At 38.2% G+C, this 72089-nt stretch overlaps 1 protein-coding gene across 1 annotated transcript; it reads left to right on the top strand.

Moving 5' to 3' along the window:
- The first annotated feature begins 24662 nt into the window (after positions 1-24662).
- Positions 24663-47998, top strand: AADACL2 (arylacetamide deacetylase like 2). The gene is made up of 5 exons (XM_065943714.1): positions 24663-24800; positions 38656-38878; positions 41661-41730; positions 45203-45374; positions 47396-47998. Exons 1-5 carry the CDS (start codon positions 24663-24665, stop codon positions 47996-47998), a joined length of 1206 nt encoding a protein of 401 aa, XP_065799786.1.
- Positions 47999-72089: the final 24091 nt, after the last annotated feature.

The raw sequence follows: 72089 nt of genomic DNA, 5'->3' as shown, positions 1-72089 counted from the left end.
AGAGCTGTAAACTTTTCTGAGCTTGGAGTCTTCTTCCAAGCTCTTTTAGGATGTTGTCAGAGCTTAGATGTTTATCGTTGTGGAACTTAGATGCCCGTTTTCTGGCAGGGTGTTGACTGGGAGCCACTCAACCTTTAGAGTCTACCCACTTTCTTGACATTTGGACCCCTACATATTCCTGTCAGTAATTGACATTTTGTGGTCAACTGACTTGGAGCTTTAATTATACCTGCAATTCATAGCAATTCTTACATTGGTGTTGAATTGAGTAATTAGGATAAGGTGTTTGTCCACAAGTAACCAAAGGCCTTGTGTAGACATCTTAGGATTCTAAGAACTCTGTCTTCATCTTTGATTTTCATCAGTTACAATTATGATGTGCCTATATGTGATTTAGTTTGTATTTATACTGTCATCAATTCACTGAGCTATTTATTTTGTGAGATCATGTCTTTTATGAATTTTAGAAAATTTTCTTCCAACATCTATTCCAGTGCACTTCTTCCCTATTTTCATTTCCTGTCCTCTTGGAAATCTTATCAAACATATATTAGACCATTTGATGTTGTACACATGACTAGTTTATGTTGGCATATCTTCAAGTTTGTATTTTCTTAATTCACTCATCTAATCCTTTATTGCAGACAATGTATTTATAAATCTGGAATAACTTTATAATCTTTGGATTTACATATGATGAGTTCAACCTTTTATACATTTCTCCATTTTATCTTATTTCTTGAATATATTTACAATACTTATTTTAACATCTTTTTGCTCTCATTATTAATTCCAACACCAGAGTTGTATGTGGGTCTGCTTTACTGCATTGTGTGTGTGTGTGTGTGTGTGTGTGTGTGTGTACTACAATTGTGTTTAAAACAATCTTTGAATGAAGTAGTTTTTTTATTTTTTACAAAGGGCACATCCTTACCTATATTTTGCAACAAGTGTGAGGACTGATTAGCTCAAATCAAATAGGAATTAATTTGAATTGTGGTTATGTAGCATCATTAATTAGTTTTGATTCACATCTGATTTCTACAGTTTTGAGACTAAACTCTGTCCCATGTGCTCAGCAGACATATACTTCTAGCAGAAATTTGTGGCATATAACCACTAGAAGGATTGGGAAATATTTATCTGCTTTCAACCTGCTTACAAGCCTCTCTCATCACCACACCCCTGAGGGAAAAAAAGCATCAACCAAAGAAAACTATCTCTGCATTTGAAGCTCTACCATATCTCAATTGAGCATATAAATTTTTTTTTTATCAAGAATCTTTTTTAAACATAAGATCTTAGATTTCATAATACAGAAGGTAGGAATAATTTGTAATTTTTTCTATTTTCTGACTGCATATTCCATTATTTAGAAATTAAGAGAAAAAGAGCTATCCATGGGAAGAAAGGCAGGGCCAGTGACGTTCCAGAGAAGATGGAGAAGGATGAGTATGCAAAATTAAACTGATATTTCAAAATGTTGTTTTCCATTATGCCTATCCACATGTTGGATTGTTCATGTTTAGCTTATTTGCAGCGATCTTATCCTCTTCCACCCATTTGGTTCTAATCCTCACTATTTTATTTTATTAAAAAAAATAATAAATGTTTTTCATTTATTTTTATTTGTTGGAGGCTAATTACTTCACAACATTGCAGTGGGTTTTGTCATACATTGACATGAATCAGCCATGGATTTACATATATTCCCCATCCCGATTTAACTTTGCATACAATTAAATTCAGTCTTTCAATTATATAGTCCTATGTACTTTAATAGAAGAAGAAAATGGTAACCCACTCCAGTATTCTTACCGAGAGAATCCTGTGGACAGAGGAGCCTGGTGGGCTGCCATCCATGAGGTTGCACAGAGTCAGATATGACTGAAGTGACTTAGCAGCAGCAGCATGTGATTTAATATAGGTAGAGATTCATGTAACCACCAGCTATAATCAAAACATGAAAACATAACCCCTCAAAATCACCTTTGTGCTGTTCTTTTTAGTAAAGACTTCCCCATCCTAATACCCTGGTAAGCACCGATCACTGTATATCTGTATACATTTCCCTTACTATAATTTCATAGAAATGGGTTCATATGCATCTGGATTTTGAGTCCAGCTTGATGTATTTCACTATGCATGATGCATTAGAGAGTAATCCATGCTGTGAGAGTATAATAAATTAAATTCTTTCTGAAGCTGTGTAGTATTCCATTATAGAGACGTATCATAGTCTGTCCTCAATAAACAGTTGAAGGATATTTGGGTTGTCCAACTTTGGAGTGGATATGAATAAAGTTGTTAAAGCCCTCATATACAGGCTTTTGTATGAAAAAAAATTTAGTTTCTGTTGGGTAAATACTTAGAACTAGATTTCTAGTTCATGATATAAACATATATTTATCTTTATAGGAAACTACCAAAATACTTCTCAAAGAACCTGCACCATTTTGTATTTAGATTAGCAATAAATGGAAGTTTTAGTTGTTCCGTGTTCTTACTAGCACTTAGTATTTTCAGTTTTTCTTTAAAAACCATTCTAATAAGTGTGTCAGATATCTGATTATAGTGTACATTTGCATTTCCTTAATGATTAAAGGTATTGTGTATCTTTTCAAGTATTTATTTGCAATACCATTTTTTTTTTTTTGGTGGTGGTAACAAATATGTTTAATCTTTTCTCCATTTGAAAAAGATATTTTTTTTTGTTTTGCTATTGTCAACTATTGAGAGTTCTTCCTAATTGAGTATAAGCGATCTAGCAGAAACTTAATTTTGAAAATATTTCTCCCACTCTGGGGCTTCTCTTTTGTTGTCTTATGTTACACAGAAAAATATTTTACATTTTGTTGAAACATTTTTATCTTCCTTTTCTAGTTTGATACTCTAAGAACTTTTCCCACCTAACCTAAGATGACAAAGATTTTCTCCTATGATGTCTTCTAAGAGGCTTGTCATTTTTCATTTTACATTTAAGTATTGGATATGAGTTAATATAAGGTGTGATGATTTGGTCAAGGTACATTCTTTTTGCATATGGATGTCCAATTGTTCTATCATCATTTGTTGAAACACTTACCTTTCTTCATTGAATTGCCTTGTATCTGTGTCAAAAATAAATTGGTCACATTTGTATTGGTTTATTTCCAAACTGACTGTTCTCTTTCCTTGATCTGTGAGTCCAGTTTTTCACTAGTGCTATTAGTACATTGTACTGATTACTCTTGGGCTTCCCCAGTAGCTCATAGGGTAAAGAGTCTGCCTGCAGTGCAGGAGACCCAGGGTCAGGAAGATCCCCTGAAGAAGGAAATGGCAACCCATCCAGTGTCCTAGCCTGGAAAATTCCAAGGACAAAGGAGCCAGGCAGTCTACCATCCAAAGCGTCACAAAGAGTCAGACACGACTGAGCAACTTCACTTCATTGATGACTCTATTAATAGTTTCTCAGTACTCATGGAAGAAAAATTATGAGTCTTCTAGCCTGGTTCTTCATTACCAAGTTTGCTTTGGTTATTGTAATTAATCATTCTTTTAATGTTTAAATTGTCATGTAGGGCCACCCAAGATGGATGGGTCATGGTGAAGAGTTCTGACAAAACGTGGTCCACTGGAGAAGGCACTGGCAAATGACTTCAGTATTCTTGCCTTGAGAACCCAATGAACAGTATGAAAAGGTAAAAAGATGCGACACTGAAAGATGAACTCCCCAGGCTGGTAGGTGCCCAATACACTACTGGAGAAAAATGGAGAAATAACACCAGAAAGAATGAAGAGATGGTGCTGAAGTGAAAACAACAGGCAGTTGTGGAAGTAATGGAAAGCAAAGGGAAGTAAAGTACGATGCTGGAAAGAGCAATATTGCACAGGAACCTGGAATGTTAGGTCCATGATTCAAGGTAAATTAGAAGTGGTCAAACAGGAGATGGCAAGAATGAACATTGACATTTTAGGAATCAGTGAACTAAATTGACCAGAATGGGTGAATTTAACACAGATGACCATTATATCTACTACTGTGGGCAGGAATCCCTTAGAAGAAATGGAGTAGTCAACAAAAGAGTCCAAAATACAGTACTTGGGTGCAATCTTAAAAATGACAGGATGATCTCTGTTCATTTCCAAGGCAATCCATTCAATATCACAGTAATCCAGGGTGATGTGCCAATCATTAATGCTGAAGAAGCTGAAATTGAACAGTTCTTTGAAGATCTACAAGACCTTCTAGAACTAACACCCAAAAAAGATGTCATTTTCGTTATAGGGGACAGGGATACAGAAGTAGGTAGTCAAGAGATACCTGGAGTAACAGGCAAATCTGGCCTTGGATTACAAAACAAAGCAGGGCAAAGGCTAACAGAGTTTTGCAAAGAAAACACACTGTTCATAGCAAACACCCTCTTCCAACAACATAAGAGAAGAGTCTATCACGGACATCACCAGATGGTCAATACAAAAATCAGATTGCTTATATTCTTTGCAGCCAAATTTGGAGATGCTCTATACAGTCAGCAAAAACAAGACCAGGAGCTGACTGTGGCTCAGATCATGATCTCCTTATTGCCAAAATCAAACTGAAATTGAAGAAAGTAGGGAAAACCACTAGACCATTCAGGTATGACCTAAATCAAATCCCTTATGACTATACGGTGGAAGTGACAAATAGATTCAAGGGATTAGATCTGATAGACAGAGCGCCTGAAGAACTATGGATGGAGGTTTGTGATATTGTATAGGAGGTGGTGATAAAGGCCATCCCCAAGGAAAAGAAACGCAAAAAGGCAAAATGATTGTCTGACGAGGACTTACAAATAGCTGAGAAAAGAAGAGATGCCAAGGCAAAGGAGAAAAGGAAAGGTATTCCCATTTGAATGTACGAAGAATAGCACGGAGAGATAAGAAAGCCTTCCTCAGCGATCAATGCAAAGAAATAGAGGAAAACAACAGAATGGGAAAGACTAGAGATCTCTTCAAGAAAATTAGAGATACCAAGGGAACATTCCATGCAAAGATGGGTTCGATAAAAGACAGAAATGGTATGGACCTAACAGAAGCAGAAGATATTAAGAAGAGGTGGCAAAAATATGCAGAAGAATTGTACAAAAAAGATCCTCACGACCCAGATAATCACGATGATGTGATCACTCACCTAGTGCCAGACATCCTGGAATGTGAAGTCAAGTGGGCCTTAGAAAGCATCACTACAAGCAAAGCTAGTGGAGGTGATGGGATTCCAGTTGAGCTATTTCAAATCCTAAAAGATGATTCTGTTGAAGGGCTGCACTCAATATGCCAGCACATTTGGAAAACTCCGCAGTGGTCACAGGACTGGAAAAGGTCAGTTTTCATTCCAATCCCAAAGAAAGGCAATGCCAAAGAATGTTCAACTACTGCACAACTGCATTCATCTCACACACTAGTAAAGTAATGCTCAGAATTCTCCAAGCCAGGCTTCAACTGTACATGAACTGTGAACTTCCTGATATTCAAGCTAGTTTTAGAAATGGCAGAGGAACCAGAGATCAAATTCTGATGGATCATCAAGAAACAAAAAGAGTTCCAGAAAAACATCTACTTCTGCTTTATTGACTATGCCAAAGCTTAGACTGTGTGGATCACAACAGACTGTGGAAAATTCTTCAAGAGATGGGAATACCAGACCACCTGATCTGCCTCTTGAGAAATCTGTATGCAGGTCAAGAAGCAACAGTTAGAACTGAACATGGAACAACAGACTGGTTCCAAATTGGGAAACAAGTAAGTCAAGTCTGTATATTGTCACCGTCACCCTGCTTATTTAACTTGTGTGCAGAGTATATCATGCGAAATGCTGGGCTGGACGAAGCACAAGTTGGAATCAAGATTGCTGGGAGAAATAATAATTAATAATTAAAATATCAAATATCAATAATCTCAGATATGCAGATGACACCTCCCTTAGGGCAGAAAGCAAAGAAGAACTAAACAGTCTCTTGATGAAAGTGAAAGAGCGGGATGAAAAAGTTGACTTAAAACTCAACATTAAGAAAACTAAGATCATCCCATCACTTCATGCAAATAGATGGCGAAACAATGGAAAGAGTGAGAGACTTTATTTTCTTTGGCTCCAAAAACACTGCAAATGGTGACTGCAGCCACGAAATTAAAAGACGCTTGCTCCTTGGAAGTAAAGTTATGACCAACTTATACAGCATATTAAAAAGCAGAGACATTACTTTGCCAACAAAGTCCGTCTAGTCAAAGCTATGGTTTCCAGTAGTCATGTATGGATGTGAGAGTTGGATCTTAAAGAAATCTGAATGCTGAATAATTGATTCTTTTGAACTGTGGTGTTGGGGGAAACTCTTGGGAGTTCCTTGGACTGCAAGGAGATAAAAGTCGTCAATCTTAAAGAAAATCAGTCCTGAATATTCATTGGAAGGACTGATGTTGAAGCTGAAGCTCCAATACTTTGGCCACCTGATGCAAAGAACTGACTCATGGGAAAAGACAGTGATGCTGGGAAAGACTGAAGTCAGGAAGAGAAAGGGATGACAGAGGATGAGGTGGGTGGATGGTATCACCGACTCAGACATGAGTTTGAGCAAGTTCTGGGAGTTGGTGATAGACAGGGAAGCCTGGCATGCTGCAGTCCATGGGGTCACAAAAAGTCAGACATGACTGAGCGGCTGAACAGAACTGAACTGAGTGTTTAAATTTAGCTTATTGGTGAACAAATACTCTGATGAGATTTTTCCTGATACTAGGTTGACTCTGTAAGCCAAATTAGAAAGAACTGACATTTTAACAATGTTGTCTTCTGACCAATTATATACATATTTCACAATTAAATTATGTCTTTGATTTCTTCCATCAGTGTTTTTTAGTATTCAACAAATACTGAATATTATTTGCTATATGTTTATAACTAAGCATTTCAATTTTGGTGTTATGATAATTGGTGTTCTCTTAAAATTTTTGTTTGCATTTGTTCATTACTAAATTTGAAATAGCACTTTAAAAAATTTGTTGACTTTGTATCCTTTGTTCTGACTTAACTTGCTTGTCAGTTTTGTGAGATATTTTTTCAGATCCTATAATATTTGCTACTTAGATAGCTGTAGTGGCTGAAAACAGAGAAAGGCTGTTACTCCTTTCTTTTCAGTCTTTGTGGCTTTTTCTTCCTCCGCCTTAATGCCCTGACTGGGACTTCCAGTATTTAGTTGAGTAGAGAGCAGACATTCTTGCCTTTCATTGCTCGCTTTTAGGAGAAATGATTTTGTCTTTCATCATTAAAAATAATAATTTTTTTTAAGATATCCTTTTTCAGATTAAGAAAATTTGTTTTATCCTAACTTTGCAGAGAATTTCTGTCATAAAAAGGTGATGACTTAAGCCAAGTTATTTTCTGCATTTAATTTCTTTTCTGTGTTAGTATCATGAATTCCCTGGTAGCTCAGCTGGTAAAGAATTCCCCTGTAATACAGGAGACCTGGGTTAGATCCCCGGGTTGGGAAGGCCCCCTGGCAAAGGGGATGGCTACCCACTCCAGTATTCTGACCTGGAGAATTCCATGGGCTATACAGTCTGTGGGGTCGCAAAGGGTAGGACACGACTGAGGGACATTCACTTCACTTCACATCATGAATTACATTGATTTTCAAATAGGGTGCTAATCTTACATTCTTGGGATAAAACTTAATTGATAATAAATATTACCTTTTTTAAATATCAGTGAATGTGATTTGATATTTTGTTAAAGAGTTTTTGCTTCTGTATTGGCTTATAGTTTTCTTTTCTTGTAATGCCTTTCTCATTTTCATAATAGGATAATGGTAGCCCAATATAGTGAGTTGGGAAGTATTCTTTTCTATTTTCTGGAAATTCTTTTTTAGAGTGACTATAATTTTTCACTGATGTTTACTATTAATTGCTACTAAAATAAACTGAGCCTCAAGTTTTAGTTTTTTGAAGTTTTTAGATTGCAAATTCAAATCTTTTAAGTATATATAGGCACAATTCAAGCTATCTATTTCTTTTTAAGTAAGTTGTGAAAAACTGCAACAAATTTAAGAAATTTGTAGATTTAAACTGTAGAGTTTATAGACACAAATTTTTTTAGTATTCCTTTGTTATCCTTTTAATGTTTATGAAGTCTGTAATGATATCCCTTCTTTCTTTCATCCTTCATGTTGGGTAATTTGAGTCTTCTCTTTTCTTGGTCATTCTATGTATAGATTTACCATTTTATTCTTTAAAAGAAGTGAGCTTTATGTCATTTTTTCTCTAATTTTTGTTTTGCTCTAATTTTATTGAATTCTCATTCTACCTTTATTATTTCTTCTGTCCTGCTTCTTTGAGTTTTCTTTGCTCTTCTTTTGTAGTTTCTGATATGAAAGTTTTGAATATTGTTTTGAGACAATTTTTAATTTCTAATGTAATTTAATTTTATAAATTTCCCTCTAAGGTGTCTTTTACCTTTATACCCCAAATGTGGATATTTGTATTTGTGTTTTCATATTCTTTACTTTCCCAAGAAAATTTGTCTGTGAAACATGTTAGCATTTTTTATTCTGACATGAATAAAAGGCTAAAGAAAGATGTTGAACACAATAAATGAAAAGATATCTGATGCTAATGAATTGTGAAAATCAATAGTGTTAAAATGTCCACACTACCCAAGGCAATACAAAGATTCAATGCACTCTATCAAAATTCCAATGTACTTTTTCTCTAAAATAGAACAAATAATTCTGAAACTCAAAGGAAACCACAGAAAACCACAGAAGATCCTGAATAGCAAAGCAATCTTGAAGAAAACAAAGTTGAAAGAATCATACTTCCTATTTTGAACTATATTAAAAGCTACAATAAGCAAAACAGTATGATATTGGCATAAAAACAGACATATAGACCAATGGAACAGAATGTAGAATCCAGAAATAATCCCAGTATATATAGTATACTAATTTTTAACAAGGGTGCCAAGATTACACAATGGGAAAAGGATAATCTTCAATAAATGGTGTTGGGTGAACTGGATATCCATATATATACAAAAGAATGAAACAGTACCCCTATCCTGTACCATACACAAGTCAAAATAGGTTAAAGATTAAAGTGTAAGCACTGAAAACCTAAAAGCTCCTAGATAAAAACTTAAGGGAATAGCTCTCTGACATTGATCCTGACAACAACTTTTTTGGATATGACACCAAGAGAAAAAGTTACAAAAGCAAAAATAGACATATGGGACTATATCAGACTAGAAAGCTACTGCACAGTAAAGGAAACCATCACCAAGATGAAAATGAAAAGGCAACCTACAGAATGGGAAATGGTATTTGCAAAGCATCTGCTTGATAAGGGGTTCATATCCAAAATATGTAAGAAACTCGTACAAGTCGATAGTAAGAAAACCAAAAAAACAAACAGCCCAATTTAAAAATGATCAAGGGACCTAAATAGATGTTTTTTCCAAAGAAGATCTGTATGGCAAACAAGTATATGAAAAAGTGCTACATTATTTATAAAGTAAGGCATTTTGTTTCAATGATGATTCTTTTGGATAGTATTTAATCTCTTGACATTAATATCTCAGATAAAACAGAATGTCACTTTCGTACTGAAATGAGAATCTTTCATTATTCAGTAATGTACACAGAGGATCTCTGACTACCACTGAGCTGCTCTCCAAGTCTCAATCTTCCCCCAGACCTGACTGAAACACATGAAATTTTTTGTTTTGTTTTGCTTGGTAGTAAGTGAGCCAAAGAAAGTGATGTGACTCTGACTAATTTTTAAAAAGTCTAACAATGACAGTGATGATATAGCAAAATTGAGAAAATTTTATAGCATTCTGGAACCTCATAGACTTGAAAGAAATTTGTAATCTAAGGTTCAGAGAAGTCAGCAGCAAGAGAGAAGTCGTGTGTGCTCAGTTGCTCAACCGTGTCCAACTCTCTATGACCCCAGGGACTTTAGCCCACTAAGTTCCTCTGTCCATGCAATTTTCCAGGCAAGAATACTGGAGTGGGTTGCCATTTCCTACTGTAGGGGATCTTCCTGACCCAAGGATTGAACCCACATATCCTGTGTCTTCTGCATTGACAGGTGGATTCTTTACTGCTAGGCCACCTGCAAAGCCTTACCAGAGAAGTCAGTATCCAGGAATACAACTCTGCAGAGTGCCATTGTGGTGACAAGTCATTGCTGACTCTTCTCCTTCTTTTTGTCTCTGTTTATTAGTCAATACCTAGGGAGAGTGCACTAAGGTTACATTAGGGTTACTTTCTCACCTCTTGACAGGTGAGTGATTTTCCCCTTGATCAACTTGCCCACCGAAGACTTCAAGGAACAGGATATGGTAAATAACAGGTTCCCAAAAGTGAACTAGAATATTCAAAAGAAGTGATATTTAGGTTTTCTTAGCTTTTAAGCCAACAAGTATCTACAACAAGAAATTTATATTATCTCTCTGAACTAGCTGATTTCTAAGGCACAAAGATGAATATATTTTAGGGACTGGATGTGGCAGTCTGCTTTACAAATGCTGCATAAAAATGCATTATATATATAATATATATATATAATATATATATATATACATCTACATATGTGTGTGTATGTATATATATACTTCCCTGGTAACTCAGCTACTGGTAAAGAATCTGCGTGTAATGCAAGAGACCCCAGTTCAATTACTGGGTTGGGAAGATCCCCTGGAGGAGGGCATGGCAAGAATATTGGGTATTCATGCCTGGAGAATCTGATGGACAGAGGAGCCTGGTGGGAGGCAGTCCACTGGGTCTCAAAGAGTTGGATACAAATGAGCCTAAGCATAGCATAGCACACATGTATATATGTTAGGTCAATGAATCAAGGTAAATTGGAAGTGGTCAAATAGGAGAAGGCAAGAGTGAGCATAGACATTTTAGGAATCAGTGAACTAAAATGGACCAGAATGGATGAATTTAATTCAGATGACCATTATTTTACTAATGTGGGCAAGAATCCTTAGAAGAAATGGAGTAAGCCCTCATAGTCAATAAAACAGTCTGAAATGCAGTACTTGGGCACAACCTTAAAAATGATAGAATGATCTCTGTTCGTTTCCAAGGTAAACAATTCAGTATCACAGTAACCCAAGTCTATGCCCCAACCACTAATGCTATAGAAGTTGAAGTTGAATGGTTCTGTGAAAGCCTAAAAGACCTAAAACTAACACCAAAAAAAAGATGTCCATTTCCTCACAGGGGACTGGAATGCAAAAGTAGATAGTCAAGAGATACCTTGAGTAACAAGCAAATTTGGCCTTGGAGTACAAAATGAAGCAGGGCAAAGGCTAATAGAGTTTTGCCAAGAACTCACTGGTCATAGCAAACACCCTCTTGCAACAAAACAAGAGATGACTCTACACATGGACATTACAGATGGTCGATACTGAAATCAGGTTGATTATATCTCAGATGGTGAAGAGTCCGCCTGCAATGCAGGAGACCTGGGTTCAACCTCTGGTTTGAGAGGATCCCTTAGAGAAGTGTTGGCAACCCACTCCAATATTCTCACCTGGAGAATTCCACGGACAGAGGAGTCTGGTGGGCTATAGTCCATGGGATCGCAAAGAGTCAGGCATGACTGCGTGTCTAACACTATATTCTTTGCAACCAAAGATGGAGAAGCTCTATACAGTCAGCAAAAGCAATATCAAGGTGCTAAAGGAATAGGACGGGGAGACCACTTTCTCCCACACAAATTCATCAAAAATCATTTGAATGTTGAGCAGCTTCCATAAAACAACTTCTGAAGGCTGAAGGAGGGCATCAGGCACCCAGAGAGACAGCCCGATCTCTTCAAAAGGACTTAGGACAAAATATAAAAGACAAAAACAGAGAGAAAGGATTTAGGGAAGGAGATCCATCTGGGGGAGGGAGTCATGAAAAAGAAGTTTCCATACAAAAAGAAACCCTCTTACAGGCGCGTCCGTGGGGAGCGTTGGAATCTCAGAGGCCAACATAATTGAGGTAAAAAAGCAAATAAACACGCGCAGAGAAGCGGCTCAGACACTCCTGTCTCCCAGGAGTTGGGCATGGGCAGGGAGGCGTGGGCTGCTTCGTGGGTGCTTAGGGTAAGGACTGGGCTTGAATGCCCTGAGGCCAATCTGAGGGGGTTAATCTGAACTAGCACGCAAAATGTGGGATCAGCAGAGAGACCAAAAAATAAAAGGATCTTTCCCGTAAAAGGCCCTTACGCTGTATGATGACTCCTGGCTCACCCACAGAACAAAGGATTGTGTCCTAGCAAATACCAAAGGAGGGCAAGACAGCTGCTGTTTAGGGTCCTCCCTCCCTAGAGGCAGGCGGACAGGTGTGGGGCAGCCAGAGGCAGAAGGCCAGGGGCTGCTGCAATCTCAGCCCCAGAGACCGCATCTTCCACCAAACTGTGAGCAGGCTGCCAGTTGCTAATCAGTTGCTATCCCAGTCTTGCTAGGGTCCTGGACGGTTCACATCCACCAGAGGCGTCACAACCTGAGGTCAGCTCCCCAGAGGAGACACACGGCACATCTTGCACAGTGCCCTCATGGTGCGCTCGGGAAACCAAGCAGCAGTACTGGGCAGGTGCCTAAGAGGCACGGCCCACCTGGGACACTGTGCTCGCCAAGCACTCGGCTGCTTGAGAGGCTTGCACCCGGGAAATAACAAAATGCAGCGCCCACTTGGAACAGCGCCCTTGCAGGGCAACCTGGACCCCGAGTAGTGTGGATCCAGGAAGTACGTGTTGCCTTGGGCTGTGGCAAAGCCAGGGGGGTCCATCCACTGCGAGCACTCCCCACACATGCCAGTGGCATTTCGTTTGCCGTGCCCCTCCCTCTTTCCCCATAGCACAACTGAAAAGGTGAGCCTAAATAATTAGCTGTTGTTCCTTTGTATCAGGGCGAAAATTAGACACAGAAATTAGACACTTGCAAACAGAGGAAGCCAAAATAAGCAAAGAAAGGGGAACCACCCTGGAAATGACAGGTGCAATAGATTAAAACCCTACAGTTAATGCTGAGACTGTGAATTTGAGGGGCAACTATAGACCTTAAGAACAAGACAAGCTGGAACAAAGGACTATCTCACACTGAACTGACCCCACACTGCCCACAACAGCTCCAGAGAAATTCCTAGACATGTTTTTACTATTATCACTTTTTAATTTTTAAAAAAATTTAGTTTTTTATTACTCCTTTAACTTTCATTTTTATAGCTTACTATTACCTTCCTTAAAAAAAAAAAAACCCTATTTTTAAAAAACAAATTTCATATATATATTTTTAATTTTTGTGATTGATTTTGTTTTGTATTTTTTTATATTGTATTTTTGAGAGTCTAACCTCTATTCTAGGTTTTTCATCTTTGCCTTCTGATATTTGTTATCAATTTTGTACTTTTAAGAATTTAATCTTCAGTATCTATTTTCACTTAGGGCTTGATTACTGGCTTGATTGCTCTCTCTCATTTTGACTCTCTCTTTTCTCTTCCAGGTCACCTCTATCTCCTTCCTCCCACTCCTCTTCTCTTTATAACTCTGTGAATCTCTCTGGGTGTTCCTGACTGTGGAAAGTTGTTTCACCATTAACCAAGGGGTTTTGTCTTCTGTGCTGTATGGATGGAGAAGTCTTGAGGCTACTGTAAAAGGAGGACCATAAACCCAGAGGCAGGAAGTTCAACTCCAGAGCTTTAGAACATCACAGAAATTCTGACTCCAGGGAATATTAATAGGCATTAATGGGCATTAAGAGCCCAACCAAAAGTCTCTTTACCTACACTGAAACCAAGTTCCACCAAAGAGCCAACAAATTCCAGTGCAAGACACACCAAGTTAATTCTCTAGCAAAACAGAACCACAGCCTTGAACATTAAAAGACGACCTGCCCAAAGCCTTACCAAGCCCATAGGCACCCCAAAATTCACCACTGGACACTTCACTGCACTCCAGAGAAGAGATCCAGCTCCACCCACCAGAACACAGACGTAAGTTCCCCCAACCATGAAACGTTGACAAGCCACTGCTCCAACCCCACCCACAGGGAGCAGACTCCACAATTAAGAGGAACCACAACCTTCCAGCCTGCAGAAAGGGTACCCCAAACAGAAATATAAAAAAAATGAAAAGGCTGAGAAATATTCAGCAGGTGAAGGAATATAACAAAAACCCACCAAACCAAACCAAAGAGGAGGAGATAGGGAGTCCAACAGAAAAAGAATTCAGAACTATGACAGTAAAGATGATCCAAAATCTTGAAAATAAAATGTATTAACAGATAAACAGACCTTTGACAAGGATTGAGAAAATGCTAGAAACATTTAACAAAGACCTATAAGAAATAAAGAAGAGTCAATCAATAATGAACAATGCAATAACTGAGATTAAAAACACTCTGGAAGGAACCAATAGGCAAATAACTGAGGCAGAGGAGAGGATAAGTGTAGTTGAAGATAGAATGATGGAAATAAATGAAGCAGAGATGAAAAAAGAATGAAAAGAAATGAGGACAAACTCAGAGACCTCTGGGACAATGTTAAATCAATTCATATCATAGGTGCCACAGAAGAAGAAGACTGCAAGCAAGAAAGGGCATTAGAAAATAGTTGAGGAGAATACAGTTGAAAACTTCCCTAAAACAGGGAAGGAAATAGCCAACCAAGTCCAAGAAACCCAGAGTTCCAAGCAAGATAAACCCAAGGTGAAACACCCCAAGAAAAATGTTAATCAAACTAACAAAAATTAAACACAAAGAGCAAATATTAAAAGCAACAAAGGAAAAGCAACAAATAACACACAAGGGGATCCCCACAAGGATAACAGCTGATCTTTCAATAGAAACTTTTCAGGTCAGAAGGGAATGAGAGGACATACTTAAAATGATGAAAGATAGAAACTACAACCAAGATTATTCTACCCAGCAAGGATCTCATTCAGCTATGAAGGAGAAATCAAAAGCTTTACAGACAAGCAAAAGCTGAGAGAATTCAGCACCACCAAACCAGTCTTCAACAAATGCTAAAAGATCTTCTCTAGACAGGAAACACAGAAAAGGTTTATAAAAACAAACTCAAAACAACAAGGTAAATGGTAATGGGATCATACTTATCAATAAATACCTTAAATGTAAATGGATTAAATACTCCAACAAAAAGAGAAAGAGTGGCTGAATGGATATAAAAACAAGACTCCTACATAGCTGTCTATAAGTGACCCACCTCAAACCTTGGGGCACATACAGACTGAAAGTGAGGGCCTGGAAAAGACATTTCATGCAAATGGAGACCAAAAGAAAACAAGAGTAGCAATACTCATATCAGATAAAGTAGATTTTGAAATAAAGACTGTGATAAGAGACAAAGAAGGACACTACACAATGATCAAGGATCAAACCAAGAAGATTTAAAATTATAAATACATATGCATACAACATAAGAGCAGTCCAATATATAAGGCAAATACTAGCATGTATGAAAGGGGACGCTAAGAGTAACACAATAATAGTGGGGGACTTTACTACTCCACTCACGCCTACGGATAGATCAAACAAACAAAAAATTAGCAAGGAAATACAAGCTTTAAATGATACAATGGGACCGGTTAGACCTAATTGATATCTACAGGGCATTTCACCCCAAAACAATGGATTTCACCTTTTTCTCAAGTGCACACAGAACATTCTCCAGGATAGATTACATCCCAAGCCACAAATATAAGTTTGGTAAATTTTTAAACATTGAAATAATTTCAAACCTTTTCTGATCACAATGTGGTAAGATTAGATATCAACTATAGGAAAAAATAATTATAAAAAACCCAAACATATGGAGGCTAAGCAACACACTTCTGAATAACCAACAGGTAATGGAAGAAATCAAAAAGGAAATCAAAATATTCATAGAAAGAAATGAAAATGAAAACATGACAACCCAAAACCTATGGGATTCAGTAAAAGCAGTGCTAACAGGGAGGTTCATGGCAATACAAGCCTACCTCGAGAAACAAGAGAAACATCAAATAAACAACCTAACTTTACACCCAAAGCAACTAGAAAAAGAAGAAGAACCCCAAAGTTAATAGAAGGAAAAAAAATCATAAAAATCAGAGCAGAAATAAATGAAAAAAGAAACTAAGGAGACTATATCAAAGATCAGCAAAACTAAAAGCTGGTTCATTAAGATAAATAAAATAGACAAACCATTAGCCAGACTCATCAAGAAAAAAAGGGAGAATAATCAAATCAATAAAATTAGAAATGAAAATGGAGAAATCATAAGAGACAACACAGAAATACAAAAAGATCATGAGACTACTATGAACAACCATATACCAATAAACTGGACAACTTGGAAGAAATGGACAAATTGTTAGAAAAGTATAACCTACCAAAAGCAAACCAGGAGGAAATAGAAAATCTTAACAGGCCCATCACAAGCACAGAAATTGAAATTATAATAAAAAATCATCCAACAATCTAAAGCCCAGGTCTGGATGGCTTCAGAGGTGAATTCTATCAAAGATTTAGGGAAGAGCTAACACCTATCCTACTCAAAGTCTTCCAGAAAATTGCAGAGGAAGATAAACTCCCAAACGGACTCTATGAGGCCACCATCACCTTAATACCAAAACAAGACAAAGACCCACAAAAAAAGAAAACTATAGGCCAAGCGTCTTCCTTGCTAACCTAAGAACTAGAGGTCAGACATGGTTACCCTGAACAATTTTATAGATGGATGACCAAATACTGTACTTTACAAACTAGGATCACTGTGAATAAGAGGAGGAATAATCTGTGACCGCCTCAGGCAAGAGGAACATATGTTGCTCTGTGTAGCTTCCAGCATGTCCCCATATCCCTGAGTAAAACCTAGATTCCTATATGAGGCTTATGGAGCCTGTGTTTGTCCAGGCTTCTCTCTCTCTGTTTTTGGCTGCTGACTATCATTAGGCAATCAAATCCAAACTTTCACATACCTCTCAGCCTTTCTGCCAAGAGCATGCTACCTCTTACCTCTGTCCACACCAACAAAAGACAATTGGGCTATTTGGCTCCCAATTCACTTCTTAAGAGAAATTGCGTGTAATTTTAATCTTTCTTCTCCTTAGCAAGGTGCTTTTCCCCTCTAGCTCTTTCAATATTTAGTTTTTAAATAAATTTTTTTTTTTCCTGCTTAATGTTCATTGAGTTTTCTGGATGTGTGTTTTTGGCTATTAATTTTGGAAAATTATCAGGTATTCAAATATTTCTTTAGGGTGTTTTTCTATTTTATTGTTTTTGTATTCCCATTAGGCATATGTTCTAACTATGGGAATTGTTTCACAAATCTTAGATATTCTAATTAATTTTTTTATTTCTTTTTTTTTGTCTTTAAATTTTAGTTTGAGAACTTTCTATCACAGTATTTCCAAACTCACTGACTCTTTTCTCGGCCACATTTACTCTGCTAATGAGTCAATCATGCAGTCTTCATTTCTCTTACACTGTTGTTGATTTCTTGAATTTCCTTTGGATTCTCTCTTGGTGTTTCCATTTCTCTGCTTATATCACCCATCTGTTATTACATATTGCCTACACTTCCATTTGAGGCTAATATATTGCTCATCAGTTCCATTCAGTCTCTCAGTCATGTCTGTCTCTTTATGACCCCATGGACTGCAGCATGCCAGGATTCCCTGTCCATCACCAACTCCTGGAGTTTGCTCAAACTCATGTCCTTAGAGTCCATGATGCCGTCCAACCATGTTATCCTCTGTCATCTTCTACTCTTGCTCATGGGTGTTTCAAATTCCCTAATTGATATTTTCAAAATCAGTATCATATCTGAATCATGTTCTGATGCTTGTTTTATCTCGTCAGACTGAAGTTTTTCTTTTAGTGGATTTGAGTCTCTGAGCTGTACCTTTTAAAGAAATTTCTTAGCCTTTCCTGCTTTCTCCCTTTGTACTTCACATGAGACAGGAAGATCAGAAGGGGCTGGAGTTGGCTATTTTTTCTTTCTCCAGGTGAGAGAAGGCTTTTTCGATGAAAAGGAAACCTTCATTATGAAGATTACTGGGAACAACTTAAAATGTGTTTTTTTTTTTTTTTTTTTTTTTCTCTCCCTACTAAAGACAGGAAAGAATTTTCTCCATTGTTCACTATGACAACTCCCTAGTGGAGTTTCTGGATGTAACACCCAAAAAAGTGTTCGGAACCTCTTATCTCTGAGTCCTCAAGAGATTTCGACTCAAACTTATCCACATCAGGCATCCAGCCATTTGCTGAAATTATCATTGAAGTCATTCTATCAATTTCTAATTTCAGTGTCTTCTGCTTCAGGTAATCTGACCCTGGCTGTGATTCTTTGTATTTGCCTCTCTCTCCAGATTGGGACTTCTTTGCCTTGTGATCTCAGTTCTCTAATGAAGCAAAGAAAAAAGTTCTTAGTTTTGTATCTGTTTGGAATTTATCTTTTTATGAAGATAATGTGATGACTTACAAGGTCTTTGCATGCTGAAGCTTGCAAAGTAAGCTTCAAGCACGCTGAAGCTTACTCTAAAAGATTTATGTTAAATTTCCATCTTGATAAATTGATGGTTTTGAGTGTATCTTCCAGGTTGCTGTGGAAGCCTTTGAATAAGTGGTTCTTGATCAGCTCTTGCACTGGAATTGGGGGAAATGTAGGCTATTAATTGAATGAGTTTCCTCTTGGAGGGTGAACTGGTACCTCTAGGCTCTAAGACCTAGATGGAAGACCCACTTCATACATGAGAAATCCATGCTTCTCCCAGAATACAGCCTGGGACCCTGAGGACCAACCCAGGAACCTCAATTTCCCCTAAGATTGTAATAGCAAACTTTTGAAGGTTTTTCTGAGTCGTAAAAATATTTCTTACCAAAAAAAAAAAAAAAAAAAAAAAAAGAGAGAGAGAGAGAGAGAAAAGAAAAAGAAGATGATCGCATCAATGTGGCTCATGTTTGTATCTTCATGTTTCTATGTTGAACAGAGCATTTTGGGCATCCTTGGTGGCTCAGCAATAAAGAATCTGCCTGTCAATGAAAAAGATGCAGATTCTATCCCTGGGTTGGGAAGATCCCCTGGAGAAGGAGATGGCAACCCACTCCTGTATTCTTGCCTTGGAAATTCCAAGGACAGAGGCAGATGGAAGGCTACAGTCCATGGAGTCAAAAAGAGTCACAGACAGGACTTGGCCACTAAACAACAAAACAACATAGAACATTTTGGTATACAGTTATGCATACTCTTTTATTGTCTTTTTCTGCTATTACTGACATTTGTGCTAGGTTGTTCAGTTTTGATTCATTGATTTATTTATTCATTATGGGGTTTCTATTGTCCACATATTTACATGTTGGGTTATTTTGTATTGGATATCAAAAACTGTAAATCTTACCCTTCTGTATGCTGAGTATTTTTGTTTTAAAATGTCTGATTCTTCAGATCTTAATTTTAAGATTTGTTAGACAGAACCAGAGTAGTCTTCAGTCTGGAGCTAATTACTCCCCAGTCCTAGGGGAAGACCCTCTGTGTCCTCTATTTAATAGTCCATGAATCTCAGAATTTTCCAGTGTAGTTTTTAGAACAGACAAGATTCCTAACACTCTGTGAGCACTGGGTCACTCTTTAATCATTTCTGGTGGCCTTTTTCTGTGCCCCATGTATGACCCCACGTACCATGTGCCAGTCAGTATTCCAGGAAGCCAGCTACAGATCCATGAAGTTCTTTTTCTGAGCAATGTTCCCAACTATGATTTTCTGTCCTGTAAATTGTAGGCACCTTGGTGTCTAAAGACTCCTTCCTCTGTGTATTCATACCTGACTTCTTTCCCTCCTCTATGTCACAGGAAACTCTCCCAAAGCAGAAAGCTGGGCAATCATATTTCTCATCTGTTAGGAATTACTCTCTTTTTTCTGATCTCCAGTGTCTTGCAAGCTATTGTTTCACATATTTCCAAATCGGGTGGGAGTGGAGGAGGTTGTGTGAATTCGGAGGGAGAGTAGATTTGTCATATTCATCTATTTTGTCCAGAAAATGAATAGAATTTTAAATGCTTTTAAAATACATTTCCAATTTTTTTGTGAACATTGATTTGTAATATTTATAATTTTACATTTTATTCCCCACAATCTTGCTAAATTTTCATTTCTAGAAGATGTATTCTTTTGGATTCTCTGTGAGTATTAATGAATCACTTAAAAATAACAAATTTTATTTTTTGTTTTCAATCTTGATGCCTGTCAACAATGTTCAACGAACAGTCAATAAGGAAAAGGAAATTTTATTTGGGCTAAAGTGAAGAATATAACCCAGGAGAGAGACTCTCAGAAAACTCTGAGCACTGTTCTGCCAGTTAGAAGCTGAAGGCATAGTCATACACGTTTTTGAGACAAAGGATTGTGCATCAACATGACATACTGATATTTTACATAAAGTTCTCTGAGGATACATAATACAGGTTAGCTGGTACAAAGTGAGCAGCAAGTCACCATGACCTCCTGCAGAGTTGGGAAAGAATGCTGGTCTTTTGGGAGTTATATATTTAGGGTCTGCAGAAAGGGAAAAAAATGATCTCATGGTAAGCAGATACTTCCATCTTTGAGAGGTTTGGTTAATGTGGAAAGCAGATGCACACTGCACACGAGGATGAGAAAGAGGAGGCCAGGATGGACACAGGAAATGTTTAATTTTATGTTGTCCTGCCTTCAAATACAAATTTTATTTCATCATGCCTCAAATTGTTGGACTTATTTCACTGGATAAGTCCTTCGGTAAAAAAAAGTGATGGGAATGGATATCCTTGTCTCACATCCTCTCTGGTTTCTTCTTGCCTGCTGGTATTTCTCTCTGGGATTATTTTGGCTTTTCTGAAGAAGGCTTCTTAGTATTTCTTGTAATGTGAATCTGCTGGTGACAAATTGTGTTATCTTTGTCTTTATTTGCTCCCTTTAGGGATATGTATTTTTTTCATGTGTAGAATTTTATATTGGCAACTCCTTTTTTTATCTTCAATACTTTTCAGATATTTTTTTATTTTCTTCAGTGTCTTTTGCTTGGTAAGTGACACCGCCCATACTTCTTCCTGCTGTTTCCTTCAATAGTATGATGTGTCCCTGCCCCCTTCATTGGGTTTCTTCAATGTTTGTGTAAGTTTCCATTCCTGTGTAATAAGTTACCACAAATTTAATTTAATGGGTTGTCAGTTCAAATACTTCAAAACTTTGTGGATCTTGCATGGTATGGGTGGGTTCACCCATTTGAGTTTTATATTGCTTAAATCAAGGTCTTGGTTAGAACTGAGCTATTCTGAGCTTAGAGTCTTCCTTCAACTTATTCTAGGTTGTTGCCCGAATAGAGTTATTTATGGTTGTAGGACTTACCCATTTTCTTGCAAGCTGTTGACTGGGAGCCACTGAACATTTAGAATCTGCCCCCATTGGTTGACATTGGACCTCTGCGTATTCATGTCAGTAATTGAAAGTTAGAGGTCAACTGATTTGGAGCCTTAATAACATCGGCCAAATTCTTTCTTATTAATATTTGCATTGGTGCTTGATTGAATAACTAGGATAAGTTGTTTTTATACCAGTAACCAAAAACCCCAGACAGTCACCTTAGAATTCTAATTTCAAGATTTTTGTCTTTATCTTTGGTTTTCAACAGTTACAACTATGATATGACTTCTATGTGTTTTCCTTTGTATTTATACTGTCATCAGTTCACTGAGCTGTTTGACTTGTGGGCCCATGTCTTTCATGAATTTTAGAAATTTCTCATCCAACATCTATTCCAGTATGTTTCTTCCCCACTTATTATTTCCTGTCCTCTTGGGAACCTTCAAACATATTTTACACCATTTGATGTTGCACACATGCCTAATTTATATTGCCATATCTTTATGTTCATGTCTTTTTCTTAGTTCACTCAATTCATCCTTTATATCAGACATCTTATTTTTAATTCTAGAATAACCATCTATAACCTTTTTATTTACCTATGATGAATTCAACACTTTTCTACGTTTCTCCATTTTAGCTAATTTCTTTAACATATTTAAAATAGTTATTATAACATCTTTCTCTGTTGTGAATTCCAATATCAGGGCTGTCTGTGAGTCTGATTTATTCATTGAATTTTTGTGTATGTGTGTGTGCTAGACATTGTGTTTAAAAGAATCTTTGAAAATGAAGTAATTTTTATTTATTTATTTTTAATTGAAGGATAATTGCTTTACAGAATTTTGTATTTTATTTTTATTACAAAGAATGAACATACCTGTATCTATATTTTGTAGCAAGTGTGAGGGTTAATTACTTCAAACTAATCAGGAATTGACCTGAGTTGTGACTACATAGTAACATTAATCAGTTTCAATTCACATCTGTTTTCTACAGTTTTGATATTTAACTCTGTCTCATGTGCTTGGCCGGAGAAGGCAATGGCACCCCACTCCAGTACTCTTGCCTGGAAAATCGTATGGACGGAGGACCCTGGTGGGCTGCAGTTCATGGGGTCATGCAGTTTGTGGAGTCGGACACAACTGAGCGACTTCCCTTTCACTTTTCACTTTTATACATTGGAGAAGGAAATGGCAACCCACCCCAGTGTTCTTGCCTGGACAATCCCGGGGACGGGGGAGCCTGGTGGGCTGCCGTCTGTGGGGTCGCACAGAGCCGGACAGGACTGAAGCGAATTAGCAGCAGCAGCAGCGGCATGTGCTTGGCAGATACTTCTTTTCAGCAGGAATGTGGCATACATCAGAAGCATTGGGAAATATTTCTCTGCTTTCAACATCAGAAATATGGGGAAATATATTTCCCAGCAGAAACATTGGGAAATATTTCTCTGCTTTCAACCTGCTTATCAGCCTCCCTCACCACCACATCCATGAGGGAAAAATCATCAACCAAGGAAAGCTATTTCTGCATTTGAAGCTCTTCCATATTGCAATAAAGCATATGAATTCATGTCTTTATCAAGAATTCTTTTTATTAATATAAGAGATTAGGTTTCAGAATGTAGGAAGAATTTATAATTTTTTCTATTTTCTGATAGCATATTCTGTCATTTAGAAATCAAGAGAAAAAGAGCTAGCCACTGGGGAGAAGGGCAGGGCCAGTTAGGTTCCAAAGAAGATGGGAAAGGATGAGTGTGCAAGATTAGACTGATATTTCAAAATGTTGACTTTTCCACTAGTCTTTTTGCACCCTTCTTATCCTCTTCCATCCATGTGGTTCTTTTTCTTCAACTGTTTTAGAATAATCATCTTTACCCCTTTCAGTCTGAAGCTTAGATAGATAATAAAGCAGGGTTGTAGCAAGAAATGATGGCATGGGGATAAAACAGCAATTACAGTAAGAATAATAACTTCTGTTGCAAAATGAATGGAGAAATGGGAGAGGCCCCAGATTTACTGTTTTATGAAAAGACTCCCCAAGAATGGTCTTAAGGAAAATGGAAGTCAAAAAAGTGAAAGTGCAAGTGAAGTTGTTCAGCCGTGTCCGACTCTTTGTGATGCCAAGGACCGTAGCCTATCATGCTCCTCCGTCCATGGGATTTTCCAGGCAAGAGTACTGGAGTGGGGTGCCATTTCCTTCTCCAGGGGATCTTTCCGACCCAGGGATTGAACCCGGGTGTCCCGCATTGTAGGCAGACGCTTTACCATCTGTGCCACTAGGAGTTTACTAGAAAGTCAGAAAGTTAGTTCAAAAAAAGATTCACAAAGGACTGGGTAAATGCCAAATTTTTGCTCAGTTTTCTTACCATTTTGTCCAGTACTTAGCATATATAAGATATGCAATAAATATTTGTTTAATGAATACATACTTTTTGCATGATCATCCAACTAAATAGATTAAAAAGATTCCCTTTCAATGTAAAGAAACACTTTATAAGTGTTTCTGGACTGGGTGAATTAATTCTGCCAAGAACAGGTTCCACTCTTCTTGTCTAAAGCTTAGTTTACCAAAGTGGATTTTAATTTTGTAATAATGTATGACAAAGATATTAGCCTTCAGCATGACTAAATATTACCTGACAGGCTTTGGGGTTTTTTTTTGTGTGTGTGTATTTGTGTGTGTTTGTTTTTAATCTTTTTTTCTTTTTCCTTTACACTCTTCAGTAGTTTTTTTTAGTTATCTTTTTTGTGCATAGTATAAAGTATACATGTCAATCCACTTCTTCCTCCCCTCTTGGAGTGTAGATGTCTGTTCTCTATGTCTGGGTCTGTATTTCTGTTTTGCAAAGAGATTCAAGCTCTTCACATTAATCTTTGCAAAATAAAAATAGGAGAAACAGACTTTATGGTTTATCTTGTGCTCTGTTTAGACGCATAGTAAAATTTATTGTACTGAGTCAGTGATAGTGTCACAGGATGAAGGAGCTTCGGCCAATGTTCTAAACTCTTTGCTACTCCGTCTGCATGTTTCATGAGATATATTGTGAACTGTGTTTCAGATAGAGTGTGTGTGTAGCTGTTGAACCAGCTACAGCTGGTCATTCTTAATTTTGGAACTGAGTGTTAGGTCAGCATGGTTAACATAGTCAGATTACTTGAGAGGCTCTGTCATGTGCCTTTATCCTACTACTTAGCATTTTAGTATATATACGGTGACGTTGTATCATCGCTACCCAGAGGTTGTGAAAAGAATATCATGGGGTACAAAATTTTATGCTTTGGACTGATTTGTATTCTTTTTGCTTTTTATATTTATACACCAATGCCAGAAAACATTGAAGAACCCTGGAAAGTAAGGATCATGGATGCTGCTATAAAAGCTACTTCACTTATGGTAATTTTTTTTCCAAGGGATTGGGATTCCTTGTTACAAGCACATGTAAAATTTCTTGTAATTCGTATTTTGAAAATGACTTTTTTTTTTTAGGATAAATCATTCAAATATTATTAATCTGTTTAATTTAATAAATCATTATAAACTACTGAATCTGTATAAAACATGGGAGATAAAATTTTGCTCTTATAAATACAAAATATACTGTGCCAAGGATAAAAGAAATAATATTATTTAAGTGGAAAATTTAAGGGATTTTAAAGCAATTAATATTTTATATTTCTGAGAAAAACTAATCATGTATTTTCTTAAACTTACTCCTGTATACTGATTATATTTTTATATTTTGATGTACATTTAGTACCCATATTGTTTTAATGTCTCTCTCAGTAATTTTTGAAGTCTTTAGCTTCTATACCTATACCTTTTAAATATTGAGACTCAATTAACTTTTGTAATGTGGGTTATAGTTATTAGTATTTGCATTAGAAACAGACCTCATTAGAATACCATTCAGGGATTTCCCTGGTAGTCCAGTGGTTAAGGTTCCACACTTCCATTGCAGGGGGCCTATGTACAATTCCTGGTAGCAGAACTTAGATCCTGCATGCCCCAAAGTGTGGCAAAAAAAAAAAAAAAAAAAGAGAGAGAGAGAGAAAGAAATCAATGCACTTAATAGTAATAATGATGTTAATATAGCAAACCTATTAGAAGTTAAAATAAATAACAGTGATATTGTTTTCCGTTCTTGCAAATCCCATTTATGTCTCACTTTATGGAAGAGAGCTGGAGTCACCATCTGCTTTTGCATTTAACCTGTTGCAATATTACATGTCGTGTAGCTTCTAGAAAATTCCACTACATGCTCATGAGGAAATTGGACTTTTAAAAAAGGCAGGAAGTATCAAAGTATTACGTGAATTTCCTGACTATCTCTCAGAGACCCACAAGAATTTGAAGCCCATACTTTGAAAACCACTGCTTTTGTCTATCTTCAATACTAAATTGCTCCATTTTAGGTTTTTCTGTAACAATACTAGAATTTGAACTAAGATCTACCTCACTGAAAGTATCAGGCTCCCCTATCAAAGCATGCTGCTAACTGGAGGCCTTATAAATGATGTGGACAATAGGAAGTTTGAGGGACAATGCATCAACAGGCAGTAAGTGATCAGAGAAGACAGAGCTGTGTGTGGTACCAGGAAGTGGCTGTCTGGTGTGCTACTCAGAGAAGATGACAGATCTGTCAAACTAGATCCCAAGGTATCTCCTGCCTGAAGTTAAAAGTGTGTCGCATGACCTGTTGCCTTCAGTATTCCCTCTTATTGTGAATGCTTCACCTTTTCATTCACTGGATTAGAGAGAAAAATGAGCAAGTGCCAGCCCTACAGAGAAACTGCCATGTTATTGTCTGAAGAGCTTCTATAGCTTTAAACTTCAGAGTAACTAATGCTTATTTACTGTCCTGCTTCATCAATGTTAGTACATTCTGAAACCTTGCAACTGTAGAATTCAACTTCTAGTTTATCAAATGCAAAACAGAATTAAAATATTGCACATGTAAAATAGAAACGGCTTTTGCATTTGCTTGACTATACATGCAAATTATTTTAGCAATCAATCAGCTTCTGATTGCTCAAGTAATAATCACTTTGTTATTGTGGTAAGTAAATTTTATAATGTGCAACAATTCTTGATCAAATGATGTGGAAAAACAAGACTACAGAGTTAGACATTCATATTATTGGCTGCATAAAGTAGAAGAAAGAACATGAATTTAAAATCCAGATCTTAAAAGAGTCTACTTCATTTTTCTGTGGCTCAATTTCTTCAACTGCAAAGTGAGAAATCTATAAACTAATTGCAGCATTACTATTAGAAAAGGAGGGCATGTTTTCCAAGACAGCATGTAGTGATGTCTAAAATGGTAGCTGGTGTTTGTTCAGTAGAAATCCAGTAAGTATCTACTCCCATCATCAGAGTTATCAGAAATGAGGGGCAAAAACCCTAAAAAAGTTAATTTCTTAAATTATTTTCATTAGAGTATATTTGCTTTACAGGTTTGTGCTAGTTTCTACTGTACAGAAAGATGAATCACCCATTTACATGCATACATCCCCTCCTTTTTGGACTTCCTCTTCGTTCATGTCACCACTGTGCGTTAAGTAGAGTTCACTTTAAAGTGGTATATCTGCTAAATTGAAATTATCTTCACTATGATTATCTTCAACCAGCAATGAAAATATTTAAGAGTACTTTTCACATATATTGACAATGAAAAAATCTAAAATTTACTGGGTTCTTATGATGAACCCTGTCCTGCTTCAATTTCCTTAAAACTATGATTTAACACTTACAGTTGCACTTTGAAGAAGTCACTATAGTTATCCTCATTTTATAATGAGGAAAATGAGGCACAGGGAATAAGAAAACCAAAGACACATAGGTAATAATTTTGAGAATTGAGAACCAAACCATACAGTCTATATTCAGACTACTTTTCTTCAACAGTATGCCAAATTTTAAATTGTATTTTAGCTTTGCATAAAAGTCAGCCTATTGATTATAGAGTCCTATGTAGTCTAATATAAGTAGAGGTTCATATAACCAGCATCAAAATCAAAACATGAAAACATAACCCCCCAAATCACCTCATGCTTCCCTTTTTAGTAAACACTTCCACACCCTAAACATCTGATAACTGCTGGTCATTGTATGCCTGTACACTTTGTGTTTCTGAATTATCATAAATGGGTTCGTGTATATGTGTGTGTGTGTGTGTGTGTGTTCAGTCACTTCAGTTGTTTCTGACTCTTTGAGACCCATGGACTGTAGCCTGCTAGTCGCTTCTGTCCATGGGATTCTTTAGGCAAGAACACTGGAGTGGTTGCCACTACCCTCTCCATGGGATCTTCTTCTCCCAGGGATCTTGCCCGTGTCTCCTGTGTCTCCCACATTGCAGGTGAGTTCTTTACCATGAGCCACCTGGGAAGCCCAGATGGGTTCATCTGCATGTGAAGCATGTGTCCAGCTTAATGTATTTCACTAAACATAATACATTTGAGAGACTTCCCTGTGGTTCAGTGGTTAAAAATTCACCTGCCAATGCAGGAGACCTGGATTTGATCCCTGGTCCGAGAAGATTCCACATGCACCGCATAGGCCATTCTCTTCTACAAGACAAGCCACCACAATGAAAAGCCCCTACACTGCAAATATAGTTGCCCACACTCGCTGCAACGAAAGAAAGCATGCACAGCAACAAAGACCCAGCACAGCCAAAAATAAAATAAATAAAAAATAAAGGTATCTTCTAGAGTAATCCATGCATTGAGAGGATCACAAGTTCAACCCTTTCTAAAGCTGTGTAGTATTCCATTATGTGGTTGTATCATGAAAGTGAAAGTGAAAGGCACTCAGTTGTGTCCGACTCTTTGCCACCCCATGGACTATACAATCCACGGAATTCTCCAGGCCAGAATATTGGAATGGGTAGCCTTTCCCTTCTCCAGGGTCTTCCCAACTCAGGGATTGAACCCAGGTCTCCTGCACTGCAGGCAGATTCTTTACCAGTTGAGCCACAAGGGAAGCTGGATGTATCATGGCTTATTCTAAATAAACAGTTGAAAGGTATTTGGGTTGTCCCCACTTTGGAGTGGATATGAATAAAGCTGAAAAAGCACTCATATACAGGATTTTGAATAAGCAAAAATTTTAATTTCTATCAGTTAAATACCTAGAATTAGATGCTCTGAGTCATATTATAAATGTATACTTAACATATAGCAAACTACCTAATTGTTTTTTAAAGAGCTAGTACAATTTGGCAATCAGACCAGCAAAATGTGAAAGTTTTAGTTGTCCTGTGTCCTTCCTACAGTTAATATTTTCAATTATTTTAAGAGCAATTTTAATTATTGTTTCAAAATATTCGATTGTGGTACACATTTGCATTTCCTTTATGATTACAAGTATTGAGCATTGTTTCTTGTGTCTATACCTTATTCCATGTTTTTGTGGTGACATGCATGTTTAATTGTTCCTCCGTTTTAAAAGATTTGTTCTTTGTTTTCCCTTTTTAACTATAGACAGTTTTTCCTGTTGGGGATACAAGTCATTTGTTGTTCTTCAGTGCTAAGTTGTGTCAGACTTTTTGCAAACCCATTGACTACAGCACGCCAGGCTTTCTTCACTCTCTCCCAGACTTTGCTCAGGTTCTCGTCCATTGCGTTGGTGATGCTATCTAACCATTTCATGCTCTGTGGCCCTCTTCTCCTTTTGCTTTCAGTCTTTCTCACAGCCAGGGTCTTTTGTAGAGAGTTGGTTCTTTGCATCAGGTGGCCAGTGTATTAGTGCTTCAGCTTCAGCATCAGTCTTTCCAATGATTATTCAGAGTTGATTTCCTTTAGGATTGACTGGTTTGATCTCCTTGCAGTCCATGGAACTCTAAAGAGTCTTCTCCAGTACCACAATCTGAAGGCATCACTTCTTTGTTGCTCAGCCTTCTCTATGGTACAACTCTCACATATATACATTACAAATGGAGAAACCATAACTTTGACTATAGCTATGTCACTTTGTTTGCAAAGAGATATCTTTGTTTTTTAATAGCTTTCTAGGCTTGTCATAGCTTTCCTTCCAAGGAGCAAGCAATTTTTATGGCTGCAGTCAATTCTGCAATGATTTTGGAGGAAAAAAAAAAAAAAAAATCTGTCACTGCTTCTACTTTTTCCCCATCCATTTGCCAAGAAGTAATGGGACATGTGGTCATATATGGATGTGAGAGTTGGACTGTGAAGAAAGCTGAGTGCTGAAAAATTGATGCTTTTAAACTATGGTGTTGGAGAAGACTCTTGAGAGTCCCTTGGACTGCAAGGAGATCCAATCAGTCCATCCTAAAGGAGATCACTCCTGGGTGTTCATTGGAAGGACTGATGCTGAAGCTGAAACTCCAATACTTTGGCCAGTTGATGCGAAGAGTTGACTCATTGGAAAAGACCCTGATGCTGGGAGGGATTGGGGGCAGGAGGAGAAGGGGATGACAGAGGATGAGATGGCTGGATGGCATCACTGACTTGATGGGCATGAGTTTGAGGAGACTCCCGGAGTTGGTGATAGACAGGAGGCCTGGCGTGCTGTGATTCATGGGGTCGCAAAGAGCCGGACACGACTGAGCGACTGAACTGAACTGAACTGAACTGAATATTTCATTGTGTATATGTTTACTACAGCTTTCTTATCTATTCGTCTGCCGATGGACATCTGGGTTGCTTCCATATCCTAGCGATTGTGAACAGTGCTGCAATGAACATTGGGATACATGTGTCTCCAATTATGGTTTCTTTGGTGTGTGTGCCAAGCAGTGGGATTGCTGGGTCGTGTGGCAGTTTTATATCCAGGTTTTAAGGAATCTCCATTCTTCTCCATAGTGGCTATACTAGTTTGCATTCCCACCAACAGTGTAAGGGGGTTTCCTTTTCTCCACACCCTCTCTAGCATTTGTTTTTTTAGAGAATTTTGACGGCAGTCTTTCTGACTGGCATGAGATAGTACCTCATTTATGGTTTTGATTTGCGTTTATCTGATTATGAGTGATGTTGAGTATATTTTCATGTATTTGCTAGCCATCTGTATATATCTTCTTTGGAGACATGTCTGTTTAGTTCTTTCGCCCATTTTTTGATTCATTTTTTGAGTTCAGTCACTCAGTCGTGTCCGACTCTTTGCGACCCCATGAACCGCAGCACACCAGGCCTCCCTGTCCATCACCAACTCGTGGAGTCCACCCAAACCCATGTCCATTGAGTTGATGATGACATCCAACCATCTCATCATCTGTCATCCCCTTCTTCTCCTGTCCTCAATCTTTCCCAGCATCAGGGTCTTTTCAAATGAGTCAGCTCTTCGCATCAGGTGACCAAAGTATTGGAGTTTCAGCTTCAACATCAGTCCTCCCAATGAACACCCAGGACTGATCTCCTTTAGGATGGACTAGTTGGATCTCATTGCAGTCCAAGGAACTCTCAAAAGTCTTCTCCAACACCACAGTTCAAAAGCATCAATTCTTCTGCACTCAGCTTCCTTTATAGTCCAACATTCTCATCCATACATGACCACTGGAAAAACCACAGCCTTGACTAGGTGGACCTTTGTTGGCAAAGTAATGTCTCTGCTTTTTAGTATGCTGTCTAAGTTGGTCATAACTTTCCTTCCAAGGAGTAAGCATCTTTTAATATCATGGCTGCAATCACCATCTGCAGTGATTTTAGAGCCCCCGAATATAAAGTCTGATATTGTTTCCCCATCTATTTGCCATGAAATGGTGGGACCAGATGTCATGATTTTTGTTTTCTGAATGTTGAGCTTTAAGCCAACTTTTTCACTCTCCTCTTTCACTTTGATCAAGAGGCTCTTTAGTTCTTATTCACTTTCTGCCATAAGGGTGGTGTCATCTGCATATCTGAGGTTATTGATATTTCTGCTGGCAATCTTATTCCAGCTTATGTTTCCTCCATCCCAGCGTGTCTTATGATGTACTCTGCATATAAGTTAAATAAGTAGGTGACAATATACAGCCTTGGCATATTCCTTTTCCTATTTTTTGATTGGGTGGTTTATTTTTCTAGTATGTAGCTGCATAAGCTGCTTGTATGTTTTGGAGATTAATTCTTTGTCAGTAACATTATTTGCTATTATTTTCTCACATTCTGAAGGTTGTCTTTTTGCCTTGGTTTCTTCAATGTGCAAAAGCTTTTAAGTTTAATTAGGTCCCATGTGTTTATTTTTGCTTTTATTTCCATTACTCTGGGAGGTGGGTCATAGAGGATCTCACTGTGATTTATGTCAGAGAGTGTTCTTTCTATGTTTTCCTCTAGGAGTTTTATAGTTTCTGGTCTTACATTTAGATCTTTAATCCATTTTGAGTTTATTTTTGTGTATGGCATTAGAAAGTGTTCTAGTTTCATTCTTTTACAGGTGGTTGGCTGGTTTTCCCAGCACCAATTGTTAAAGAGATTGTCTTTTCTCCATTGTATATTTTTGCCTCATTTTTCAAAGATTAGGTGTCCATAGGTGCATGGATTTATCTCTGGGCTTTTTGTTTTTTTCCATTGATCTATATTTCTGTCTTTGTGCCAGTACCATACTGTTTTGATGTCTTTAGCTTTGTAGTATAGTCTGAAGTCAGGTAAATTGATTCCTCCAGTCAATTCTTCTTTTTCAAGATTGCTTTGGCTATTCTAGGTTTTTTGTTTCCATACAAATTGTGAAATTATTTGTTCTAGTTCTGAGAAAAATAGCTTGATAGGGATTGCACTGAATCTTTAGATTGCTTTGACTAAAATACTCATTTTCACTATATTGATTCTTCCAATCCACAAACATGGTATATTTATCCATCTATATGTATCATCTTTGATTCCTTCATCGGAGTTTTATAGTTTTCTATATATAGGTCTTTTGTTTCTTTAGGTAAATTTATTCCTAAGTATTTTATTCTTTTCATTGCAATGATGAATGGGATTTTCCCCTTAATTTCTCTTTCTGTTTTCTCATTGTTAGTGTATAGGAATGCAAAAGATTTCTGTGTATTGATTTTATATCCTGTAACTTTATTCATTGATTAGCTCTAATAATTTTCTGTTGGTATCATCAGGGTTTTCTATATAGAGGTTCATGTCATTTGCAAACAGAGTTTTACTTCTTCTTTTCCAATCTGGATTCCTTTTATTTCTTTTTCTTCTCTGATTGTTCAATCTCTTAATATTTTTCTTTGCTCCATTTCTTATAGGCTCTTTTGTAAAACATAATTTAGCCATAAATTATATGTAGAGTACTACAAGTAGTATATATTGCAGTGGTCTAGAAAAATGTATTTACATCTTTTCAATTACTAGGCATCTAGCTTGGGTCAGAAACTGGAACTTTCTAGGTCTCAGTATCCTCATGATTAAAGCAGACTGCTTATATGATTTTTTAAAATAAGTCATAAAATTTAAGCAACCTCTGATAGCTATAATAATAAATGCTGTGTAATGTTCTTTTTCTCCACAATATTTCACAATTCTTTTTTTTTTGTGACTAGTAGTGGAAGATACTACAAAGATATTAGAAGCCTACCAAAAACAGTAAAGAGAGCTTGATTCCAATGGCATAAAATTTACAAATAGTGTTTTTTTTTCTCCAAGTCTTTCTTAAAAACAGGAATGTGTTTGCAGTTCAAAAAATGGGCATAGTTTTATTAGTAAAGTCATAAGTATACACTTTATGAAATTTTATATAAATTAAATTATGAGTTAAATGAAAATATTTAGAATACCCAAAGAAGTTGAAAATCTTTTCTCAAATAATTTTTAAGATAAAATTTATAATTCATAATTAAGAAATAAGTAGACCAATATAAGATAAGCTGCAAGTAAATTGACCACATTACTCATTTAAAAAACACTATATATGTGGATTTATTTCGAAGCACCTGACAGAATGTGGCCCACTGGAGAAGGGAACAGCAAACCACTTCAATATTCTTGCCTTGAGAACCCCATGAACAGTATAAAAAGGCAAAATGATAGGATACTGAAAGAGGAACTCCCCAGGTTGGTAGGTGCCAAATATGCTACTGGAGATCAGTGGAGAAATAACTCCAGAAAAAATGAAGGGATGGAGCCAAAGCAAAAACAATACCCAGTTGTGGATGTGACTGGTGATAGAAGCAAGGTCTGATGCTGTAAAGAACAATATTGCATAGGAATCTGGAATGTTAGGTTATGAATCAAGGCAAATTGGAAGTGGTCAAACAGGAGATGGCAAGAGTGAATGTCAAATTCTAGGAATCAGTGAACTAAAATGGACTGGAATGGTTAAATTTAACTCAGATGACCATTGTATCTACTACTGTGGGCAGGAATCCCTTAGAAGAAATGGAGTAGCCATCATCGTCAACAAAAGAGTCCAAAATGCAGTACTTGGATGCAATCTCAAAAATGACAGAATCATCTCTGTTCATTTCCAAGGCAAGCCATTCAATATCACAGTAATCCAAGCCTATGCCCCAACCAGTAATGCTGAAGAAACTGAAGCTGAATGGTCTATGAGTACATACAAGACCTTTTAGAACTAACACCCCCCAAAAGATGTCCTTTTCATTATAGGGCACTGGAATGCAAAAGTAGGTAGCCAAGAAACACTTGGAGTAACAGGGAAATTTGGCCTTGGAGTACGGAATGAAGCAGGGCAAAGGCTAATAGAGTTTTGCCAAGAGAACGAACTGGTCATAGCAAACATCCTCTTCCAACAACACAAGAGAAGACACTACACATGGACATCATCAGATGGTCAAGAGTGAAATCAGATTGATTACATTCTTCGCAGCCAAAGATGGAGAAGCTCTATACAGTCAGCAAAAACAAGACCAGGAGCTGACTATAGCTCAGATCATGAACTTCTTATTGCCATATTCAAACTTAAACTGAAGAAAGTAAGGATAACCACTAGGCCATTCAGGTATGACCTAAATCAAATCCCTTATGACTATACAGTGGAAGTGAGGAATAGATTTAAGGGACTAGATCTGATAGACAGAGAGCCTGATGAACTACGGACAGAGGTTCATGACATTGTACAGGAGACAGGGATCAAGACCATCCCTATGGAAAAGAAATGCAAAAAGGCAAAATGGCTGTCTGAGGAGACCTTACAAATAGCTGTGAAAAGAAGAGAAACAAAAAGCAAAGTAGAAAAGGAAAGATATTCCCATTTGAATGCAGAGTTCCAAAGAATAGCCAGGAGAGATAAGAAAACCTTCCTCAGTGATCAATGCAAAGAAATAGAGGAAAACAACAGAATGGGAAAGACTAGAGATCTCTTCAAGAAAATTAGAGATATCAAGGGAACATTTCAGGCAAAGATGAGTTCGATAAAGGACAGAAATGGTATGGACTTAACAGAAGCAGAAGATGTTAAAAGAAGAAGTGGCAAGAATACACAGAAGAACTGAACAGAAAAGATCTTCACGACCCAGATAATCACAATGGTGTGATCACTCACCTAGAGCCAGACATCCTGGAATGTGAAGTCAAGTGGACCTTAGAAAGCATCACTACAAACAAAGCTAGTGGATGTGATGGAATTCCAATTGAGCTATTTCAAAGCCTGAAAGGTGATCCTGTGAAAGTGCTGCACTCAATATGCCAGCAAATTTGGAAAACTCAGCAGTGGCCACAAGACTGGAAAAGGTCCGTTTTCATTTCAATCCCTAAGAAAGGCAATCCAAAAGAATGCTCAAACTACTGCACAATTGCACTTGTCTCACACGGTAGTAAAGTAACGTTCAAAATTCTCCAAGCCAGGCTTCAGCAATATGTGAACTGTGAACTTCCATGATGTTCAAGCTGGTTTTAGAAAAGGCAGAGGAACCAGAGATCAAATTGCCAATATCCGCTGGATCATCGAAAAAGCAAGAGAGCTCCAGAAAAACATCTATTTCTGCTTTATTGACTATGTCAAAGCCTTCGACTCTGTGGATCACAATAAACTGTGAAAGATTCTGAAAGAGATGGGAATACCACACCTGACCTGCCTCTTGAGAAACCTGTATGCGGATCAGGAAGCAACAGTTAGAACTGGACATGGAACAACAGACTGGTTCCAAATAGGAAAAGGAGTATGTCAAAGCTGTATATTGTCATCCTGCTTATTTAACTGCTATGCAGAGTACATCACGGGAAGACGCACAAACTGGAATCAAGATTGCCGGAAGAAATATCAATAACCTCAGATATGCAGATGACACCACCCTTATGGCAGAAAGTGAAGAGGAACTAAGAAGTCTCTTGAAAGTGAAAGAGGAGAGTGAAAAAGTTGGCTTAAAGCTTAACATTCAGAAAACTAAGATCATGGCATCTGGTCCCATCACTTCATGGCAGATAGATGGGGAGACAGTGGAAACAGTGTCAGACTTTATTTTGGGGGGCTCCAAAATCATTGCAGATGGTAATTGCAGCTATGAAATTAAAAGATGCTTACTCCTTGGAAGGAAAGTTATGACCAACCTAGATAGCATATTAAGAAGCAGAGACATTACTTTTCCAACAAAGGTCCGTCTGGTCAAGGTCATGGTTTTTCCAGTAGTCATGTATGGATGTGAGAGTTGGACTGTGAAGAAACCTGAGTGCAGAAGAATTGCTGCTTTTGAACTGTGGTGTTGGAGAAGACTCTTGAGAGTCCCTGAGTCTGCAAGGAGATCCAACCAGTTCACCCTAAGGGAGATCCATCCTGGGTGTTCATTGGAAGGACTGATGCTGAAGCTGAAACTCCAGTACTTTGGCCACCTGATGTGAAGAATTGACTCATTGGAAAAGACCCTGATGCTGGGAGGGATTGGGGGCAGGAGGAGAAGGGGACGACAGAGGATGAGATGGCTGGATGGCATCATCGACTCGATAGTCATGGGTTTGAGTAAACTCCGGTAATTCGTGATGGACAGGGAGGCCTGGCGTGCTGCGTTTCCTGGGTCACAAAGAGTCGGATATGACTGAGCGACTGAGCTGAACTGAACTGAACTGAACCTATAGTATATGTGTTAGGATGTACAATGAGACCTCTACAGTATTATTATATTTATTTGTTTTTTTAATATCAGAAACATTTTGTATTGGGGTATAGCCAATGAACAACGCTGTGAATGTTCCAGGTGAACAATGAAGGGACTCAGTCATACACAGACATGTATCCATTGTCCCCCAAACACCCCTCCCATCCAGGCTGCCACATAATGTTGAGCTGAGTTTCATGTGCTATAAAATAGATTTTTGTTGGTTATCCATTTTAAATATAGCAGTATTGCATGACCTTCCCCAAATTCTTAACTATCCCTTCCCTCAGGCAGATGTGAGTATGTTTTCTAAGTCTGTGAATCTCTTTCTGCTCTGTAAGTAAGTTCATGTGTTCACTTCTTTTTAGATTCCACATATAAGGGATGTCATATAATATTTCTCTTTCTCTCTATGACTTACTTCACTCAGTATGACACTCTCTAGGTCCATTCATGTTGCTGCAAATGGCCTTATTTCACTCTTTTCAATGACTGAGCTATAGTGAATTGTATACATGTACCACCCCTTTATCCACTCCGCTGTCAATGTACATCTAGGCTGTTTTCATGTCTTGGTTATTGTATACAGTGCTGCAATGAACACTGAGGTGCATGTATCTTTTCAGGCCCTTTTCTTTCCTGGATATATGCCCAGGCGAGGGATTGCAGGGTCACATGGCAGCTCTACTTCTAGTTTTTTAAGGAACTTCCATCTTGTTCCAATAGTGGCTCTACCAATTTACATTCCCACCAACAGTGCAGGAGGGTCCCCTTCTCTTCACATCCTCCCCAGCATTTGTTGTTTGTGGATTTTTTGATGAGAGTCATTTTGACTGATGTGAGGTGATATTTCATTGTAGTTTTGATTTGCATTTCTCTAAGGGCTAGTGCTGTTGAACGTCTTTTCATGCGCCTGTTGGCTCTCTGTGTGTCCTCTTTAGAGAAATGTCTACTCAAGTCTTCTGCCCATTTTTTGAGTGGGTTGTTTTGACGCTATTAAGTGTCATAAGCTGTTTGTAAATTCTGGAGACTAACCCCTTATCAGTCACATCCTTTGCAAATATTTCCTCCCAGTCTGTGGGTTGTCTTTCTGTTTATTGTTTCCTTTGTTGTGCAAAAGCTTTTAAGCAGGTACGATTTGTTAATTTTTGCTTTTATTTTTATTATTCTGGGAGATGGATTGAAAAAGATGTTGCTGTGATTTATGTCAGAGAGTGTTCTGCCTATGTTTTCCTCTAAGAGTTTTGTAGTGTCTGGCCTAACATTTAGGCCTTTAATCCATTTTGAGCTAATTTTTTGTGCAGAGAGTTAGTGTGTTAGTCATTCAGTCGTCTCCAACTCTTTGCAACCCCATGGACTGTGGCCCGCCAGGCTCCTCCTCTGTTCATGGGATTCTCCAGTCAAGAATACGGGAGTAGATTGCCATTCCCTTTTCCAGTATGAAGTTAAAGAATAATCTAATTTCATTTCTTTACATGTGGCTGTCCAGTTTTCCCAGCACCATTTGTTGAGAGACTGTCTTTCCTACATTATGTAGTCTTGCCTCCTTTGTCATAGATTAACTGACTATAGGTGCATGAGTTTATTTCTGGGTTTTCTATCCTGTTCCATTGACCTATATTTCTATTTTTTGTGCCAACACCATACTGTTTGATGACTGTTGCTCTGTAGTATTCATTAGGGAGCCTGATTCCTCCCGCTCTGTTTTTCTTTTTAATAACTGCTTTGGCTATTCAGGGTCTTTTGTGTCTCCTTACACAATTCTGAGATTTCCTTTGTTCTAGTTCTCTGAAAAATGCCAATGTTAATTTGATAAGGATTGCATTGAATCTATAGCTTGTCTTGGGTAGTATAGTCATTTTGACAATATTGATTCTTTCAGTCCATAAACATGGTTTATCTTTCCACCTGTTTGTGTCTTCTTTGATTTCTTTCATCAGCATCTTATACCCTCCAGAGTACAGGTCTTTTGTCTCTTAGGTAGGCTTATACTTAGGTATTTTATCCTTTTTGATGCAACAGTAAATGAAATTGCTTCTTAAATTTTTCTTTCTGATCTTTTGTTGTTAGTGTAGAGAAATGAAACAGATTTCTGTGTATTAATTTTGCAACCTGCAACTTTACCAAATTCATTGATGAGTTCTAGTAGTTTTATGGTATTATTCATTTTTTATTCTTCCTCCTTGATTATATATTTATATGTATTGATATTACTAAAAACTGAAACATTTAAAGTTCTAATTTTTTTTTTGTTTGTTTTGACAGTCTACTATATTGGAAAAAATAGGTCTTAAAAGATTTGATGAATTGTTTTCCATAATAATAAAACTGGACTATACACAACCAGTTTCAGATGAAAATGTTACAGTGATGGATACAACGTTTAGTGATATTCCAGTACGTTTGTACTTGCCGAAGAGGAAGAGAGAAAGCCAGAGACCAGCTGTAATTTTTATTCATGGTGGTGCCTTTGTCTTAGGAAGTTACAGTAAGTACTTTTTATATAAGCAAATGTGAGTATTTGTGTTTGTATGTGTTGCACATTATAAGTATTTATATTAAAATAATTTTTGTATATTATATTTGGCAGAAATTTTGTTGATATAATTTATGTTTGTAAGTAAGTGTACTTAGCAGAGAGATAAGCTATATCAGTCAAGGTTCATATATATGTCTTCATATACTTTTTTTGTAAATAAATCATAAAAATATCAGGTGAGATTTTTGCTTTAAAAAAGTTATTATCAAATAAAGTTACACTGACAATGTATAATGGGAGATTCAAGTAGTAAACTTAAAGGTTAAGTTTGAAATTACTTAATGACCTGGTTTTAGGTTCAGAAAAATAGAAGTGAATAAGATGATTTAAATGTTGGTTCAAAAGTGATAATATCTGCAACTTTCAAGTAGCAAATGCATACTCATATTGTAGAAGTGATGCATCAATACTTATCACGTCGAGGCTTAGAATCCAATGCATATTTTTGAGCTTGAAAAATAAAATACACCTGAGTAATCAAGTACCTCTCCTCAAGTATATTTCTGTCTAATGTTTGGAGACGATTCCAAGAGGTATGATGGGATAGCTAAGACAGTTACACACTCATGCACATCCTCAAACAGACACAAACTCAAACACGCTCAAACATACACACACTCACATACACACATATATACACAGTTGCTTTTAGACTATTGATATTATTGATTCACCATACAGCACAGAATATGATTGATATTATATTGAAGGAACTCCAAAATGTAAGAAACAAATGAAAAGACACCTTTCATCAAAGAGACACAGCCTGAGTGATTATATCCAGAATTTTGATTTTGTGATCTGTTAACATTTCAAAATAACCACAAATGCCACAGTAGTTTGGTGAGTGGTCCACTCTTATTTGATAGATACTCACAATATTAGGATAGGTATTATTATCATGCTTTTAGAGGTAAGGTAGCTACAGAATGGTTCAGTAACTTGTTCCAAGTCCTATTAGCAAGTGGAGGGACCAAAAACCAAACCAAGGCCTGTCAGCAGAATCAAAAGGCTTAACCCTCACACCACTGGTGAGCAGTTTCATCTTATGAACCCTCAAGGTGGTTTTAAGATGTTGTCTCTTGTGTGTATTTAGTTCCTATCCTTCATATCAATGCCATTTTCAAAACCTCATGCTCTTTCAAGTCTCTCAGCTTATCCTCCCTCATCTATCAAGAATGTCTGTGCAAATTCAGCAACCATCCACTCTTTACTCCTTGCCAACAATATATGTCCTCAAAAATTATAGACTGTATTAATTCTTAACTTTACTTCTTTCTACTTACATTGTAGAAAAATGCATTTTTATCTTTGCCAAGATTTAATCTCTTTTTTGCCTGTGGTCATATTTCCTACTATTGTTAGGATTTTAATCAATATTTTTCTTCTATCTATAAATGTGTCCTCTCTATTGGCACCTAAACATGTTATAACATCTTCTACCTTGATCTTCCTTGTTTCCAAATATTTCTCTCTAGATAGTCACTTATCACTCTCTTATCTTTCTCAGGCTCATTTTTATACACTGTGGAATCTAATTCCTCCTTTAAGAATTCTTAAATTGTGTAATTTGACAATGATCCCTCATCTTTGCTTCACTGAAATTCTCTGCTCCTTTGGTTTCTATGAAACAAATTTCTTTTGATTTTTGCCTCTCCCCCTTAACTTCACATGTTTCTCCTTCTTTAAAATAAAGCAAATATAAACAAATGCACAAAATGGGCCTGTTTTTAGATCTTATAAGTGTTGGTGTTCTCCAGGAGCCCTTTCACTAGTTTTTGACTCTTCATGCTCTTGTATTTAGACCTTTCCACTTTTCAGCACTACCCCTCACACCTATGCTGTTGAATTCCAAAGCTGTACCTCCAGCTGTAACCACGGTCCTAAGTTTAAGATCAATATGTATAGAACTTCAGAGCTTGCCAGCATATTTGGAGGAACCACAGATAATTTAAGGTTAACATGATTAAACAACCTGAATCATATCTACTCCCCACCCCAATAGTCTAGGGAAAAAATAAACCCAAATAAACAACAAAAGTAAAAACAACTTCAAGAAAACAAGCAGAGGAACTGATCCTCAGCTGTTGTTCTATGAATGTGAGAACTGCAATCGATTACTTATTGTACCTTAGCATCTATGTTTAATAACCAATTATGCCCACCTGTCTTCCTAAATAGATTTTTCTCTCTCTCCACACTTAAAAAAATTATTATTTTTATTTCCTTCTGTTGCTTCTCCTTTTTTTTTTTTTGCTCACCACTATTTCCTTGTTTATGTCACCCTTTTTCTAATTTGCTTCTGTTATATGCAAATCTGGTCATAGACTTTATAACTAAATTCTTTGGTAAGATCTATCGCCTTGTTGACAAAGAAATCTTTAGTGTAGCATCCAAGTACTGGAACCAGTATTCCTATTTTCCAATGTGGTTTTACTTTATATCTTACTTCTCTCTCAATATTTGTTTCAATTGTAATTAACAGTTAATTCCCTGAGCTCTGTATGTATTCTCATGATTCTTTGAATGTATTTCCTTCTGCAGTGACCTTCCGCATTTGATGGCAGCCATCAAATCTTTCATCTCTGAATCCTAACATGTGGCAGCAGGAAACGTGGAAGTGTGACGATCCCACCAATTAATCATATTTCTGTCAGGTTTCACAGTGTTGTTGGTTTTCAACTGCCATTTATTTACAGCATAGACGTTCATATTAATTTCTTCATTTCAGAGCAAACACCTTTGGACCTCCTGAATAGATGGACGGCAAACAAAGTTGATGCTGTTGTTGTTTCAGTGGAGTAAGACCTTGATTTTTTTTAATATTGTGATTCTTGCCCTTGTGTCATAGTTTTGGTTTCCAAAGAAGGCACCCAAGCCTCCCAGAGGACTTGGAACCTAGGGATCTTATATTTATGTTAGTAGCTTTTGCTAATGTTACATTATCTTATCTTCCTCAAAGGTACCTAGTTTCCCTTCAACCTCTGTCATTGCACAGACTTCTGAGAGGCACCACAAGCTGAACGTCTTTGGCAACACAGCTGTGGTACTTCTAGAAATGTCTAGGTGCTTAGCTGCCCATTATACATTTGGGATGCTGAGTTTTGTGGGGGGTTTTTTGGGTTGGTGATAAAAGATTAATTTTATAGATTTTTTTTCACTGAAGTGCCGTGGCTTTACCATATTGTGTTAGTTTCAAGTATACAGCAAAGTGATATAATTACACTCATATATATTCTTTTTTAGATTCATTTTCATTATAATTTATTAGAAGATATTGGCTACATAGATACTCTTAATTGGAGAAACATCAGATGCAAATGTTGGGACCATCTGAAAATTTAAAATCATTCTCAAAATGAGAGAACTTGAGTGCTAATGATTTTTGCCCAAATTTCCAACAATATACAAGAAAAACTAGCATATGTCCAGTACTATGTGATCTATTCAGGGGTTCTCTGTACTTCATCTTCATAATGAAGTTTTTTTTCCCATTTTCCAATCAATTAAGTAGACTTAAGTTAAGCAAACAGAGAACACAGTAGTATTTTTGTTAATTGAGAACTTAAAGGTATTAAATAGAACACACAAGTGCAACCACTGCTGTCCTACTCACTAATGCTGCCTTAGGGCAATCAGAAGAGTCAGATGTTTTCAGAGGTACTTCTCGTTTACAGTAATTAGGATACTCTCCCTTTCTCTCTATAATTGAACCTAACATACCACTTTCTTACTTTAAGATGCTTTTAAAATCGTGATGCGTATTGTACTGAGTTTAAGAATTCAGACAGTATGGTACTGGCACAAAGACAGAAATATAGATCAATGGAACAGAATAGAAAGCCCAGAGATAAATCCACGAACCTATGGACACCTTATCTTTGACAAAGGAGGCAAGGATATACAATGGAAAAAAGACAATCTCTTTAACAAGTGGTGCTGGGAAAACTGGTCAACCACTTGTAAAAGAATGAAACTAGAACACTTTCTAACACCATACACAAAAATAAACTCAAAATGGATTAAAGATCTAAATGTAAGACCAGAAACTATAAAACTCCTAGAGGAGAACATAGGCAAAACACTCTCTGACATAAATCATAGCAAGATCTTCTCTGACCCACCTCCCAGAATATTGGAAATAAAAGCAAAAATAAACAAATGGGACCTAATGAAACTTAAAAACTTTTGCACAACAAAGGAAACTATAAGTAAGGTGAAAAGACAGCCCTCAGATTGGGAGAAAATAATAGCAAATGAGGAAACAGACAAAGGATTAATCTCAAAAATATACAAGCAACTCCTGAAGCTCAATTCCAGAAAAATAAATGACCCAATCAAAAAATGGGCCAAAGAACTAAACAGACATTTCTCCAAAGAAGACATACAGATGGCTAACAAACACATGAAAAGATGCTCCACATCGCTCATTATCAGAGAAATGCAAATCAAAACCACAATGAGGTACCATTACACGCCAGTCAGGATGGCTGATATCCAAAAGTCTACAAGCAATAAATGCTGGAGAGGGTGTGGAGAAAAGGGAACCCTCTTACACTGTTGGTGGGAATGCAAACTAGTACAGCCACTATGGAAAACAGTGTGGAGATTTCTTAAAAAACTGGAAATAGAACTGCCATATGACCCAGCAATCCCACTTCTGGGCATACACACTGAGGAAACCAGATCTGAAAGAGACACGTGCACCCCAGTGTTCATCACAGCACTGTTTATAATAGCCAGGACATGGAAGCAGCCTAGATGCCCATCAGCAGACGAATGGATAAGGAAGCTGTGGTACATATACACCATGGAATATTACTCAGCCGTTAAAAAGAATTCATTTGAATCAGTTCTAATGAGATGGATGAAACTGGAGCCCATTATACAGAGTGAGGTGAGCCAGAAAGATAAAGAACATTACAGTATACTAACACATATATACGGAATTTAGAAAGATGGTAACGATGGCCCTATATGCAGGGCAGAAGAAGAGACGCAGAAGTACAGAACAGACTTTTGAACTCTGTGGGAGAAGGTGAGGGTGGGATGTTTCGAAAGAACAGCATGTATATTATCTGTGGTGAAACAGACCACCAGCCCAGGTGGGAGGCATGAGTCAAGTGCTCGGGCCTGTTGGGCTGGGAAGATCCAGAGGAATCGGGTGGAGAGGGAGGTGGGATGGGAGACCGGGATGGGGAATTCGTGTAACTCTATGGCTGATTCACATCAATGTATGACAAAACCCACTAAAAAAACAAACAAACAAAAAAAAACAAAAGAAGAGAAAAAAAAAAAAAAAGAATTCAATCAGTTACTTCTGATATTTGTTCTTTTTTTGTACCCTGAAGGCCAGTTAAAGTAACAATACATTTTTGATATGTTATATTCCTTAATTTATACTACATTTCAGATATTTTAGATATAGTTACAATATGACAAGATTGTAAGAGTCATCAGGTCAGCATTTAATGGTTGATACTGACATTACTAATTCACTAATTCTTTTGCAAAGTAAGGTTACTATTATAGGTAGAAATAATACAGCCCAATAGAGTTTACCTCAATATTAGAAGAAAAAATTTTAAAAATATATGTATATACATATATATATATAGAGAGAGAGATATATAGTGGATACATTAACAGATGCTCTAATAATTTGTCTTAGAATGACATTTACAGCTGTCATGCAAGATCACTTACTATACTTAAATATTTATTTTGAATTATGTTTTCAGGTCACATGTAAGCTCATACTCATGTACTCAGCTTATGATACAAATTCTGATAACAGAACACGCTATTTTGTAGAATTTTTACCTAAATAAATTTCTAACATAAGACCTCTACAAATCATTCATTCTCAGATTTGCTGCTTTGAAAATCTAGTGCTCACACTTAATATGGTTGTGAAAATATTTGCTACCAACTGCACTTGAGAATCTAATAAATGCTACAGAGAGATCATCTCCCCTATTGATTGCACATTTGCCGAAAAAATTCTAGACAATTTTATGAGGATAAAGATAGAATCCTGATCTCTTTCATCTTCCATAGAACAAATATTTTAAAAACATTATACAAGAATCTACATTTTATTTTAAAAACAGAAGTTAGTAGGAAGTCCAGGTATGACTGATGACACTAAAGATCGAAAGTAGGGCCAATTTTGTTCTCTGGACCTGCTGGTTAAATAGAGAGACACGTGGATTTACGCAACTGAAGTTTAAACCTAAATGTTTGTCTCTTTCTTTCTTTTTTTTCCTGAAGCCCTAGACTAGCTCCTCAATATCAATTTCCTGTTACTCAGGAGGATGTTGCTTCTGTGGTCAAATTCTTTCTACAGGATAAAATCCTTGCAAAATATGGAGTGGACCCCAATCGAGTTTGTATTTCAGGTGATAGTTCTGGGGGTACACTTGCAGCAGGAGTGACTCAACTGGTAAGCTGTATGTGTTATATGTTATATATATATATATTTATAACACATACACACATGCCATAACTCTAACACAAAATAATCACTTTCTTTGTTAGGATATTTTTAATGGTTTTATATTTTAAGCTACTAAGTGGGGAAAAAGAAACAAAAAACAGAAGAAACCCTCCTGTCCTTTTACATAATTTTACCATTAGACAATGTGGCTTTAGCAGCATTGAGGAAAAGTGATATATAGTGCTAAATAAGGCTTTTAATTAGTTAACAATTTTGAAGGAAACAGAACAATGTCTAGGAGCCACTGTTTAATATGACAAGGGACTTTTTGTTCTCCTTAGCTATTGTAGTTCATGTATTTCAGTGGAATGTTAGCAGATAACATTTGGGCCACATGGTATGCTTGCAAGGAAGAATCACTACTATAATAAAAAAGAAAATGGTCTATGTTAAAACCATTGCTGTGTGCAGTTAAACAATTGTCCCCAATAACTAATATAGTTGAAAAATGAATTCAATAGATAATTTTTAGTAGAATGATTTCAAATTATCAATAGATAATTTTAATTCAATAGATAATTCAATAGATAATAGATAATTTTTACCCCCAAAACTAAATTTTATGGAGCAAAACTAACATAAGAAGGATACCTACCAGTAAAACCAGCAGGCTCTTCTAACTCCTCTTGTATGACTTTGCTACTAGCCTGAGAAAGCGTTGGTTGAGTTTCTCTCATTTTTGACCTCTCATTCTGTCTCATTTTTGTTTTTGAGGTTGCTGTTGTTTCCTCCACTCTGCTTATTACATGAGCCAGTTGATTTAGAAAATAATCTGTATGGAGGACACTGGGAAGGGATCAAGGGCATAAGAGAGATTGTTAGACAAATTTGTTTTTCTTCATCATCTTTTTGAAACTGTGCTCCCACTATACCTTGAATGTGTAGTTTGCAGTTGGTTGGATATCACGCCTCCTTGTGAGGTTCTACTGGGATTAATTTCAATTAATTCTCATTTTGTATGTCAGCTACTTCTGGGAGGGATTAGCATTAAGAAACACCCTCCAGAGACTGAGCCTTTCATGTGTAGTGGCAACTGGTATATTCATTTCTATAGATGTCACCATTGAGGCTGTTGGTCTGGGGTTAGGCTCCTCAGATTACTTTTAAGTTTTCTTCTTTAGAGTGTAGGAGTAAAATCAAAGGAAAGGAAAATATATGGTAGCTCATCTCACCCCACAGTTGATATATTAGGATGCTTCTTATTTCTGTAAGAAAGAAAAACTTCAAATACAATGCTCCATGTCTTTTTTTGCTCTTAAAATTTTCATTAATTACTATGCTTATTTCCCACCACACTACACTTTTGTCTTTTGGTTTTCTCCAAAAGACAAGTTGTTTATTGTGCGTGTGTGTGCTCAGTCACTTCAGACATATCTGATTCTTTGTGGCCCCACGGACTCTAACACACTAGGTTCCACTGTCCATGGAAGTTTCCAGGCAAGAATACTGGGGTGGGTTGCCATTTCCTCCTCCAGGGGATCTTCCTGACCCGGAGATCAAACCCAAGTCTCTTGTATCTCCTGCACTGCAGGCAGATTCTTTACCACTAGTGCCACTATACTCTCTTCTCCAAAAGACAAATTGTATGTTAGGAATATTTTTTTTAACTTGATTGAACTCCATTTGAATTTAGTTAATATGTGAGTTTGAATAATGGTATTCTATTATTACATTCATTATTTCTTCTCAGGTTACTGTAGGTCAGATTTTTCAGTATAGACTGCTTGTTCACAGGCGTTACATAATTATTTTTTTTTATTTGGTTGTCATATGTGAGTAAACCTGTGTGTGAATCATTATTGATGAAAGTGGGATGACACTTTTTAAAGCACTTAATGTGTAACTATGAGGTACTATATCATTCTTGTAATTATTTACATAAGAGCTGATGTGACTGGAGGAAAGCCTCCTACTCCTATAGCTTGGAAGGCTTGGACTCACTCACATTTTACTGCGTCTTTTTTCAGATACAGAATGATCCAGAATTCAAATATAAACTGAAAGCACAAGCTTTAATATACCCTGGCTTACAGGTCATTGATTTGTCCTTGCCATCTCACCAAGAATTTGAGCATGGTCCACTTCTGTCAAAGAAACTGGCAATCAGACTTGCAAGCCTACATTTGACCCAGGATAAAGCACTTCCCCAGGCAATGATGAAAAATCAACACATGCCTCATGGATCAATGCACCTGTTCAAGTTGGTTAACTGGAGCACCTTCCTTCCTGAGAAGTACAAGAAAAACCATGTATATACTGAACCAATTCTTGGAGGACTTAACCCTTCGTATTCAATACTTTTGGATAGTAGGTTATCACCCTTGGCAGTCAATGATTCCCAGTTGCAAAATCTGCCCTTAACGTATATCCTCACCTGTCAACATGATGTTCTAAGAGATGATGGACTTATGTATGTCTCACGACTGCAAAATGTTGGAGTTAAAGTTTCTCATGACCATATGGAGGATGGAATCCATGGAGCTTTATCATTCATGACCTCGCCAATGTACTTACAACTAGGCATTAGAATAAAAGATAAGTATATTAATTGGCTAGAAGAAAATCTGTAAGTAGTACATAAAACTAACTAGCTAATCAGTGTTATAGTCCAAAGTCTATGTTTTGAGATTTGTGAATTTAAGTGACAATATGATGTTAGTTTTGATCAATCAAGGTTTAAATCAAAGCAAAATTATTGTGTATCTTTGAAAAAACTTAATTTCCCTAATATTAGATCTTGCTAAAAAGAAGACTGTACCATATTTATCCCAATAAATGTAATTTATTCAGAGTGATACATATTAAATATTCACAAATTTCATAGTAAAGTATAAAAATAAGTATGATTATAGGCAACATACATATGATAGTTTCCTAGTAGTGACATGAATGGTAATGGTGAGTGAGAAGTAATTTTAAGAAAGGAAAATTGCAATGGCTTTTAGATGGGGTTGGGAAGCAATACCTTTCCAGCCTTTTTATCATTTAGTGGCCCAAACATTAGTTTTATCCTCTCTGTATAAATCCTTAGTTTTCTTTCACTCACACAAAATCTGCTTTCAGACGTATTGCTAGCCTTCTTTGCTGATAGAGGGAAAAGGCCAACATCTGAACTGTAAATCCTTTCAAAAGTCTAAAATTTTAGCCCATACTCAAATGTTTAGAAACATCAACCCAGAGGATAGATGAGTTACTCCACTGATTTCTACGTGCTGATTATCCAAGATGTTCCCTCACCAAGTGTACATTGCAGTAAGTATTGGGTATTCTATTATTTTGAACTTCTGGACTGATACATTTATCTTTACAGGGAGCTATATAACTAGAAAGATATTTAAGCGGATGATATCTGGACCTATGGAGTCTCCTGTGATGATGGGGCCCACACTCATGTTAGTCTAGGTGAACCTCATGAATAAAATTCATCCCCATTGGGACACGTCATAAACAGTGTCTCCTTTTCTGAAGTCCCTGTGATGCTACTCTTTGCGTGCTGTTTGCTCTGTGTCTTTTTTTAAACTGAGTAAATTTGGTGCTGTGTCAGTGTAATTGTATTTGCTCATTTGTTTGATAATCTAATCCCCAAACACATTGCTTGAGTCTGCAGCTTCATTATTTGCTTTTTGGTCATCTCAGCACCTAATCTGTTCTCCAATCTCCTAACATATTCTACCATATTAAGCTCTTCCCTGAAATCCAAACACTGAACTATCATATCAGGATCCACAAGTATAGGCTATTCTGTTTTTCACTGGTATTTGTTGTCTCATCCCATGTATGAAATAGCATCTTATTCAACAATCATCTAGTTGTGTTTTTTATAAAAGAGAGACACTGTTCAAACATATTGCCTTAAATCAAATGAAAAAAATTTGCTTGTCTGAATTAATCATTAGAATCATGCGAATCTTTGTGGTTCAAGATTTATTCTGTAAACATCATTAATTACATTAATCATAAAACTTAACATAAAGCTTATAGCTTATATGTTAAAACTTATGTTAAAGCTTATATGTTAGGTCAGTATTACAAACCAGCAAGTTGATATGTAAATACTACAGTGACTAAGACACGATTATTGAGGAGAGGAAGGTCTGTGGCGTTGAGGACAATTTTTAAACTATGAAAAATTTATGAATCATGCAGATATAAAAATATAGATATGTTAAAGACTATATTTTAATTCAATTCATTCAGTAAGAAAACCAAGCCACTGTTATACAAAAGATAATTCAGAGGATCAATATAATAAAAAGAGGTCAAAGACAATGAGCAATAGAGAGTGTGCTTAATGTAGACAATGCATAGTTGTAAAATATTTCAAAGGCCATAGTATACTAGACCCAGATAAACTAGAGGAACACACAGATGATACAGAAGAAAGAAGATCTCTTTATTCTAGGCAAAACAGAAGATCAGTTTTGTATTAAAGTACATTCTTTTTCCTTTAGTGGAAAGAAGGACAAGATGAGAGTGAAGTTCTCAACTCTTTAAAGCATCAGAAAAATTTGCTAGGTGAATTATATCTGTAGTTGTAGAGCTGTATCAGTGAGCCAATTAAAGAGCTTTAGGAGAGGGGGAGAATCAAGATGGCAGAGGTGTAGAAGTCAAATCACCTCCTCCCACAGAAACATTGAAAATACAAATGGAAAGATTCACACAGAAAAGCTACTGAGAATTGACAGGAGACCTCAGATCTCTGAAAAGACAAGGAAACTTCCATGTAATCAGGAAAGAACAAAAGGAAGAAGAAAAAGAAGGAACCAGTCCTGTGCCCAAGGGAGGCAGCCGTGAAGAAGGAAAGGTTCCCACAGCTCTGGAAGTCTTCTTATCAGCGAGGAGATCAGCCTGGACAGATGGGGAATTTCAGAGCCTAAGCGGAGAGAGCAGCAATCCATCTGTGGAAGGCATAACAGAGAGTAACCTGCCCAGAGGGTCCCCACAGCCTAGACAGTCCCTGCTAGTAGGGGTGAGAGGCGCATGCTGACGCTCAGATTCAAGAGCTCGGTCCCAGGGAGAGGACGAGGGGTGGGCGCGGAAACAGCTGAAAAGTTCAGGCTGCAGCGACTGAGGGTCTACCAGGAAGAAGCCTGGGCCTGCCAGAGCGGTGAGGCACCATCATTGGGGGGTGCCCAAGGAGAGGGGTGGGACCGCTGTGGAAGCGTCTTTCCCCGTGAGAGCCCCCAGGCCCCGAGCACCTCCCACAGGAGCTCTGGGGATGGGCACGAGTCCCCACTGCCGCCTTGGGCTCCAAAGAGGGGCACGGGCCACCTCTTCCAGGCCACAGGCAGATGCCAGGCTCCGCCTCTGTGGACCCGGGAGGGTGTGGGCAGTTCCCACCACTACAAATCTCAAATTTTGCCAGTGGGCCCGAGGACCACCCCCTCCACTGACTCAAACAGGCGCAGAGAGCTTCCCAAACTAGTAATCCCACCAACAGGCCACAGGACCTGCCCACGCTGGCCCAGGAAGGAGCTGACAGCTCTGGCCTCTAGGAATTCCACCAGTGGGTCCCAGGATTTGCCTGCACTGTCCTCAAATGGCAAGGAAGTGTCTGTGACTAGGGCATCTACCAGTGGGTGCTGGGACTCGCCCTCCAGTCCTGGGAGATTTCCCCTACTAAGTCCATCAGTGAGTGCTGGGACCTGCCCCACTTCCCCAGATTTGTGAGGAAAGCCCTCACTATTAGGAAATCTGCCAGTGGGTCCTGGGATGCACCCTGCTGTCCCAGGAGGACATGGATAGCTCCTCCAGCTAGGGGGCATTGACACCATAGCTGAGCCCCAGTGGCTGTGTGACTAAGGAAGAGGAGTTGAAATCTCTCCTTGTAGCTGCATGAACCTCCTTTGATGGCTTCCTAAATTCAGTGGTTACAAAAGATCTGAAAGAATAAATACCCTCGGAGCTGGAATAGGTCTGACTTTAGCAGCTGTGGGCTTTGTGGGCGTGTACACATAGAGATTAGGTCAGGCCAGAATCTGAGCTGCTTCCATCGCTGGTCCAAGTGCATGACCACTGAAGTCCTAGGTCCTGATCTCAGTGGATCTGTGCCAGTGTCCTGGTGAAAACAACACCCGAGATTCACCAGGGCCAAATTCAGGCATCCCCACGGGTAAGGTGAGACAGAGCAATGCCAGCAGCAGTGTCCTTTGTGAGCCTACACAAGACCAAAAGGGAAGACTGCAGAGGACATTCACAAACAAACGGCTCCAGAGGAGGAATATTCAGTGGCTTCCCTCCCAGGGGGAGTGCTCTAACACAACATTCCTTGTGCCACAGATCAGAACGATAGCTAAGAAACAGATCAGGGTCCTCCACTACAACAACTAGGGAGCAGACCTCACTCCTGGCAGGGCAGTGAGAAGCACAGAGCAAGTGGGAGGCCATGCTCAATATCCAGGGCAGGCTCTGGTCACTATAGCACTAATCACCCCCCTATTAAGAGGAGAGCAGCACAAACATCTGGATCAACCTCACACACCAGGGATCAGATACCAGAAACAAGAGGAACTATAATAGTGCTACCTGCAGAAAGGCGACCACAAACTCAGCAAGTTTAACAAAATGAGGTGACAAAGAAATATGTTTCAGACAAAGGAGGAAAATAAAAACCAACAAGAACAACTAAATGAAGGGGAGATAGGCAATCTACCTGAGAAAGATTCAGAATAACGATAGTAAATATGATCCAAGATCTCAGGAAAAGAATGGAGGCACAGGTCAAGAAGATACAAAAAAAGTTTAGCAAAGACTTAGAAGAACTAAAGAACAAACAGATGAACAATACAATAGCTGAAATGAAAAGTACTCTAGAAGGAATCAGTAGCAGAATAACTGAGATAGAAGAATGGATAAATGACCTGGAAGACACAATGGTGGAAATCTCTGTCAAGGAACAGAATAAATAAAAAGAATGAAAAGAAATGAGGACAGTCTCAGGAGATCTCTAGGACAACATTAAACACACTTTTTTTTTCTCAGAAGAAGAAGAAAGTGAGAAAGGGCCTGAGAAAATATTTGAAGAGACTATAATCAAAAACTTCCCTAACATAAGAAAGGAAATAGTCACTCAAATCCAGGAAGTACACAGAGTCTCATACAGGATAAACCCAAGGATGAAAACACTGACACATATTAACCAAACTATCAAAAATCAAATAGGAAGGAAAAAAAATACTAAAAGCTAGAAGAGAAAGGCAGCAATTAATATACAAGGGAACCCCCATAAGGTTGTTATTTTTTAGTTGCCCAGTCATGTCTGACTGTTTGCAACCCCATGGACTGCAGTACGCCAGGCTTCCCTGTCCCTAACCACCTCCTGAAGTTTGGCCAAGTTCATGTCCATTGCCTAGGTGATGCCATCCAGCCATCTCATCCTCTGATGCCCCCTTCTTCTGCCCTCAATCTTTCCCAGCATTAAGGCTTTTCCAATGAGTCGGCAGGTCTTCCAATGACTATTCAAGGTTAATTTCCCTTAAGATTGACTAGTTTGATCTCTTTGCTGTACAGGGACTTCCAGGAGTCTTCTCCAGCACCAGAGTTTGATGGCATCAAGAGTTCTGGCTTCTTTACAGTCCAGCTCTCACAACCATACATGACCATTGGGAAGACCATAGCCTTGACCATATGGACCTTTGTTGGCATAGTAATGTCTCTGCTTTTCAACACACTGTCTAGGCTTGTAATAGTTTCCTGCCAAGAAGCAATTGTCTTCTGGTTTCATGGCTGCAGTCACCATCCACAGTGATCTTAGAACTCAAGAAATGGAAATCTGTCACTACTTCCACTTTTTCTCCTCTATTTACCATAAAATAATGGGGCCAGATGCCATGATCTTAGTTTTGTTTTTTTTTTTTTTTAATATTTAGCTTTAAGTCAGCTCTTTCCCTCTCCTCCTTCACCTTCATCAACAGGGTCTTTAGTTCCTCTTCACTTTCTGCCATTAGAGTGGTGTCATCTGCATATCTGACGTTATTGATGTTTCTCCCACCTATCTTGATTCCAGCTCATAACTCATCCAGCCCAGCATTTCCCATGATGTGCTCAGCATATACTTTAAACAAACAGGGTAACAGCGGATAGCCCTGTTATACTCCTTTCTCAATCTTGAACCAATAAATTGTTCCATACAGGGCTCAAACTATTGCTTCTTGACCTGCATACAGATTTCTCAGGAGACAGGTAGGGTGGTTTGGTATGCCGAGTTCTTTAAGAACTTTCCACAGTTTGTTATGATCCACACAGTCAAGGGCTTTAGCATAGTCAATGAAACAGAGGTAGATATTTTTCTGGAATTCCTTTGCTTTCTCTATGATCCAGAGAATGTTGGCAATTTGATCTCTGGTTCCTTTTCCTTTTCTAGACCCGGCTTGGACTTCTGGAACTTTTTGGTTTGTATAATGCTGAAGCCTAGCATGCAAGATTTTAAGCATGACCTTGTTAGCACTGGATATGAATCCAATTATCTGATGATTAGCACATTCTTTGGTACTATCCTTCTTGGGAATTGGGATAGAGATTGACCTTTTCCAGTCCTGTGGTCTTCCAGATTTGCTGACAAGTTGAATGCAACACCTTGATGGCATCATCCTTTAGGGCTTTGAATAGTTTCTACTAGAATTTCATTGCATCCACTAGCTTTATTAACAGCAGTGCTCCCTAAGGCCCGCTTGATTTGCACTCCAGAATGTCTGGCTCTGGGCAACTGACCACACCATCCAGCTCATTAAGATCTTTTTTGTACAGTTCTTCCATGTATTCTTTCCATCTCTTCTTAATCTCTTCGGTGCCAACTAGTTCTCTCTACTGTTTCTGTCCTTTACTGTGCCCATCTTTGGGTGAAATGTTCCCTTGATATCTCCGATTTTCCAAAAGAGATCTCTAGTCTTTCCCCTTCTGCTGCTTTCTTTTAGTTTTATGTGCTCTTCATTGAAGAAGCCCTTCTTGTCTCTCTGCTATTCTTTGGAACTCTGTGTTGAGCTGGATGTACTTTCCCCTTTCTGCCTTGCTTTTTGCTTCTCTTCTTTCTTCAGCTGTTCATAAAGCCTCCTCAGATAGCCACTTTGCCTTCTTGCTTTTCTTTTTCTTTGGGATGGTTTTGTTAGTTCTAGGAAGTGTTCTAAGTCTTCATAGGACTGATCAACTTCAGCTTTTTCAGCATTGGTGGTAGGGGAATAGACTTGAATTACTGTGATGTTGAATGGCTTGCCTTGGAAACAAACTGGGATCATTATGTCATTTTCGAGGTTGCACCCAAGTATTGCCTTTTGGACTCTTTTGTTAATTATGATGGCTACTATATTTCTTCTATGGGATTCTTGCCCATAGTAGTTATAATGGTCATCTGAATTAAATTCGCCCATCCCTGTCCATTTTAGTTCACTGACTTCTAAAACTTTGATGTTTATTCTTACCATCTCCTGCTTGAACCACACTAGAGTTACCTTGATTCATGGACCTAAAATTCCAAGTTCCTATGCAATACTGTTTTTTTTTTTGTTTTGTTTTGTTTTTTTTTCAGCATTGGTTTTTTTCTTTCATCCCCAGACACATCTACAACTGAATGTTGTTTCCACCTTGGCCCAGTTGCTTTATTTTTCTGGGGCTATTATTAGTAGTTCTCCTCCACTCTTCCCCAGCAGCATATCGGATACCTTCAGCCCTGGGGCACTCATCTTTCAGTGTCATAACTTTTTGTCCTTTTATACAGTTCATGAGGTTCTTAAGGCAAGTATTCCGGGGTGGTTTGCCATTCCCTCTTCTAGTAGTTTTGTCAGAACTCTCCCATAACATTATCAGTTGATTTTTTTAGCAGAGACTCTTCAGGGCAGAAGAGAGAGGCACAATACATTTAAAGTGATGAGAGGAAAAACCTACAACCAAGAATACTCTACCCAGCAAGTGTTTCATTCAGATTCCATGTAGAAATCAAATGCTTTACAGACAAGCAAGAGCTAAGAGAATCCAGTACCACCAAGTCAGCTCTACAACAATTACTAAATGAACTTCTCTAGGCAGAAAATACAAGAGAACAAAAGGGGAAGGGAATAAAAAAGACCTAAAAAACAAACCCAAAACAATTAATAAAGTGACAATAGGAATACACATGGCTGCGTGGCCCTGGAGCAGTGAGCGGCCAAGAGGAGACACCCCACGTCCAAGGTAAGGAGCAGCAGTTGCACTTTGCTGGAACAGCCTTGAGATATTCCACATCCAAGCCTTGTCTAACTCAGCGAAACTCAGCCATGCCATGTAGGGCCACCCAAGACGGACGGGTCATGGTGGACAGTTCTGACAAAATGTGGTCCCCTGGAGAAGGGAACGGCAAACCACTTCAGTATTCTGGCCTTGAGAACCCCATGAAGAGTATGAAAAGGCAAAAAGAACACTGAAAGATTAACTTCCCAGGCCATCATGGGAGTAGCTTGACAGGCTCCTCTGTCCATAAACTTCTCCAGGCAAGAATACTGGAGTGGATTGTCATTTCCTTCTCCAGGAGATCTTCAGACCCAGGGATCAAACCTGCATCTCCACAGTTACAGTATAGGGATTGTCTTATGATTTGTTGCATGTGTATATCCCCAATTAGACTCTAAGTGTTTTGAAAACTGGGATAATAATTTAAAAAAAAAATCTGTATATTTCTGAAGTCTGGCAGCATACCTGTCTTCTCTCTCCACTCTTCAGAATACTCCAGGGTTTGAACTCCTCCTCTCTTCAACTTGTTGTACCTGATTAGCTACTTTACTTAAGCTGTCCCATTGTGTAATAGAAAACAATCCTACAGTTAATCCCCAATGTCTTTGTAGAAAAAAATTAGAACTCTTGTCACAGAGCGCCTGGTTGAGCTTGCGGTGTTATATTGCAACTTCCCACAAGCTATCTGTTTTACATATGGAAAATCTGTTTTACATATGTTTAAATGCTAATCTCTCAGTTCACCTCACCATCTCTTACTTGCCCGAAAGACTGTGGGTAGATTCTCTTTGTCTCTCCCTGTGCGGGGTGTCATTGTTTGTTTCCTTCCTTGGCTTCTGATCCAAACAAATGAAAAAAGTCCATACATGTTGTATCAGAGGAAATGAGGAAAGTATAGTGAGTGATGAGGTTAGAAAGACTGGTGGGGCAAATCATGAAAGGACCTTGTGAGATATGATTCCTTGACTCCAAGGGGACAATGAAGTTAGTGAAAAGTTTCAATCACATTCTTATGTAAAAATGACTGATGTTGGGACATCCCAGGCAGTCCAGTGGTAAACACTTCACCTTCTAATGCAGGTTCCAAAAACCCAAAACATAAAACAGAAGCAACATTGTAATAAATTCAATAAAGACTTTAAAAATGGTCCACATCAAAAAATAATAAAAATAAAAAAAAACTTTTGTTAAAAAAATGGAGAGTAAATTGGAAAGTGGGAAAGGAGGGAATAGGGAAAGAATTTCAGTACTTTGAGCAACAAATAGAGTATCGTGCATTAAGATAGTGGCAGTGAGAATGGAGAAAAGTGGATGAATTAGTGAAAGAAAAAGAAGTGGAATTGACAGGTCTGGGGAACTATAGTATTGGATTTGGGGAATAATGAATAAAGATTAGTCGAGGAAGTAGATTTGAGAGTTTTATGATATATACAAGAGGCAATTCAATATATAGCAGTAACCAGAATGTCTTGCTTGGAATAGATATACATTGAATATTAGTAATCATGACTTCTCAAAGAGTAGATAGCTTGGATCCAAAGTGAACTTCTGGAGCTAGGATTGTATTTAAAAGTAGAGGTGGGGCTTGTCAAAAATGTATATTTTAGAGAAATAAGGGAAATAACAATAGGAGAGAACTGGGTAACAGACCAGATTAAGCAAGTCATTGAAATGGTAAAAAGAAGCAGTGCATGACAACGCTACTCCATCATGTAGTGATACTTACATAGGGTTAGGGGAGCATATATTTTTCGGAAGCCTTTTGTGGTTTGATCCATGGTTTCTGTAGGAGTTATTAAGATGTTTGTCCAGTTCAGACAGTACCTCTGTATCTTCAATCAAAAATGGAGCTAAGCCATCATTCCCTATGGTTTGCCAGCTGGAAGATCAACAAATATTTTCTGAAGCATTCCAAAGATAAGCTGTTGGGTTCCTTCAACATTTATTTCAATGGCAATAAGAAATATAGTCAGTATTTACTGAGTGTTTTCTGTATGCCAGAAGCTGTACTGTGAATGCTTTATCTCACCCTGGCAAAAACCATATGCCACACTTACTATTATTACATCAGTTTCAAAGATCAAGGAACTGAGCGTTTACAGGTTAAGTAACTTGCCCAGGATTCAAACTCAGATACAAAAATCTTAAGCATGAAGTAGCACTGATTTCAAGCTCCTCTTTCCCAACTGACTGGGTATTGCACCTGGGCATGGGTCACTGTGAATCTGGCACTTTTGCATCATATGCTGTGTTGCACTGTCCTACTTTTAGAACATAATGGGAGGTGGCATTCTTGAGGGGATAATAAGAAACAGGAAAGGATGGGATGAATCCATAAAGAGGAGAGTTAAGTTGGGTTATTCAAAGGGCCCCGTCTTAGTCTGTTTGAGCTGCCATATATAATACCAGTGTCTAGGTTGCTTATAAATAACAGAAACTTATTTCTCTCAGTTCTGGAAGTTGAACTGGGGCCCTCTCCCAGCTCACAGGCTTTTCATTGCATCCTCACATGATGGAAGGGGAGAGCTAGCCATTTGAGGCCTCTTTTAGAAGGGAATTAATCCCATTCACCAGGATTTCACCTCATGACCAAATCAATTCTCAAATGCCTTCTTACTAAGACCATCACCTTGGTCATTAGATTTTTAATATATGAATAATGGAGGCACATTTAGATAACATTTAGACCACAGCAGGCCTGGTGTGGGATTTCCCCAGCTTCCAGTATGGTTGCAACATGTGTCCTAGACTGAGACCAAAAGGCCTTTCATATTGGAATTCCTTCATGGTCATCCATAGTACATCCAGATACTCACTGACTACCTGTGTTTTTATAAAATTGGGTGTGGTGTGGGGGGTAGAGTTAGGTCAGTGGAGAGGAAATTAGTTGGTGGGGTGGGGAAAGGAGGGTGATAAAAACTGGGGGTTCAAGGTTGAAAAATAACAGATTTGCTGTGCTGTGTGAGTACAAAGACATTGCTAGCAATGTAGGAACACCATAAATAAGTTAACATCTTGCACACATCCATTCTTTATGAGGAGATGGCTGAATGGCATCACCAACTCAAGGACATGAGTTTGCACAAGCTCCAGGAGCTGGTGATGGACAGGGAAGCCTGGAATGCTGCGGCCCATGGGGTTGCAGAGTCCGACACCACTGAGCAACTGAACTGAACTGATTTTTCTATGAATGACAGGCAGTGGGTAAGCTGCTGTGGGTGTGTAGGGCTTTGGATGGATAACACACTCCCAAACCAGGAGTCTAAGTTTGGAAGGGACCCTTGTGAACCAGTGAGTGGAGAGAGGCAGTGGAGAATAGGGAATTCAATGCAAGGACTGCAGCATAGTCCATTGGAAGGAGGAACCTACCACTCTCCAGGAAGGCACCATGCTCTAGATATTCAATCTCAGGACATTTGGCAGTAGAAGAGGACTTGATAATGCTTCAGGCAGCCTGGAGCAGGCTTTATACCAGGCATAGGTGTTCATGACACAGACAACTGCTTTGAGTGGGCTTCAAAGTAGCTGAATTGGTGGACCGATACAGGCCTCTCTGGGCATGGTAGAAAGTCGTGGAGCATCATCTCTTCTCTGACTCTGTGACCAATCAATCCTCAGCCATGACTCCCAACTCCTGGGGATTGGTTGTGAACAAAGCAATTGATGTAGGAGTGTACATGTTACACCAAGCTTTTAACCATAATATAGATGCCTTTCATGAACTGGTCCCAAATTCTGCTCTCAAATATGGAGATCAAGGAGATCAATCTTTAACATGCTAATAAACTACTCCCACAATGACATAATATTAGTGGCAAGGCCTATAACTTGAAAAATTAGAGATTCAAATTAGGTAATTTAATAAATAAGGGACAGAGTGAATAATTTATATAGGAGAATTTTTCTTTAAGTAGCCTAAATTTAAGATTAATGGTGTTTAAATATATAAGGTTTAATAGCATCAAATCCCTTCTATTCTTATTGAAAAAGATTAAGAATGTGCTTTTTTGAACATCTTCCGTAATCATTTAATTACTGAGTTACCCAAAGGTCTTTATTTTACTGAAAACGTAATACAAAGTGAAATGGACAATTTAAATACAGTTACTGATGTCTAATCCTCAAGAATATTGCTATCAGCTGGGTATGTTTTTCCTTTCTTGACTTTGTACTTTTATTCTTGTTTCTCCAAAGTAGTGACATCCTGAGATGAATGTCTTACTTATTTTTTACATTCAGGTACATATAAGTTGACCACAAAATGAGGAAAACATATCCATTTATGTGATATTCATGTCCATTTTATAGAGTGTTCCATTCAGGGCTTTTTCAGCATTAATATTTATGGTTCAAGATTAATATTTATTTGTACCTTTGCATTTTGGTTAACTGGTTGTTTTTGAATCCAGGTGGTTTTAGTAGGGATGAACTAAGCTATAGATAGTTCAATAATTCAGTGTTATTTTGGGGACCTACTTATTATATGCATATTACTACTTTTTACATCCTGTGACTTCTGGTCCCAAGAATAGTGTCCTTTTAACAAAATTATAAAATGAACAGCAATATTTATTTATTCATTTTCTATTATTTTTCAAACTGTATTGAGCATTTTACTATCTTAGACCCAATGGGAAATACAATAGTAACAAGTATTGATCCAGTGTTTGTGGAATTTGAAATCCAATAGAAAGATTACTATGTACATTTTTATAAGAAGGGAATAGTTGATCATTGGCTTGAAAGAGGTAAAAGTCTTTGGAATTTAGAGATGTTGAGAGAAAGAGAAGTCAACTTCAATCAGGTGTTTACATGCATCAGTTCAGTTCAGTCGCTCAGTCATGTCTGACTCTTTGAGACCCCATGAACCGCAGCACACCAGGCCTCCCTTGTCCATCACCAACTGTCAGCGTCTACCCAAACCCATGTCCATTGAGTTGGTGATGTCATCCAACCATCTCATCCTCTGTCATCCCCTTCTCCTCCTGCCCTCAATCTTTCCCAGCATCACGGTCTTTTCAAATGAGTCAGTTCTTCACATCAGGTGGCCAAAGTATTGGAGTTTCAGCTTCAACATCAGTCCTTCCAATGAACACCTAGGACTGATCTGCTTTAGGATGGACAGGTTGGATCTCCTTGAAGTCCAAGGGACTCTCAAGAGTCTTCTCCAACACCACAGTTCAAATGCATCAATTCTTCAGTGCTCAGCTTCCTTTACAGTCCAACTCTCACATCCACACATGACCACTGGAAAAACCATAGCCTTGACTAGATGGACTTTTGTTGACAAAGTAATGTCTCTGCTTTTTAATATGCTGTCTAGGTTGGTCATAACTTTCCTTCCAAGGAGCAAGTGTCTTTTAATTTCATGGCTGCAGTCACCATCTGCAGTGATTTTGGAGCCCCCAAAATAAAGTCAGCCACTGCTTCCACTGTCTCCCCATCTGTCACATATATATGGTTCTAAGTATATAGAAAGTGTGGAGAAAATACCTAAGAAGTTTACAGGAGACTGATAACACAGATATTGAGACTATGGAAGAACTGTCAAGTGCGAAAGATCTAACTAGAAGGTGCTCTCCCAATATCTTGAAAATGGTTGACTTTGAAAGGAGCTTTGGAGGACAGGAGAGAGACAGGAAAAAGTATTAAACAGCAAGAGGGGGCACAATAGGAATGCAGGGGTGGCAAACAGTGACACGTGCACAGGAAAATGATTTATTTCATGCAACAGTACAGAAAGGAAGGCTAGAGCTAGATAAAAGAGTTGGTAGATTCCTTTTTGCCTCACCCCTGGGCATGTGGTCCCTGTCTCTTAAGTGTGGGACACTGAGGGTGAGTTGCAGGTGGTGGGCCTTTGCTCATTAGATCATCTACCTGAGGGTACTTGGGAGAGCTTTGTGTCTAGCGGAGTTTCTGACAGGGGGCTTTATCTTGGCTCAGTTTTATTATGTACTTGTGAAACGTCTAGCACCCTGAGCATGCCTTATGGAGGTGCATCTCCCTTTCTGATGGGCCTCTTGAATTTCAATGTATTCCCTCCATCAGGTTCAGCTAGACAGTGTGGTGAGAGGTTGACCAGAGATACAGCCTTCAGTCCTGAGCTTTTGCCTGGAGCAGTAGCAGGGTTTTTCATTTGCCCAGATGCCACTGTCTCAGATGCCGCACTTCGGCTGAGACACTTGTTCCTTGGACATTATCCTGAGGTTCTCTGTGATAGTCTGCAGGGTCACAGATGAGACCTCAGGATACCCACTACCTCTGGAAAGGAAAATCCTTGTCAATTACTCCACATCTTTCCCTTGCATGTAAAACTGTGTGAATATCATCAAGATGTTTCTCATAATTTTATCCCTTTGTCTCACAAACACATCACTATTTTTCACAAGCTAAGTTACCTATTGACTGGTTTCTGTTTATTTTTTGTCTCGGTACTTCTACATTTGGATAATATTTCTTAAAGATGTATGGCATGATGTTGGGAACTTTTCTTATTAGCTAAATAACACTATGCTAAATTTTAGGAATATTTTAGAATATTTTAATTTTTAATATTTATTTTAAATACATAAACATTTATCTTTAATTTTAAAATGAAATGATTATTTTAATAGTTACATTGATTTCTTCTATTCACTTTGGTTACTTTCAGCCAAGAATTTTTACAAACTTATATATACTGTCAATTTTCCATAGGAATGTCTTGTTTAGGTAATTTCTATTGGTGATTTTTGACAAAAACACCATACACGTAGGTACCTTCCTTTCTCCTCTCTATCTCTCCCTCTCATTCTTTATTTTCCCCCTTGCCCACTGTGCTGACCTCATTTTATGTACTGACTCAACTGATTATGAAATACCAATTTGCTAACACAAATCTAAGCAATAGTTTGTGCTGTTACTGTGGTAACGGAGCCAGGTTACTGATACTTTGTCACCATCTCAGATTAAGAACCTCACTGAGGCTGAGGCTCCAGTTTCCCCAGCTTCTCTTGGGTATAGACCAATAGTGCACCTTCTGCCATATGACTTTAGAAAAATGTGTATTGAGATGTAGCTGACATATAACAGTATATCAGTTACAGGTGTACGGTGTAAAAATTATATAAATATGTATATTTAAAACAAAAAGACCGCCACAACAAATCTAGTTAATATCCATCACCACATGTATTTAGAACTTTTTTCATGTGATGAGACCTTTCAAGATTTGCTATCTTATCAATGTTTAAATATATGACATAGTATTATTAGCTATAGTCACCATGTTATATATTACATGAGACATTTATTTTATAACTGGAAGTTTGTATCTCTATTAGTCTCACCCATACCATGAAAACTTTTAAATCTTTACTATTGAAATAAGTTTGACACTTTTTTTCATATCACTGAAAGACATAAGTATTGTGAAAATAATTGTGACATCCATAAATTGACATAGACTTGTTTATCTCAAGATTGCATAAATTATTAAAACTAATTTTCCTTTTCCTGGTGTTTCAGAAGTCTTTGCATTATAGGATACTATCTTTTTTTTTCAGGTGCAAAATGATCTTGAAATAAAACATAAAATCAAGATACAAGCTTTGCTTTACCCTTTCTTACAGGTAATTGATTCTTATTCACCATCTCACTAGAAAATGAACATGGTATAGTTCTGACAAGAGACATAGCCATAAAACCTGTGAGTGTGCATTTAACCAAGAATGAAATATTTCCCCAGGCAATGAGAAGAAACCGACATATGCCTCTGGAATAAAGACGTTTGTTCAAGTTTGTTAACTGGAGTGCTCTCTTACCCAAGAAGTATAGGGAGGGCCATATTTATACTAAACCAGTTCTTGGAAGATCTAGTTATTCATCACCAGCACTTATGTATATCAGATTATCACCCTTGTTGGACAATGATTCCCAGCTACAGAATTTGCCATCAACCTATATTCTTACCTGTGAATATGAAGTCCTGAGAGATGATGGACTTCTGTATGTTTCAAGACTTCAAAATGTTGGAGTTCAAGTTGCTCATGACCATATTGAGGATGCAATCCGTGGAGCTTTATCACTTATGACATCACTGTATTTAAATCTAGGTCTCAGAGTAAGAGATAATGTATGTTAGTTGGCTGGATAAGAATTTATAAATACATTTATATAAAATATGTGTGGTCATGACTTAATGGGTTGTAATTTTTGATATTTTGTAATTGCAGTGCAAAGAATAATATCATTTGTGTTGTCTAAATCTGGATTTGAATGTTACAACATTAACTGTAGGTCCTTGAAAAGGTTATCAATTTTTCTGACGTACAGAACTTGCATATAAAAAAAGTATGCGATCACATCTGTTTTCCTTGTGTGTGTGTGTGTGAGTCACTCAGTAGTGTTCAACTCTGCAAGTCAGTGGACTGTTTTACATCCCTTGGACAGCCCACCAGGCTCCTCTGTCCGTGTAATTCTGCAGGCAAGGATATTGGAGTGGGTTGCCATTAACTTCTCTAATTTGCCCTTACTTACAGTTTATTGTAAGTATGTTGGTTTTAAAGGGACAAGTGCTTATTAAAGTTGAGAAATAAGATGGCAACTAGCAAGTTAGAGAAGATGGTTTCCAGACAGGCACAAAAGTTGCAGTAGCAAGTGGAAAGAGGAAAAAAATCGCAAGGTAATTGTATCAGTTTCCAATGCCTATTGTACTAAATTATTGTAGGTTTGGTGGCTTAAAACAATAGAAATTTACTCTCAAGGTTCTAGACAGCTAAAGTCCAAAATTAGTATCATTGGGCCAAAAGCCAGGTTCTGGCAAGAGCCATGCTACCTTTGAGGCTCTCGTCAGGCCTCCTTGACTCTTTCATCTATGGCTGCCAGATTTCCTTGCTGTAGACAAGTCACTCTGATCTCGAAGGTCAGCATCTTCAAACTTCTCTCTTCTCCATCTTTATATGGTCTTCTCCTCAGCCTTCCTCTCAGAAAAATACATGTTTTTGCATTTAGGATCCATTCCAATAACTCAGGGTAATCTTCCTATCTCAAGATCCTTAATTACATTTACAAATATTCTGTTTTTTTTTTTTTCCCCATATCTGGTAACATTCATAGGGATTAAGATTTACATATTTTTTAGGAAGCCTTTTCCCCCCACATTTTCAGTCAATTTGTATTTTTTAAAAGGCAACAGATCAACATTATAATTTATTATAACTCAATCAAATCTAAATATGCAGTCACCAATATAGCCCATATGAAAGTGAAGTGAAAAAGGTTTTTCAAAAAAACCCCAAAACCCATCAAATACATCATCTCAAAATACCCAAGTAATAAATTATATCTGCAAGAATTTTGTTAGTGGAATCATAAAACAAAATACTTATTGTTGTAAAAACAAATCTATAGTACAATGGTATGAATTATGAACCTTGGGTATTATGCTTAATCAATTGAATCAAGAAGTTGGAAATGTAGTAAGAAATTGTGTGTGTGTTTTTGGGGAGTGGTAAGAAAATCTAAACCCAGCTGACCCAATAGAAACTGAGATATCTAACTTCTTCAGTTGAGAACAGACATTGTGGCAAACCTACATATTTCAGATGACAAATTAAAAATGAAAATTTCAACAGCCCACAAACCACACACATTTTTCAAATGCAGAAAGAAATTAACTATGAGCAAAGAGTCACTTTTCTTCAGCTCAATTTTAGCACCTAAAGGATGAAAAATAACCCCATGACTGTCACAAATGAAAACAAAAGTCATTGGAATCAGTTATTTTTCTGCATTGTGGTTTATACGCTCTACATAGAAATTTGACAATATAACAACTTATACTTTCACAGTTTTGATTTAATTTCCTTTAAACTCTTTTAATATATATTTTAAAAGTTGTTGTAAAAGTGTTTCTTTTTTAATAATAATGAATCTCCTTTCAGTTGTCATCATGTAGAATACTGGCTACTAGTTCTTATCAGGAAAAAAACCCTCTTGGAAATCTCTTCATTATGAAAGCATATTCAGCGACAATAACTGATATGTAAGCAAACCATAAAAACTGCAGTTTGCCAGAAAAAATACTTTGTTGGTTGTTCCACAGTTTGAATGTTTTTTGCAGTAATTCTTGACAAAAGATTCTTTCAAGCTTATGAGTGTTAGTGTGAGCCTCACTAGAATATAGCTTTACATCCTTGGACAGGAAAGTGGCCCACATCTAGAGAAAAGCTCAAGGAGTTTAGGTTTTGATTCCTGAAAAACTTTATACTCCTCTGAGCAGGAAATCATTTTTTAAATTCTTTTCCTTCATTTTTTTTTTCTACTTAAGACTGTGGATAGATATATGCTAAGGTAGCCCAGTCAATCCTCATTTATTTACTTTGTGAATTTGGTCTCAGAACATTTCTGGACGAGACCGTTGAAAAGAGCCTGGATAAACTTCCACTGCAAACTCTGTGAGCATCTGGCTTCCTCTTAAGTTTGGAAACATCTAAGCAAAAGTAATCTTTTGTAATTTCTTTATTGGCAGTATAAAGGAAGACCTGATTGGATCCCATACCATAATATCTAAAATTTCCAAGCTTTTTATTCTTTTCTCTAGCTATGAAAGAGAAAGAAAAAGTTTTCTATTGTCATTTGTATCTTAGATCCAGTATTGATATATCTCTGTAATCTACCTCTATGGTACCTGGAGAAAGTATACAGAGGAAATTCTTGATTTCATATATTTAAACTTTGTAAATCTTCTGTCATTTTTACTGATAATCCTCCCTATGCTTCTAGAAACATCTAAAGTATAGATTTTCTTGCATTTTGGATTAATTTAGTATTTTATAATCTAATCATTTTCTTCATTATTGGGTTTTAAATACATGCCTTGGTTTTATTATTTCATACTAGCAATGTTCATCTTTATGTTATCATGTATAAGTTCAAATATTATACTTCAGTTCAGTTCAGTTCAGTCGCTCAGTCGTGTCTGACTCTTTGCGACCCCATGAATTGCAGCACACCAGGCCTCCCTGTCCATCACCAACTCCCGGAGTTTACTCAAACTCATGTCCATCGAGCTGGTGATGCCATCCAGCCATCTCATCCTCTGTCGTCCTCTTCTCCTCCTTCCCCCAATCCCTCCCAGCATCAGGGTCTTGTCCAATGAGTCAACCCTTCGCATGAGGTGGCCAAAGTATTGGAGTTTCAGCTTCAGCATCAGTCCTTCCAAAGAACACCCAGGACTGATCTTCTTTAGGATGGACTGGTTGGATCTCCTTGTAGTCCAAGGGACTCTCAAGAGTCTTCTCCAACACCACAGTTCAAAAGCATCAATTCTTCGGTGCTCAGCTTTCCTACGGTCCAACTCTCGCATCCATACATGATCACTGGAAAAACCATAGCCTTGACTAGACGGACCTTTGTTGGCAAGTAATGTCTCTGCTTTTTAATATGTTATCTAGGTTGGTCATAACTTTCCTTCCAAGGAGTAAGCGTCTTTTAATTTCATGGCTGCAATCACCATCTGCGGTGATTTTGGAGCCCAAAAAATAAAGTCTGACACTGTTTCCACTGTCTCCCCATCTATTTCCCATGAAGTGATAGGACCGGATGCCATGATGTTAGTTTTCTGAATGTTGAGCTTTAAGCCAGCTTTTTCACTCTCCTCTTTCATTTTCATCAACAGGCTCTTTAGTTCCTCTTCACTTTCTGCCATAAGGGTGGTATCATCTGCATGTCTGAGGTTATTGATATTTCTCCCGGCAATCTTGATTCCAGTTTGTGCTTCATCCAGCCCAGCGTTTCTTATGATGTACTCTGCATATAAGTTAAATAAGCAGGGTGACGATATACAGCCTTGATGTACTCCTTTTCCTATTTGGAACCAGTCTGTTGGTCCATGTCCAGTTCTAACTGTTGCTTCCTGACCTGCACACAGGTTTCTCAAGAGGCAGGTCAGGTGGCCTGTTATGCCCAACTCTTTCAGAATTTTCCACAGTTTATTGTGATCCACACAGTTGAAGGCTTTGGAGTAGTCAATAAAGCAGAAATAGATGTTTTTCTGGACTCTTGCTTTTTCGATGATCCAGAGGATGTTGGCAATTTGATCTCTGGTTCCTTTGCCTTTTCTAAAACCAGTTTGAACATCTGGAAGTTCACGGTTCATGTATTGCTGAAGCCTGGCTTGGAGAATTTTGAGCATTACTTTCCTAGCATGTGAGATGAGTTCAATTGTGTGGTAGTTTGAGCATTCTTTGGGATTGCCTTTCTTGGGGATTGGAATGAAAATTGGCCTTTTCCAGTCCTGTGACCACTGCTGAGTTTTCCAAATTACACTTACTACATGAAAATATCAAAACTTTACAGCAGTATACTGCCTTTTCTTTCATCCCATTTTTTGGTTACTGTTACCATATATTTCATTCCATATGTGTTATCAACCCAACATTGTATTAATATTTTTGTTTTAAATAGTTTATCTTTTCAAGCATTTTTAAAATGAAGAAGACGCATCTTTTCTGTTGACCCTAATGAATATTTTTGGGACTGTTCATTCTTATCTATGGCCTTTTGTATGTAATTTTTTTTTTTCTTTTAATGCAGGGTTCACTTGAAGAACTTCCTTTTCAATCATAGTTTTTCAGTAATGTCTTTGTGACATGACTTGCTGTGATTTATATTTTTATTAATCAGGGGGGATTTATTGAGGTTATTGGATCCTTGGGTTTATAACTTTATTCAGATTTGGAAAATTTTTGACTTTTTTAACTTCAAATAAATTCTTCCCCCCCTCCAATAGTTTATCTGCTACCTCTTTCTAGAACTCCAATTACACATATTAAGTTGCTTTATAGTTTCCCAGAGGTCACTGAGATTTCGTTTGTCCATTCCTCTGCCCCCCCCCCCCGCCGTGTACTTCATTTTGAATGCTTTCTATTGCTAGTCAAGTTCACTTATCTGTATACTAAGTTTGAAATCTGATTTGATAAATACTCTAACTTTGTCTTCTTTAAATTGTCTTGGCTATTCTATGTTCTTTGTATTTAAAAAGAAATTAGAATCTATTTCCCAACTCTCCCCCAAATTTTTTGAGATTTTAAAAATCAGATTTCATTGAGTCTGTGCATTAATTTTAGGAGAACAAATTAGCTAAAAATAGTATATTTTCCAACCCATAAACGTTTATCTCTCAATTGATTTAAAAATTTTTGTAATTTCTTTTGACAATGTTTTGTATTTCCCAGTGTTATGGACTAGAGGTAGAAATTGCTAGGCAGTCAGTGTAGAACTCTGAGACCACCGTCTTGTTTTCAATAAACACCTCACTCCATTAGTCTAAAGCTACAGCCTGTGTTCCAAGCTCCTGGAATGTGTCCTTGGTCTGATAAATAATCAGTACTCAGATCCAGGATATGTGTGCTCAGTCACTCAGTGGTGTCCGACTCTTTGTAACCCCATGGGCTGTAGCCTAAGATCATGGCATCTGGTCCCATCACTTCATGGCAAGTAGGTGGAAAACAGCGGAAACAGTGGCAGACTTTATTTTTTGGGGCTCCAAAATCCCTGCAGATGGTGACTGCAGCCATGAAATTAAAAGATGCTTGCTCCTTGGAAGAAAATCTGTGACCAAACTAGACAGCATATTAAAAAGCAGAGACAGGTGGTCCTAAGACGGTGGAGGAATAGAATAGGGAGACCACTTTTTCCCACAAAAATTCATCAAAAAATCATTTGAATGCTGAGCAACTTCCACAAAACAACTTCTGAATGCTGGCAGAGGACACCAGGCACCCAGAAAGGCAGCCCATTCTTTTTGAAAGGAGGTAGGACAAAATATAAAAGACAAAAAGAGAGACAAAAGAATTAGGGATGGAGACCCATCCCGGGGAGGGAGTCGTGAAGGAGAAGAAGTTCCAAGCATCAGGAAATTCTCTCACCAGCAGGTTTATGGGGAGTTTTGGAATCTCAGAGAGCAGCATAACTGGGATGGGGTGGACAGAAAAGAGAGGAACCCCACAGAATACGCGCTTTAACTGCAACCCCCTGGAGAGAAATAGTCCAGACACTTGGGACCACTGCCAGCGAGCGGGGGAGCCACAGGTGGCATGCTTAGGGTGAGAACTGGGCCTGAGTGCCCTGAGGACAATCCGGAGGAGCTAATGAGAAATAGCAACCCAAACTGTGGGATAGCTGCGGGAGGGGGGGCGGGATGAGAGAGAGGACTTTCCCCCCCGAAAAGCGCTAACCTAAGGCACAGCCTGGCCCGCTCACAGAACAAAGGATTGATCAAACACAAAAGGAGAGCTAGCTGGCTGCAGACCGGCCCTGGCCCCCCAGCGGGGGCAGAGAGGCAGGAGGGCGACACCCAGATCGGAAGGCAAGGGGCAATCTCGGCCCCAGTGACGGCATCCTCCACCGAACTGTGAGCAGGCTCCAGTTGCTAACCAAGTCTTCCTGGGATCCTGGACGGTTGACATCTGCCAGGAGGGTCGCAGCCTGAGATTAGCGCCCCAGAGGAGACACACCTGAGACAGCGCTCTTGCGGCGCGCTCAGGGAACCGAGTGGCCAGCACCGGGGAGGTGATTAAGACTCACTGGCCACCCGGGACAGGGTGCTCACCAAGCACCTGGTTGCCTGAGCTCCTTGGACCTGGGACGGGCACAAAACCGAGTCTGTGCCTTTCTGGAGTGCCCAAGACCCTGGACCTGAGCATCTTAGACCTGGAAAGGGCATGCAACCCAGGGCCCACTTTGGCCAGTTCCCCTGCAGAGCAACCTGGAGCCTGAGCAGTGTAGACCAGGAAAGCACACACGCTGTGAGCGGGGGCAAACCCAGTGTGGTCCACAGACTGTGAGCACTCCCCACACACGCCAGTGATGTTTGCTGGCCGTGTTCCTCTGCCCCCTTGTTTCAGGGCGGAAATTAGACACTGAAAAGACTTGCAAGCAGAGGAAGCCAAAATAAGCAAAGAGGGAACCACTCTGGAAGTGACAGGTGCAAAACCCTGTAGTTAAAAAAATAAAAAATAAATAAATAAAAATAAAACCCTGTAGTTAGCATTGACTAAGCATTGGAAGCCTGGAGAAGGAAATGGCAACCCACTCCAGTACTCTTGCCTAGAAGATTCCACGGATGGAGGAGCTTAGTGGGCTACAGTCCATAGGGTTGCCAAGAGTCGGGCATGACTGAGCGACTTCACCGTCACCCCCTGTAGACCTTGAGAAGAAGTGTAAGCTGGGACAAGGAACTATGAAGCTGAACTGACCCCACACTGCCCTAAGCAGCTCCAGAGAAATTCCTAGATACATTTTTACTATTATCATCTTTTAATTTTTAAAGTAATTTATTACTCCTTAAATTTTCATTTTTATAACCTACTATTATCTTGGAAAAAAGGACATCATTTTTAAGGCCAATTTCACATATATATTTCTTATAATTTTTGTGATTGATTTTGATTTGTCTTTTTAATATTGCATCTTTTACAGTCTAACCTATACTATAGATTTTTAATCTATGCTTTTTGGTATTTGTTATCAATTTTGTACCTTTAAGAATCTGATCTTCAGTACCCGTTTTTACATAAGGGCATGATTACTGGCTTGATTGCTCTCTCCCCTTTTGACTCTCCCTTTTCTCCCCCAGGTCACCTTATCTCTCCCCTCACCCTTCCCTTCTCTGCTTAACTGTGTGACTCTCTCTGTATGTTCCGGGCTGTGGAGAGCACATAGGGAACTGATTACTGGCCAGATTGGTTCTCCTCTTTTGATTTACCCCTCTTCTCCTTCTGGTCACCTCTATCTCCCTCCTCCCTCTTCTCCATGTAACTCTGCAAACCTCTGGGTGTCCCTCACTGTGGAGAATCTTTTCACCATTAACCTAGATGTTTTATCATCAGTGCTCTATGGATGGAGAAGGCTTGAGGCTACTGTCAGAGTAAGACTGAAAACCAGAGGCAGGAGGTTTAAATCCAAAACTTGAGAACACCAGAGAACTTCTGACTCCGGGGAACATTAATCGACAAGAGCTCATCCAAAAGCCTCCATACCTACCCTGAAACCAAGCTCCAACCAAGAGTCAACAAGTTCCAGAGCAAGACATACCACCCACGTTAATTCTCCAGCAATGCAGGAACATAGCCCTAAGCATTAAAGTACAGGCTGTCCAAAGTCACACCAAGACCACAGACACCTAAAAACTCACTACTGGACACTTCATTGCACTCCAGAGAGAAGACACCCAGCTCCACTCACCAGAACACTGACACAAGCTCCCCTAACCAGGAAACCTTGACAAGCCACCTGTCCAACCCCACCCACAGGGAGCAACCTCCACAGTAAAGAGGAACCACAAACTTCCAGCATACAGAAAGGCCACCCCAAACAGAGCAATTTAAACAAAATGAAAGGGTAGAGAAATATTCAGCAGGTAAAGGAACATGATATTGCCCAGCAAACCAAACCAAAGAAGAGGAGATAAGGAGTCTATCT

The sequence above is a fragment of the Muntiacus reevesi genome, chromosome 8, assembly GCF_963930625.1.
Source record: "Muntiacus reevesi chromosome 8, mMunRee1.1, whole genome shotgun sequence".
In the NCBI taxonomy this organism is placed as follows: Eukaryota; Metazoa; Chordata; class Mammalia; order Artiodactyla; family Cervidae; genus Muntiacus; species Muntiacus reevesi.
The sequence above is the reverse complement of the archived record's forward strand: the minus strand, read 5'-3'. Positions and strand labels throughout refer to the sequence as shown.

Coding starts and splice junctions, on each gene's coding strand:
- AADACL2 (XM_065943714.1), top strand. CDS start 24,663: ATGGGGTACAAAATTTTATGCTTTGGACTGATTTGTATTCTTTTTGCT. Junction 38,879..41,660: donor CTTTGTCTTAGGAAGTTACA/GTAAGTACTTTT, acceptor TCTTCATTTCAG/AGCAAACACCTTTGGACCTC. Junction 45,375..47,395: donor CAGCAGGAGTGACTCAACTG/GTAAGCTGTATG, acceptor GTCTTTTTTCAG/ATACAGAATGATCCAGAATT.